Source organism: Aplidium turbinatum, chromosome 3, assembly GCF_918807975.1.
Source record: "Aplidium turbinatum chromosome 3, kaAplTurb1.1, whole genome shotgun sequence".
Taxonomy (NCBI): Eukaryota; Metazoa; Chordata; class Ascidiacea; order Aplousobranchia; family Polyclinidae; genus Aplidium; species Aplidium turbinatum.
The window spans coordinates 20,014,421-20,068,842 of record NC_137474.1 but is presented as its reverse complement, the minus strand read 5'-3'; the positions used below and the strand labels follow the sequence as shown (position 1 = coordinate 20,068,842).

At 37.9% G+C, this 54,422-nt stretch overlaps 1 protein-coding gene across 1 annotated transcript; it reads right to left on the bottom strand.

Annotated features, from left to right (window-relative positions):
* Nucleotides 1–2,786: 2,786 nt before the first annotated feature.
* On the bottom strand, nt 2,787–38,429 carry LOC145766621 (monoglyceride lipase-like). The gene is made up of 8 exons (XM_082578335.1): nt 38,396–38,429; nt 37,463–37,568; nt 29,640–29,746; nt 22,211–22,347; nt 7,569–7,676; nt 5,018–5,107; nt 4,729–4,944; nt 2,787–3,104 (listed from the first exon to the last, which is right to left on the bottom strand). The coding sequence occupies exons 1-8, from the start codon at nt 38,427–38,429 to the stop codon at nt 3,006–3,008; spliced, it is 897 nt and encodes a 298-aa protein (XP_082434461.1). The 3' UTR covers nt 2,787–3,005.
* Between the last annotated feature and the right edge of the window lie 15,993 nt (nt 38,430–54,422).

The following is a 54,422-nucleotide window of genomic DNA, read 5'->3' as shown; positions in this document are numbered from 1 at the left end:
CAACCCTTTCACCGACTCGTCTGGAAAACTTTTGACAATGTGCTCAAGGCAAGCCTCCAATGATGAAGGTGTGCAACAGCTTCTAAACCTTCATAACTTTGGGAAAACAAAATTTGAATCGTTTGTATCTTCCAGTTTTCTTGAAGATCAAAAGTTAGGAGAACCAATAACCAAAGTATCAGTAGACTTGTTCGGCAAAACGCGAACAACAAAGAGGAACACACAACCCATAGTCAAATATAAATCATCCCTCCTTCATAGAGTGTTCGTTTCAAGCTATGCTTGTGGCAGAGATGATTTAAAACTTTTCTTTAAGCACGAAGTGTCATTGTACTCTGTAGCATTATCTGCAAACGGTTCTTTGAGATCTACAACAAAATCGGCTCTCCACACAATTTTAGAACGCTTTGGATGTCCACAATGTACTGCACCAAGTTGCAACGTCTATGTTATAGAGTCTATAACGTCTACAATATAGACGGTTCAGCACTCAAACAAATAATAAAAACCAGAGGTAATGTGAAAACATTTGAAGAATACATTTTTTAAATCGTTATCCCTTACGTTACTAGCAAGGCAGCAAAGTAAAATCGTGTTGACATTGTCTTCGATGTATATCTGAAAAGTAACATCAAGTCTTCAGTAAGAAACAGGCGAGGATCTGGATGTTACGAGGCTGTTACACGTAATACTCGTCTTCCTCTCAACTGGTCTGAGTTTTTGAGAAATGACAGCAACAAAACTGCGTTATATCAACTGGTTCAACAAGCTGTGATAAGATTGTTGTAACATCGTTAGATACAGCTCTTAGTAATCAAACATTGGACATGTCTGAGATTTCTCCGTGTGATCACGAAGAGGCAGACACCCGTATGCTTCTCCATGTGAAACATGGAAAATCCGATGCCATAGTCAAAACATTAAATACCGATGTGGTAATTAACTAATTATTCCAATTTCGTGTTTTGACAAATTAGAAATCTGTAAACTATGGGTTGAATTTGGAGTTGGAGAAAAAACTCGCTTCATTCCAATCCATGATATTGTTTCATCTTTACCTCAATCTCTGATGATTTGCGTTTCTTTGCCTTTGTTTTATGCTATCACAGGCTGTGATAGGCTACTGTTTCGTCTTTTTTCGGCTTTGGAAAAAAAAAGGCTTGGGATGGTTGGATGCTTAATCTTACCGAAATGTGTGGTTTATTTAACTCTCTGAATTTCTCAAGCTCTCCCAGTTCTATAAATGACATACAAAAGTATGTCATGGCTCTTTATGGCAGTGGTCCTACTATCACTGATGTAGACGATTGCCGTTATATGATGTTTACCAATGGTTGCATTATTCAAAGGCTGCCACAAACGTCAGCTGCTCTGATGCAGCATTCACACAGAGCGATATATCAAGCTGAAATATGGAAATCAAGCCTCGTAAATGTTCAGCAACTATCTTCTCTTTTAGCTTGGGGTTGGAAACATAATGATGCAAATCAGCTTGTTCCGTTTTGGACCTCAAGCCAATCCGCATCATCGATTCACGAAATAATACATCATTGTAGTTGTCAATCTACTTATGGCTCTCAGTATTCCTGTAAGAAAAAATCCATAACATGCACAAGCCTTTGTTCATGCGAGTACGAAACATGCAATTCGACCACACAATCTCCAATCCTCTCTGATGTTTCATCTTCAATCCACATTGACGTTTCATCTCCAATCCACACTGACCATTCAAGAAATGCTTTTGATTTTCTAAATTCTATGTTGTAACTTGAAAAAACTTATCGTACGAATTTTCTTAACATCAAATTACGTAGGCCTATGGTATGAATTTAACACTAAAATCCGCTACTGGTAGTTTTTTCATCTTGAATCGACAGTGTTAAGACTCAGACATTGCATAATCTGGTGTCGTGTATTCATTTGATTTGTAGATCATAATTCCATAGTATTTTAACTTTTAAAGTGGCATGGCTAAAAGGGAAATTCACTCCTGGTAGTTGCTTTTCTGGTTATATCCTTGATGACGTCATTATTGCGTCATACTGTACTGGTATTGTTGTTATTGCTTGCAATTGCAAAATTTTAAGCATTTGCAAAACTTATAATGATAGTATTTGATCGCTTTTTTCAGAATAAACTTACCTTTGGTTCTTAAATTTCATGTTGTTGCGTCTTAATAATGTAATGATGACGTCATAAAGATGCAATCATGACGAAACTACTTTTGGGAATTGTTAAATGATATTAGTAACCGGTACTCCAACTAAAACCAACAGCAAACGACCAAAATAGGTTATAAAAGCAAAAAAAAATTTGATGACATCATCAATCAAACTATTTTATGTTTGTTTTGTCTCACTTATTTGTGTGTGCTTTTTAAGTAAAAATATGCAAAAATCAAATATGCAATTGCACAAAATGCCGTGAAAAGAGCTGAAACGTGATTTCTGGGGAAATCCCCGATTTGGGGGTGATCACGTGACCCAAAAAGTTGTGGCACCCAATAAAATCAAAGTTGGGTTGACCAACTGCAAAAATATGCAAAAAAACAACGTGTAACACTTTTAGCCTAAAGATTCCTCTAAGGGCCTGAACTAGATTGCGAGAGTTCATTTAGACCGATCACGATGGCGGCTACGGCTGCATATTAAACCAAGTGGCATATGAAAGCACAAGCAATGCCTGACTTAGAAAAACATGACATGTCTTCAAAATTAATAGCTAAGTATGCATTAGTGCTAAACCGTAGGCCTACTGGGAATACGAAGAATCGGGCAAGTTGGCGTACAAGAAGGTTATAGAGATGAAAGTGCAAGGCAAGGGGCGGACCTATGTGTAGATAGCCACTCTCCAAGCGGGAAAGAGAAATCGGTTAATAACACTATATTGCAAGAGAAGATTTGAGGTAAATGGATTTCTGTTAAAACCGAAAAGTAGTATCCTTTAAAATATAACAAACCGCAAAAAACACAATAAACGAGCAGTTGATGACCAGGCCTGAATGATTAAATTCGTTGCTTCAACCAATTTCTGATGTCAGCAAGGAATTGATCAGGAATCCCTTCAGTTTCATGGATGAGCTCGTGGAAACAGCCTTCGTATATCTGCACAAAGCGCAACAAACAGTTCACACATTGCGTCACAGGAAAGGTTCAATGGTGTGGGCTCAAACAAGATAAATTGTACGTCACAACCATGACGACTATAGCTCGCTATGGCCACAACTATCAACGCAGATGACTGCAGTCTCGTATAGTTTGGTAAATTGCAAAGCAATTCAAACCCCTTTCGTAAAACCATGTATATACAAAATAAAAATGTTCTGCAAAATTTCACGAGTAGAAATAAATTTGTGTGGTTTATCTTCTGGGCTAGGAATGGGCAATTCAGAATAATTCACTATTCCAGAATTATTCCGGAATACTAAACCGAATCCAGAATACCAAATCCTATTAACTTCCAGGCTCCAGCAACACAAAAAGTAAAAAATTTCAGACACAAAAACTACACAATCAAAGTAAATGTTTGTTGCAATGCAACACATTAAGGCATTCTAAATGACTTCCAGCCAAACGGGAGCAGTGTTGCCAGATGATGGAAGCCACTTGGCAACAAAAAATAACTAAAATTTCACCAGATATTTAAAACACCCTAAATAGGCCCGCAGCCAAACGGGGGCCAGGGGGCCTCATCCCCCCCTGAAAAAATTTCTTCCCCCTGGCAAAATCCCAACATTCTCGAGCAACAGCTACAATTATAATGATTTTGCCCAAAACAATTTTTCAGCCCCCACTAAAAAAAAGTTGGCCCCCCTTGCTCTGCGGTCTGGCTACGACCCTGACCCTAAATAAAGCAATTTTGCTTAAATACAAATAGTTTTTAAGACACCGCCATCATCCATATGCAAACCTCTTGCAAAACGTTTTCTATACGAGCAGGGATTATTTGCTAAAAAGTTTAAAAAAATTGAAAAAGCTTTCTTGAAAAAAATTGAGTAGGGAAAATTTCACCAGATTTCACCAAAAAGTTATCTGGTTCCAAGGTCAAAAAGCTTGGCAATAAAGACCTCTAAATTTCACCAGAATTTTTTAATTTGATATTCTATTTCCCCATCTGGCAACGCTGAACGGGAGCGCAGCTTAGTTGCCGTCAAGCCCGCAGTGGAAAAGCATCGCTCGGAAGACGCTGAATCGCTGATGTGACAGGTATGCTGAGATATTTCAGAGTCAACTCCTTTAGCAGGGGCATCTGCTCAATGTTGTTACGCCCACCAGTCAAACTATCGCAGACTCGTATACGCACGTGGATTGAAAAAAAGCATTGCACGATTGTGCATGTGTACAAAGCGTGAAGAAAATTGCGCGCTTAGTTTCTTTGATTGCTCATGCGGCGAGTGACGTAGAGTTGCATGCGCCGTGCGCGCACCACGCGTGCACAATGTTTTTGAAAGTGCGGAACTGCGGATGGTGTCAGTGCAAAGAAAAAAGTGAGTAAACCACACTTTTTTTCAGTTCACTGTCTCCAGCTGACAGCTTGCACAAGACTTATGCATATCTTTAAAACCGAATCTTATTACCCGGTTTTATTGCCGTTTTGGATTCGGATAGTTTAGGATCCGAATCCTTCTGGATTCGGTATTCTGAATTGCCCATCCCTACAGTGCTCACCCACAACTCTTCCAACCCATGCTTTTTTTAAATGTAACGTTTTGAAGCAGATAGTCCTCACCTTGATTGTTTTATCCGAACTGTTAGCGCGCCGATACAGATTTCTAGATCCCACAACATTCGTCAGTCCGTCGCGGTCACCATGAAGGATCAGGAATGGATAAGATATGTCGTCCAGCACCTTCTCACACTCCTCGGTTATCAGGTACAACTGGTAGGCCATCCGCAGTCCGATCACCCCGTGGTAATTGAGCGGATCGTTTTTGTACTTTTGCACCTAGACACACAAACTAGCGTAAAAGTATAACAATCAACAACATATGTGCTACATCAACGCCACAATCCCTCACCTGTTGAGAGCTTCTTGATACCAAGTTCGCGTCAAGTTTGGCAATTCCAAAACGTGGAAACATCCAATGAATCCTTGCGAGGAAAAACAGCTGCAAGACACGACAAAAATCATCATTCAATCACATACAAGGGCAATGTTCAAATAAAAATTTTAATATGTTGTTATAACGTTGTTATTTCACTGAGGTTGCATTACTGAAACTGTGCTTCATTGCAGATATGGTTTTGAGATTATGTCAGTCAAACATATGCAAATAGCTTAAAATTTGTGGAACGGCTGGCATGCAGCGATTGATAGTAAGAGACATCATTTATGCCTCTCGTACTAAAGCAATAAACCATCAGATTCAGAGCATTAGACGTCGGAGTTCAATCCAAGTACATTGCAATCAATATCTTGCAACTCAAATTACTTTTTATACTCGTTTTTTTATACCATTGCGTTGAAAAACTCAAGTCATACTATTATTGAACTGGAAAAACTTAAGTCTGTCATTTTCAATCAAAACTCGATAACAAAAACTTTGCAACTACTTCGACCGTTTGTCAGGCTTTTGATTGAAAAGTGCAAAACGATTCAACAAGCCGATGAAGCATATTTTGGTATTTCCAATGCGCTAAACACTCCTTTTTTCCTATTCTCCTCCATTTTCTTTTAATTTTGGTTTTCGACTAAAACAATATAGGCAAAAATGCTTATGTGGCAGGCTTTACATTTCACGATTGAAGCATTGTTTAAATCCTGTTTAGCATTTTATTTTCTGTTCTGCTCGTAAGTGGCCGCAGCAGTTGAGGTCCAAAGTTGATTACAATAACACAAGAAAAATTTGTGATACAGTAGTATTAAGTAGTTATTGTAGTTGTATGGCTTTATCTGGGACGCACAAAGTACTGTCGTTTTTTGCATGTGGTACTTGGGAACTCAGAGCAAATAATCCAGAAGTAACACTGGTACTTGCGAAAAGATATCGAGCGCTCAGGCCTGGTAAGTAACCCTACTGTATCATCATTGGTTCCATAGGAAATGATAAATATTTCTCGTGGCATATCAAAGTTTTCAAGCAACTTGTGAAAGCCAACGCCTGCAGTTTAATATTTTCAAATTCAAATTTGCTCATTTTTCAACGATGTTGTATTTAACATGCAGAAAGAAGATGAATGGGCTGCATGGATCTTTATAAAGCAGTGGTTCTCAACAGGGGGTCCGTGAAGCAATTTCAGGGGGTCCGCGAAAGTTTCCGGGTTTTCTGCACGATTGATAAATTACGAAATTTAAAAATTGTTTGTGCTTTGTTTATGTATTAGCCTACAGTGATTCTCAAACAGTAAGTCGCAACACTGGTGCGTCGTTTGAAATGGTAGCCACTTTAACAAGGAAAAATTCTGCCACTGCAATTGACTAGAATGCACCGCCAACCAATCATAATCAACTTAATTCTTTTGAGACAGCAGGTTGTTGATCAATGATGAACTTTAGAAATGCAAGCGTTAGTCAGCAGTCTCACCACTCACAGCTTTCCAATGACTGCGATTATAACGAATTAATATTGATTACAAGTTTAAAAAAGGGAGATATTGTTTGTAACGGTCGCACGTATTCTATTAACTTTTGATTAAATTTATAGAAAAACATCAAATGAGCATATACATTATTGATGTTTCATCTTGTGTGCCAACATAATTAACATAATTTCGTCAATCGCCAAGTGCATCGCGAATTCAGCAAATTATTCTAAATGTGTTCTTAGAAACTTATGTAACATTTGATTCCATAAGGAGACGCGATATTGGAAAATTATTTCAAATATAAATTTTCAGGGGTCCGCGACCGCTTCGAAGGCATCAAAAAGGGTCCACCAAGACAAGAAGGTTGAGAACCACTGGTATAAAGAAAAAGAATATAGTCTGCATTCGGCCCATCATCGCAAGGACTCGGAGTTTGTACCAGGGCAATTATTTGAAGCACAACTGAACAGTTTCTCAGTAAAAGCATGAACGATTTTCATCTTTACTTTTCAATATTGCCCTTCTATTTTGGTATTGCAGGAAGGCTTACGTGCATAACCAACCACTTGATATTGTTACGTACTTTTGTTTTAAACTGTGATGATTTATTATGCATGGCATGTCTATTTTACGGCTTTTTCAAGCACAATACTGAAAAAGTTTAAAATCCTTTGTTGAAAAAAGTCTTGCCGTAATTAAAAAAGCTTAACCCAGATTCTCAAATTGACAAAATAAGCTACACACCCACTAGTTTTGGAATTTTCAAAGTTAAAAATTCTTTGCACAATGTTGTGAAATAGTCACGTGGGTCGTCAACTCGTCATTGAGAAACCTAAGGATTAAAGATGAATTTTCAGAATATCTAAAGATAAAAAACTCCAAACGACTGCCAATTAATAATAGAGAATCCTGCAAATTTGATTTAATAACTACAGCATTATAGCGTCACATCCACACTCTACAGCGCATAAACATTTGGCAATTTTTTTCACCCGACTAACAAGATTCAATAGAGTGAAGTCAAAGAACATCAGTAGATGGTACCTTAAATGGAGTGAATTCTGCGTTTTTCTCAATCATGGGCGAAGAGAGAACACAGCACTTGAACAGCTTCTGGTGTTCGTGAGCAAGCAACAAGGCAAGTGCACCTCCCTTAATTAAAAGTGAGTTATCAAAATTATACAGCTCAAAGAATTTCATTATCAACCAACAAGTTTTCCAAGTTCCAACTATCACAAGTAATACTAATATCACTATGAAATAAATCATAGCGCCCTATATAGGCTAGTACATAGTAGATACACATGGAAATTTCACAACGTGAGAGATTTTCTTATAAAAACACATAAATTACAACAGGGTTGAGCATTATAACATTATATTTTACATATTTACAAATAGTTTAACAATCAAACGTTTTCGGCTTAACTTAACCCATCATCAGGAATCTGAAAATATTTATAAAAATGCAATAAATTTCAACTTCTTGAAGGTAACTAACTGACTGTAATGAAATTGCGCTCTTCTGATGTGCGTGTGTGACGTCATTATTATTTTGTTTCGAACGCAGGCATTCTTTCTTTATTGGTACACGCGGTGTTTTGTGTTTTCAACTCGTTGCAGTCTTGAGTTTGTTAGCTGGTGTTAGGTTCCTATGTTTACAGAGTAATGGTGTTCTTTTCTGTTTCCGTATGTATTTATGTTCTGTATTTAGAGATCATACTTTTAAGTTAATTAAAACTTCAGTAAGTGAAATATCTGGTTATTGTAACAGAACAATTTAATTAACTTAATTTGAAAATGGAAAGCAAGTTTCATAAACCTAACGTCTTCAAGGCTGATCCAAGTTCTGCGCAATCCAAGAAAACCTGGCTACATTGGTACAAACAATTCACGGTTTCTTAGAAGGTACATCGATGCGACTGATGCGGACAAGCTGAGACGCCTGATTGCGCATGTAGATGCCGACGCTTATGACTATATTAGTGAGTGCGACACGTTCGACAATGCAGTCGCTACACTACGTGCTCTTTATGAGAAACCTATCAACAGTAGTTTTTCACGTCACCAATGGGTCAAATCATTACATTTTAACAAGAAAATTGCAATTTGTAACCCAATGTCTCAAAAACTCATGAATTTTTGATATAAGGTGCACTTGAATGAGCTAAATCCGATAAAATAAATTTCAGTGAAATCCATCGAGAAATGGCCGAGCTACACTGATTTGACTGTACCACTAGAGGCACTGTGTGCAATAAGGTAAAAATACAAATATTGATAAAATTCGCAGTTCTAATGCTAGGAATGTGGCGAAAACTGGTAATATACCATTTTTGGGGGTGTAGAATTCAAAAATGAGGTCAAATTAAGCAAAAAAGACTTTCAAATGGGTCAAAACTGGGATTTTATTTTCTAAAGTGACCCATTTCAAACGCGTGCCCTCCGAAAAGGGGACGATGTTTCGAAAAAATAAAAATAGGAAAATGACCTTCGTCAATCAAGGAATCATTTCCAATGTTCAAAAAAGGTGCCCCAATGCATTTTATAGACAAATTTTAAAATTGCAATGAAAAAAACTCTCAAATAGCACAAAATACTGTAATTTAGTGATCAAATTCAAACATGAAAAGTTTTTACAATTTTTCATACAGTTTTTACAAGTTTTTTACAACGCATTGGGGCACCTATTTTGAATATTGGACATGATTCCTTGATTCCCGAAGGTCATTTTCCTATTTTTATTTTTTTGAAACATCGTCCCCTTTTCGGAGGGCACGCATTTGAAATGGGTCACTTTTGAAAATAAAATCCCAGTTTTGACCCATTTGCAAGTCTTTTTTGCTTAATTTGACCTCATTTTTGAATTCTACACCCCCAAAAATGGTATATTACCAGTTTTCGCCACATTCCTAGCATTAGAACTGCGAATTTTATCAATATTTGTATTTTTACCTTATTGCACACAGCGCCTCTAGTGGTACAGTCAAATCAGTGTAGCTCGGCCATTTCTCGGTGGATTTCACTGAAATTTATTTTATCGGATTTAGCTCATTCAAGTGCACCTTATATCAAAAATTAATGAGTTTTTGAGACATTGGGGAACACCCCTTGTTGAATTATAATGATTTGACCCCAATTGAAAACTTGCAAACAAGAAATAAGTCAATCGCTAGATGACTATCTAAAAGGGTAAAGGGGGGTCCCATACTTGATTCAAGGTATGAGAAGATAAGGTTCGGGTTGTCGGGTATGAGAAGTAGGGTGGGCTGAAAAACACTTATTTTTGAATTTCAAAAAAAAGGTGTTCTAAAAAGCTGCCAAATCGACCTAGAAATCATTTTCCAAAATTTTGGGGGGTGGCCCCCTCAATCGGCCGTGCCACCCGGCCCAAAAGGTCAATTAAAGGTCAAATTACCATATCTCAAAAACTACTTGGGCTGGAAGGGTGAAACCAAGCTCAAAAGAAGCAGAAACATAAAGTTTCTATCTGTTCCAAGAGAACTTTTTAGTATAGTTGCACTACAAATTGAGATATTTAGAAAAAACACATATTTTACTAAAACGAGTGGTTTAAGTCTTGGAAAAAATGTAGAAATTTTCACTTTGGTGACGCATTCGGTCTGAGATGTAGCAAAAACATATATATCATATAACATTTTTAAAAATAAAATCACTAGTAATAGTAGCCTATATATATATCCAAAAAACCTTTACAGCCTGTTTCATCCTATGATGGGATTCATAAGGTTCTTATCCAAGAACTATCTGAAGATCCCATCACAAGGTGAAACTGGCTGTTACGGTTTTTGGTACTAGCAATTTTATTTGATTCTATTTCTCTGCTTGGCCATGTGTTTGGTATTGAGCACTTTTTTGTAGAGCTAATAGTTCAGTTTATGTATATATATATAACATTCAATGGTTTTTCTTGACATGTAATGTATATATATAATATTTTGCAAAGCATGCAAAAACAACATAGAATTTAAAGCAGTTAGTTTCTCCTGTAATGTGTTACAAGTACAGTCAAAGTAAGTACCGGTACTACAACCAGTCAAGCAGCACATCCCCACTTCGCCAAGTATTTAGATCCCGCTCGAGAACCAGCTGGGCCATGGCCTCTCTAGACTTGCCTCATCAAGGCGTAACCGCTTGCTCACTGGTGTTGGACGCTATAGTGCAGACATATTGCGTTGGGGCTTGGCAGAGAGTGCTGCTTGTGAGTGTGGTGAAATGCAGACGGCAGCCCACATTATCAAGGATTGCCGGGCATGCCGGCTATACAGACCTCCTCATGGTATGGAAAGCCTAGTTTCTATCGATGACGACACCAGGCAGTGGTTAACCAACGGATGCCCTGACATATAGCGACAACACGAGAGAAGAAGAAGTACAAAGTCATCAATTATACAATTAATCCAGCATTGCCTTTTCAGTTACGTACTTGCAAAGTCGAGTGATTTGGCATGATTATTGCTATCATCAAATTATGAGTAATGGGGAACAACTATATCAACTATAATATATCATACTTTCTACAACCAGTGAGCAAATTGGACACAAATTAGCAAGAAAACATAGCATAATATACATTTCCGTTTTTCTCTGAAATTGGTAGGTTCATTTATGATAGCCGTCAATAATTTATGGCGCACATTGACTACTTAATTGCATGCATCCCAACTCATAATAGATCTATGTATGTTATATGAACCGCATTTATCTGCACCTTGCATCAGCACATTTCAATCCTGCATCACATATCTATTATATAGAATAGAGAAATATTATTCAATCTGTTGTTAATTTACATGGTGAATTGTTTTTTTGTCGAAACATTTTCATCAGTTTTTGTAAAAGGATTCTTTGTCGTATCATCCCATCCCTTCTTTCAAATGTTGCAACTGAACTGGATGCTTCAGATACAAGTTTGACATGTTTTTCTACAGTTTGGTTATGGCAAGGATGTTCAAGTTGCAATGGACTTTGTCTGATTTGTTCAATTTAACTATCACTGAGATGTCTTTGTTAGAGAAGGTTCTTGCAGGCCAGGAAAATCCAGGTTCACCATTTTGTGAAATGCCTTTGCTTTTACATTGATTTTCGGAATTAAAAACTAACGAACTGAACTTGCTGCCCTCTGGCTCTGCCTGTCTTGATCTTCTAGTTCCAGAAACCCTCCTTCAAAGTTGTTCCTAATTTGAATTCAGGGATCCTTCCACGCAGGGACAACACTTTGTTTACAGCTTTCCTGTGGATACTTTCATCCTTGTGTCCAAGCATCCCCAAAATAACTTGTTCAGGATGTGCAAAAAAGCCATTTCTTTCCACAACTTCAAAGGCAATATCAGCAATTTGTTTGTTTGGAAATTTTATGATCCTTTGTAGCATATTATAGAAGTTTTCTGATCCATGTGTAATTTTGTGATTTTGCTTTATTTCAAACCATGATAGAAAATATATCAGCATGCAAAATTTTGCTAGCAACACCAAATTGGTTGAGGGATTTTCTGTTGCAGTATAAAAACGTAGGATGCGACAAGCCAGAGTTAGCCACCTTGAGTGCACAATTGGACCAACCGCGATCAGCTTCAAGTCTATGTTAAAGGATCCAACCATCACTGCTAAACAAATTTTGTAAGCATAATTTTGATCTGCACTGAGATCGTAAATAACATCGTTAAGCAAAAACAAAAAGTTTTGGCAAGTGTCAATGGCTTTTCCAATAGGCCCAGTAAAACTATCTGGACTATGGTAATGCCATCGAGAGTTGCAAAGACATGGCGCAGAGGGAGTTCATTTGCATGTAAAAGGCACACCGACCACTGCAAAGGTCTCTTAAGAAGTACTTCCAGGCGTCTTATGTATCCACAATGACGTCCAGTCATTGCAGGAGTGATGAGTGCCATCTGTTCCTACCATTGCAAGTTTTGTTTTCAATGCAGTGCTTTCCGTAGCTTCATATACACAATTTGCAATAGCTTTTCCTTTTCCATTTTCAGGTGAGAAATGTGTTAAGTAAAACCAGCCTGGTTCAACAACAACTACATAATGTTCTTCCAAGACAGTGGCTTGATAGTGCCTGCCATTATCTGCTTCAAGAAGTGAGAGTGTGGCATCCTTTAAAGAACTTTTCCTCATTATTTTGTATTTCTGCTCTGCTATAAATCGGCACAGGAATCAATTCCGCAGTACTGATATACTTAATAATTTACAGTTTCTGTGATTTTGCCCCTCAAGTTTACCACAAAAAGCGTTTTTTTGAAATAACATAATTTGTAGTGCAACTATGATAAAAACATCTTTTAGGTCAGATAGAAACTTAGTGTTTCTGCTTCATTTAAGCTTTGTTTGACCCTTCCAGCCCAAGTAGTTTTCGAGATATGGCGATTTGACCTTTATTTGACCTTTTGGGCTTGGTGGCACGGCCGATTGAGGGGGCCACGCCCCAAAATTTTGGGAAATGATTTCTAGGTCGATTTGGCAGCTTTTTAGAACACCTTTTTTTTGAAATTCAAAAATAAGTGTTTTTCAGCCCACCCTAATGAGAAGATAAGGTTCTCATTGTACTAAGCCTTCGGCACTAAGGAGAGTAGGGTGGCCAGTTCCTTTCTCTTGGCCGCCTTAACTTCAGCAACTACGCCCACTCAATTTATTACACCCTGGGTAGAGGTGAGCGGTGTTTTCAACAACCAGCTGAAGCCGGGAGTTGAACCAGGTTTGCATAATTGGAAAGCCAACGCCTTATCCGTTGCGCCATCCCACCGATGACTATCTACAAAAGCTAAAAACGTTAGCCAAAGATTGTGATTATAGACAGGTGATGGCAACAGAATGTCAAAACGAGCTATATGCAAAACGTTCATTTCTGGTATTGTCTCTCACAAGATTTGACAGCGTCTTGTGGAAAACAGCACACCAGAAACCACAACGCTAGAAGCTATTTTCAAGCAAGCTCGTTCTTTAGAAATTGCTCATCGAAACTCCAAACAACATGACAGGCCATTTGTGTCAAAGCCAATTTCTGAGTATCATGATGAACCCAGTACTGCTGCTATTCCAAACCAACTTGCGGGCAGTTCCAATCAATCAAGCTTCAAATCAAAATGTGGATATTGTGGAAGTTTTCCAAAACATGCTCGGTCGCTGTGCCCTGGTAGAAAAGTCAAGTGCTACAAATGCAACGCTTACGGACACTACGCGGTGGTTTGTCGCACGAGATGGAAGAAGTCTTCTTCAATGGAATCGCTCGCGGTGGTATCATCGTCGGAACCAACAGGAGATCTCCCGACAAAGGTAAATGTTAGAATTAGCATCAATGGCATTTGGGCTAATGCATTAATTGACACCGGATCCAGTTTAAGCCATGTGGATAAAGAGTTTGTTCGAAGGCATAACCTTGTAGTTCACCCTCAATCATGTAAAATTGGAATGGCGATAAAAGGAAAAGCATCAAATAGTCAAGATTATTGTCAAATAAACATTGAACTCGGGCAACGCAAATATGTTGATGTCAATCTGGTGATTTTGAAACACTTACTGACTGACGTAATTTTGGGCCAAGATTTCTTAAAACTATAATTTATCGTAAAAGTGTGAGAACCTTAAAATGTAAACATGTCAAACTTTTTTGCAAGTTTTTGCGTTTTTTAAGTTTTTATTTCTTTGTAATTTACTCCTTTTTTTTTGATTTTTTCAATTTTTCTTTAGTTTGTTCCAATTTTTCTTTTTCATAAATTTGTTTATCAGATCTCCTCAAATGAAGCAATTCCCTCACAAGTGGATTTGCAGTTCGCTCGCACTCATCACTGACCGCCATTTGGCTACCTACGAAAATCGCAAAGCAATGTGGTTTGTTTCAATGAACGTCTAATAGACGAGTCAATATAAGGTTGAACCCCAAAAAAATTGATACAAAAGGTTTTTCAACGGATTCTTTTACCTATGGGCCTACTAAATAACATACTAAAAGTCTACCAAAATCGGACTTCCAGAAAAGGGTCAATTTCAAGATGGCGTCCAAGATGGCCGCCGGGATGTTATATTGTCTATATCTCAATTGCTATTCAAGCTAGAAAGGCGGTTTAGGTGTCTATCCCTAGGTTTTCGGGTTCAATGAATCGAATTAAATAGGTTAAATTACGATAGGCTGATTATCTACTGAGATACGTATGATTGTATATAATATATGACCTGGGCTAGCCCGGGGACATTTCGGACGCAGCGATAGGCGAACATCAGACAGAGCAGAGCACGATATTAGCAAATTCACTTGAGGCTTGAGATAAACCACAAACAAAATCATCTTGACTTCCATTATGTAACACGAGCTTGAGAAAAGTGGTTTTCCAACATTTCAGTTTCTATACTTTTGGCAGCTTGATAAGCCGAATAGTGGTAAAATTTTCAGAGACAACTCCTCACTTTTTATTTGAATAAATTCCATATGTATTGGCTAAAAACGGTTTCCAGTACAATTTAAAATAAGACATTTTTTCGACGACAAAATACTCGAAAATCCGTCCGTAGTATCCCCAATCTCCCTTAATAAGATGGAATTATCATAACAGCATATTACATGCGGCATAACAAGTACTATCAATACAGGCATCTAAGAAAAACTGCAACCAACAGGAGGCTCATACTTGGCCTCCTACAGTAGATGAATACAGGGGATTAATCTGTTCTAAAGAATGGCGTACCATTAAAGTCTGGACACAGACACATTCAGAAAATCATCAGTAGTAGGCTACACAGTAGGCTACAAAGGTACAGTAAATCGTAAACCAGGGTGATCAGCCTGTTTGTTGTCTTATTGCCTACGGCTGTCTCTATTCATCATCTTCCTACTCGTCTAGAAGAAACTTGTTATGTGGTTTGTCACATTCTTGCAGTTGGCATGGTCCACATGCAGCGTACATGGTAGTCCGCATCCTCTACAGGAGCAGCGGAGTGTCTTACAGGCAGTGGAGCAGTTGCAATGAATGACCTTCAAGAGACTGTCTGGAGCCGCCTTCATTTTTGACATAAGTGGGATGAGCCGATTCTTTTGAAGGTTCCACCTCCAATTCATGACATCCATACTCTCTGCTTTTCCCATCCAGACCATTATCTGGTAGGCTAGTAAACTCGACAACAGTGAAATTGGGTAGCAGATTCAGTTGGTGGCAGACGCTCGGGCGTAACAAATGATGAAGCAGAGACAACTTTCTTGCTGAAGGTGTTGTATCGCATTGTCGCAAGGAAATCTGTGCTCTGGCCATCAAAGAAGACAACCATTAATTGGCACACAAGGTCATCGATTATCTCTGTGGTCTGGTTTGGGGCAGTGAATGCTTTAGCACAAGACCGAAGAACAGGATCTCCATGCACAAGTTTCCGAAAAGCAGTCTTCTTGGCAACACCGAATATCCGAGACGTAGTGTCGTCGTCGACGTGTGAGCGTCTGGGGCCGAGGGTCTATCTTCTTACCACCCCAGATTCACGATGTTCCCGGACTACACTGGAAGGCTACTAGAGAGCAGCCAGTCTTTGGTTTCATCATTGGTCACAACCAGTCATGGCATGGATAAATATCAACTCAGAACACATGTCATGTCCAAAGATTTTTTTCAAACGGTTGATGTTGTATACTTTGGTACTGCCATCAGCTTTGGACTTGTCTGACCTGAAATAAAGGCCCTTACTATCTTCTTGTGCATAGTAAACAATTAACACAAGGAGATCGGTATCTTCTCCAATCAGCGTTGTTGTCTGGAGAAGAGATGTCTTCAGTGTGGCCTTCACAATTTCTACATCAGCATCCCCAGATGCATTTACCACGGTGCAATTTTGTTTCCGAAGTTTATGCTGATTTCATCATCCATATTGTATTGCCGGATGGTGAAATCAGCATATGACCGTGCTATTTCACCATAGCTTTGTCCACCCTGCCATGGTATGCGGTGAAGGAGTGAACCGCCATCAAGTACGTGGCACTCCGTTTTTGGCACAGAATGTAGGATTGCATTACTTGCGTGATCACAGATCGCGTGTGCTAACTGTGGCTTATCAGCTTTTCGGAATACATGTCTCGATTCAAAGAGAGCAGGAAGGAAAGGACTAAGCTCGTAACACATTACTTCCTCCAGTGATAAATGTTCAGCTTGGGAGACCACCATGAAGCGTTGAAAAGGAAGTGCAGTATCAATGGTTCGATCAGGAGCGACCTTGATAGCAGATTTTTTCCCAAGGGTCCTGGCTTTATCCTTTCTACTGAATGAGTGTGTGAATGCAGGTTGTCCTGTCATTTTTTGTAAGACTTTTTGTCCCACAGTCTCATATTCGTGCACGTTCACACTATCATCGGTTACAACACTAGTGACAACGTTCCTTAACGAAGCATCTTGCAAGAAAGGTGAACATACGACAAGTTTTGAACTGATCTTCTCCAGGTCAGCAACGTCCCTTTTCATCCTTGCCTTTGTTGAATCCTTGTGCTATTCAGATGTCGTGAATGACAAGTTTGTAAACTCTTGCATATTAGCGATGTTGTATTCTGATGTTATAGACCAGGACAATGGACATGGTCCAAAGTGCTCTCTGCTTTTCATCCATTCCACTTCCGTGCGTCATACCCCCAGTGGTTTTCAACGACCTCATCAATGTCGTCTCGATGACGAGATCTGAGCTGAGGCCTGCCCAGAACTGGCTGCTGCGACGGATAACATGAAACAGTGGGAAAATAACACGCCTGGCAAAACTCTTGCAACTAACATGTTGCTCCAGGATGGTCAAAATAAAACTATGCAGCAAATATCGCGTCGATGGCACGAAAAAATGTTGCTTTTTTTCATTACTAACTTTCTTAACACTATTAGCGTTTTAGCACTTAAAATATCCTAAAAATAGCAAAATGAAAGCCTATAAATTATATGGTTCAAAAACCCCAGACTCAAAAATAAAACCACAGAAGTACATTAAAAAAAACAAGCTCTGGCAGTCCTGAGTGACTTTGCCTGAATAAATCTTTTTGACTTGAACAACGATAACTTTGCTTGCATTGTGATGCGACTATGCACGCATTCATGTGATTATGATGTCACAAACACAAGAACAATAACAACTTGAATACCACCATCTACCCAATAGGCAAAATTATTTAGAAATATGCTGTACATTTTTCTTGAAAATGACCCCTTTCTGGGGGTCCGATTTTGGTAGACTTTTAGTATGTTATTTAGAATGCCCATTGGTAACAGAATCCGTTGAAAAACCTTTTGTATCAATTTTTTTGAGGTAAGGTGTCTTTTTTCTGTATATTGACTCGTCTATAAGATTGTTTAGACTTTAGAACAACAGATCAAATAACTTTCAGTTGATCCTAACTCCGCTGACGCTCCTACTATTTTGCTGGAGCTCCTAACTGCCTACATCGCACAGTGGTGGACGCTTTGGTAAATGGACATCCAGTTAAAGCCTTGCTGGATTCAGGTGCCTCGGATAACTTTATTGATAGAAAATCGGTAAACAAGCTGAAGATAAACCTTACGAAACAACCTCACACTGTGACCATGGCGTCGACCCATCACTTGGTCAAGACCGATGGTTGCGCTTGTTTGCATCTTGAACTCCTCGATAGAAGTTATCCAAAGATTAGTTTCGATGTCATTCCAAACTCTTGTGCTGATGTGATTTTAGGCCAAAATTTCTTTCAATAACATGAGAAAGTCACTTTTCAGTTTTGTGGCCCCGAAAAACAGCTTGTAATTTCCGCAGCAACACCAAAGCTCGTAGCACTTACCTCAGCTTGCGTGGATCCACCAAGTCTTTTTCAATACATGCAACTTAATTATAAACCTGTTGCAGCCCCTTCCCGTTCTTATTCAAAAGATGACGTCGCATATATTGAAAAGGAGGTGGAAAGACTATTAGCCGAAGACATTATTGAACCTTCAAGATCTCCGTGGAGATCGCAGGTGCTTGTTGTCCGGAATCAACATAAATGCCGCCGTGTGATCGATTATTCACAGACCGTCAACCGTTTTACACATTTGGATGTGTATCCCCTTCCGCGAATTGAAGACATTATCAACAAGGTTGCAAAAGATAAAATCTACAGCTCTCTTGATCTGCGGTCCGCTTACCACCAAGTTTCCCTCTTGCAAGAAGAAAGACCATTTACAGCATTCGAAGCTCTCGGCCATTTGTATCAATACAAAAGACTGCCTTTTGGTGTAACAAATGGAGTTGCTGCCTTTCAGAGAGTTATGGATGACTTCATCAAAAGATACAATCTGAAGAAAGTTTACGCCTATTTAGATGATCTGACCGTTACAGGGGAAACTGTACAAGAACATGATGAAAACTTGAATGCCTTGCTTGATGCTGCAGAGAAGAGTGGATTTACTTTTAATAAAGACAAATCGAACATTAGACAATCTACAATCAATTTACTTGGCTACCAAATCTCGCACAACCAAAAGAAACCAGACGCTGAACGACTTCGACCACTGTTGTAAATGCCCCCACCAAAAACTCTGAAAGAATTGAAAAGAATTTGTGGTATGTTTGCATACTATGCCAAATGGATTGAAAGATTTTCATTGAAGGCTGGTCCACTCATAAAGGCTGTTATACCTTTGGATGAAAATGCTTTGAATTCATTTAAAACACTAAAGGAAGAATTGGCGGCTGCTAGTCTGGGAACTATTCGTGATGACCTAAGTTTATTAAATTGATATGACCTACATTGAAACCAACAAACTCATTTCAGTAAAGTAGGCTTTAATAAACTTAAAACGTGAATATCCTGCAATTGAAAACTAGCTTTAAAGAATGTTAACAGAAAGTATTAAATGACAAACTAAAACAAGACTCTACTTAAACTGTCGATTGCACTGCTACACTGTTAACTGAAAACTAGAGAATGAACCAACACGAAAGAAACCAAGAGAAGCCAAGTCAGGCAATCGGCAAACTCACACTGTGCTGTCGGCAAGAGAGATGTGGTGCGTGACGACACGCGCTACACCACAGTACAGTACCCAATGTTTTTTCAAAAATCTATAAATCAACATGTTGCATTGATACAAAAATGGGTGGAAATTGCAAAAAAGTCACATAACAATGAAATCCTGTTGAAAATATGAGCAAGAAAACTCAAAATGTAAAAAAGAGGACATTTGAGCATTTTTGGGTGTCCTCAGAGGACAATTTATTTTTCTTCAAAAAAAGAGGACAAATCCTCTTAAGAGGACATATGGTAGCCCTAGACACTTACCCATTACCCAATATGCAAGATCAAGTAAACAAAATTGCACAATACACGTTCTTCAGCACACTCGATCTCAAAAGTTCTTATCATCAAATTGAAATTCACGAAGCTGATCGCTTGTACACCGCTTTTGAAGCAAATGGTCAACTGTACGAGTATAATGTCATTCCATTCGGATTAACTAACGCGGTGCCATGCTTTCAAAGAATTATAGATGACATTATTGATCGACATTCTTGTTCAAGAGCATATTGTGCCAGCACAGCAGACACTACACTGTACGCAATTCACGACAAATTATGTCACCCAGGGGTGACAAGAATGTTTTATTTTATTCGTATGAAAAATTTACCATATTTAGTTGAAGACGTTCGACGTTTGACTGCTAATTGTGAAGTATGCTGTGAAGTAAAGCCACGATTTTATAAGCTACCGAATGCTACTTTAATCAAATCTACCCAACCGTTTGAGAGACTAAACATAGATTTTAAAGGCCCGAAACCATCAGTTTCTAAAAATCCTTATTTTCTTACTATTGTGGATAAGTATTCTCGCTTTCCGTTTGTATTTCCTTTTGCTTATACCAGTGGCGATACTGTGATTTCATGTTTGCATAATATGTTTTCAGTATACGGTACGCCTAGCATTATCCATTCTGATAACGCCAAAGCGTTTAATTTTTCTAAGAGGTTAAAAGAGTAGGTGAGAAATTTGTCTGTTGCGACTAGTTTCACTTCTGTATATAACCCCCAAGGCAATGCTCAATGTGAACGTTACAATGGTATTGTGTGGACTGCCATAAAACTGTGTTTAAGATCGAAAAATTTACGTACTGCCCACTGGGAAGCTGTGTTACCCAAGACTTTGCATTCGGTCCGATCATTGCTTAATACTGCCACAAACGAAACCCCTAACGATCGCTTGTTTAAGTTTTCACGACGATCATCGTTTGGCACTTCTGTCCCGACTTGGCTCGAAGATGGTCCTGCGTATGTTAGACGACATGTGCAAAACAGCAAATATGAATCTCTTGTTGACATTGCCGAGATTCTCGAAAGTAATCCGAATTATGCCCGTGTAGGCGTGTACGTTTCGAAAATGGTCATGAAGCCACTGTATCTGCCAGAGATGTTGCCCCCACAGGACATTCGTCTTCACCCCCCTCACAAGAGGGTGTGCTTGAACCTGATAGCATGGGAGTCAGCCCAGCAGATGATAGGCCTACCGATTTACCGCTTGCCGCAGTTGACAACTCGCCCAAAAAGGTTGTAAAATCACAAACTGAAGTGGGTTGGCGATCATCAAGAGAACGTAAACCTCCTGATAGACTATCTTACTAAATGTGTTCTCTTTAAACTACCGTGTTATTATATTTGCTATGTATTTGTTATTAATATTCTCACTAATTTGGTGGAGGAGATTGTAATGAAATTGCGCTCTTCTGATTCGCGTGTGTGACGTCATTATTATTTTGTTTCGGACGCAGGCATTCTTTCTTTATTGGTACACGCGGTGTTTTGTGTTTTCAACTCGTTGCAGTCTTGAGTTTGTTAGCTGGTGTTAGGTTCCTATGTTTACAGAGTAATGGTGTTCTTTTCTGTTTACGTATGTATTTATGTTCCGTATTTAGAGATCATACTTTTAAGTTAATTAAAACTTCACTAAGTGAAATATCTGGTTATTGTAACAGAACACTGACTATAAGCATCAAGAAACACGCAGCGATTAAAAGCAATAGTGTGGAAAACATACAGACAGACGAAAAGCAAATTACAATACAATACAGAAAATAGCTGTTTGTTTGCGGGAGGCGAGTCCATTCTCCCCAGCATTTACTAGATGTATGTACCGTGGTGCAAATTCTTTTGTAGTCATGCAGTTGCCTTTTACTAATGTAATTTGTTTTTCGTCTGTATGTTTTTCACACTATTGCTTTTAATCGCTGCGTATTTCTTGATGCTTATAGTCAGTTAGTTAGTTACCTTCAAGAAGTTGAAATTAATTGCATTTTTATAAATATTTTCAGATTCCTGATGAGGGCTTAAGTTAAGCCGAAAACGTTTGACTGTTAAACTACTTGTAAATATGTAAAATATATTGTTATAATACTCAATCCTGTTGTATTGTTGCGTCTTGCCTGTCTTTGGTACAAGAAAGCAAACTCTCTCCTGAAACTATAAACACATAAAATGTTACTGAATTCAGTTATCAGTCATATCACTCATTAAAAATCTTAACAGGATCTTCACCTTGTCAGGATCACAAGAAGGTACTTCGCTCTGACTACATTTTTTGCTTGGAATCGATCATTTTTTAGCATTAATAGCATCTATTGTTTAAAATGAAATTGATATATAACTAAGTATGACCACAACATGAGAGAGTTTTCCCGCCCAAATCTAATTTTGTATGAACATCGTCCACATACCATGGAGTGGCCAAAAAGATAAAGCGGCAAGGAGGGGTGCTTTTCTTTCATTATGTCGATATGCTGAAGCAGATCGCGAAGGTAGACCTTGAAATCCTCCACATCACATCTGTAACCTTCGCTCTCACCGTGACCAACTAAAACAAACACTGCATTGCTATTATGCTTCTTTAAGTCACTAGTTTGAAAGGATAGTTTTGAGAAGCCAAATTTCCAAAGTGTGATCACTGAAAAACTCCTAATTTTGCATTAGTGCAACAGCACAATCGAATTAACATTGGCTAGAATCCATTGCCAAGACATCCGGTACTGGTTGATAAACTCACTTCCCTACAATTGGGGCCCACAGCCAAGAAACCAATCTTTTTCCCATGCTTTTTTTGCGCTTCTCTCTTATGCTACCAGGAAGTGGAAAACTCGGCAACGCCATCTGGTGATATGGCATCAGTTTAAGGCGAACTTAGTGGAAACTAAACTAGCCAAGATGGTTGCTAGTGAATGCGCAAAAAGCGATTGTTGCTTTGTGTCTCGAGCTGACGTCATAATCCGGTATGTTGTGTAATACAATCCGTCATTGCAGGAACATGGCCAAAAATACAAGCGGGTGGAAAATAGGGTGTTCCATTTCAAAAAAGTTTTTTCGTAATAGTGATTATGAGATGGGCTTTTTGGTCAAACGAAACATCCTTTTTAAATTTTTGACCAACTCAAATTTTTTGAGGTCCCACACCCCCCTTGAAATTTAGAGAAATACCCCCTTGTAAGACATAAAAGTCAAATGTTTGAATAGTCATAACTTCTGGTTAGAATGTAATGAAACCACCATCTTTTCATTAATTCTGCATGAATTTTCTTGCTAAACAAGATTACATGGTTTTTAAAGTCCTAAAATAAAAGAAAAAAAATGTCATTTTTTAAAAATTGCACAAAAGTAAATTTTGATATTTTTTTGGAAACAAAACTTGATAATGTCATTTACTACTTAGAAAGTAATACAAAGAATTTTAATACACTCCACAGGCACCTTAGAAAATACAAGATAAGAAAACACAAAAGACTAACCAAAGTTAATGTAAAACATTCACGATAACGTACTAAATTTTCCTATTAAACTTGTAACATGCTAAACCATAACTAAACATGTGACATCTTATTGCATCATTGCAACCACATATTGGCGAATATCATTGTCAGTCTTTTCTAATTTATCATCATCATTGGCATCTGTGCTATCCTTGACTCGTTTTTCGATGACACATCGTTTCAGCAGTCCAATGACTCTTTCATTGTTCATCTGATTGTTTTTGAACGATCTCCATGCAGCCGGTGTGCCCAATGAAAGACATGGAGAACACTGACTGGTGACATCATAAAATGAAACGAGTGTCTTTTTACTTGATAGCACAACCATTGCCTCAGTCTTTTAGGTCTCTATTGGCTTTGTTGCAATCTTGCTGACGTTTTCTGACAAAATTGGTGGTTCATCAGAATGAGATGCCAGGGTGACATTTTTTGGGGAAACCCACAAGCTTCCATTCCTTGTAAAGCTTGGCATCGCATACTTTACAATAGCAAGATCAGACGCTGCCATCAAATCTCTATTGAGAAGTGTGATGGCTGGTCCGTTTACAGCACTGGAGTGGAAAAAAAATTGAAATAAACATTGGAGCATACACATCAACTATAAATTGGCTGATTGACAATCCAGCAAGTTGGGTGGCATTGAGTGCAAATGGCCTAAAAAGTAGAATACGAAGATAGTCATTGGTCAAACAGCGAGCATGATGGACACTGGACAGCCTCCTGTGCAACGAACAAGTATCATTTCAACTCATCAGGAATGTTGCACAACTTAGGACTAAGAGTGAAGCTTGGTCAGCTCTTATGAATTTGTTGCCTGGAGTTGATGTTGCTATCTTTCCCAAAGAAGAATGTTTTTGCTTTCTCTGATAGCTTAATTAAAGTATCTCTGTAATTTTGTACTTTATTAACCACTAAGTGGTTTTTTGTTAGTTGACTAATGAAATTAAACACAGCTCCATTACTTAAAAGATCAGGTGATTTTGTATTGCCATCAATAGCTGTTATGACATCTCCTAACAGCAGCTCAATGCAATGATACAAACATTCAAGCGATAGTACATTGTGGCCATATTTCAGATTGCAATATTTCATGATTATCATCTCTATTCCTTTTTTTGAGCCTGTGTTACCGTAACTGCAGTACTGTCAGAAATTACACACAAGATATTTTGCATGTCATCGATTGCAACAAGCTTTTTTTCTAGATGTAAAACTTGCCTACCCGCTAGCACTTTCCTTTTCTCTGAACATTTTGAGGGCAATGAAAAAGTAACCATATATAAAATTGGAAATAACAGCCAGTCTTTCATGATTGAATAGCTTTTTTGCATCGAAACAAAGCTGATGGAAAACAGCATTCCTCAATTTCAACAAACCATCATGAGTGATCTTCTTTCTATATGCAATGACATTGCGATACCATGTTGAATGACTTGTCATTGCTGACGGTGCTAATTGGAACAATGAGACTACCAGTATGTGTTGTGCAATTGTAACTGAAAATTTAAAGTTGGACTAAGGTAGAGCTACGTCTTGAGAAAGTAAATTAACGTGTAACTCAGCTGGGCAGATAATAGAAATAGTAAGTGGTTGTTCACAGCGGGAAGAACCTATTTAACGAAGGGAATAACCGAGTTTTCATTGGATAAATAGAAGGTGCGCGTCCAACAGTGCAATGCCAGGATTTCGGTGTTATGCAATTGTAACAATAATTTCGTGAAATACAGCAAACAAGCGATAAACTTAGAGCAGTATATATCACTAGTGACTTGCAGTGTCACCTACGGTATAGCAACAGAGGAAGTGGGGGGGTTGTCTTATATGCCGCGAAATACGGTATTGTAATTTTTTTTGAAAATTTGCAAAAAAAATTTTTTTTTAAATTACTCTAACACCTTAAAAACCATGTAATCTTGTTCAGCATGAAAAATCATGCAGAATTAATGAAAAGATGATGGTTCTATTGCATTCTAACCAGAAGTTATGATCATTCAAACATTTGAATTTTATGTCTACAGAGGGGGTATTTCTCTAAATTTCAAGGGGGTCGTGGGACCTCAAAAAGTTGGAGTTGGTCAAAAATTTAAAAAGGATACTTCGTTTGACCAAAAATCCCATCTCATAATCACTATTACAAGTTCAATAATTTTTGTCAAAAAGAAACACCCTAGTGGAGAACTATGTGGTCACAGCGGTAAACCATAATCTCTTTGTAGGAAAATTGTAACATAAAGTTCCCGGATCCGTTCGTCTGTATGTAATGACCGAAAGAAACACTTTTCTGAAAACGTCTATTCAAGAATTGTATTTCTGTAAAAATAGCCTTAAAGCTGTCGAAATTGGGACGCAACACAATACGCCACTAAAAGTTGTCACTACAATACAAATTACTGAGATAAAGTGGAAAACATTGTAGAAAGTGGGCAAAGTGGAAAACATTGAATCGACTCCAAACCGGTGTTGGACGCACTAAGTCTGCAATGGTGGAGTGGGGCTACAACATGGGCCCTGTTGCATGTATCTGTGGCACCGAGCCCCAAACAGCGTACCACCTTCTTGTTTGCCCTAGGCTTACCACCCGGTGCAGTAGGTGGGACCTGTCAGAGTATAACTCCGTTGCGGAAGAATGTGTCAATCTGTGGTGTATCAACGAACTTTAGAAGACTCGATAGAAGAAGACTGAGATAAAAACGGAAATTTCGTCCAGCTGGCAAGCACCAAGCAAAACAGTTAAATATGCGACCAACTTTTTTCAAGCAACAATTTTAAAATGACGAGAATAGATTGCAATATTTCAAACGCACGTAAGCAGCTTATGTGACGTAATAATGATAAGTATTATAAAGCTATTCCAGCACCTGTTTTATGTGACATTTGATTTAAAAATTTTTCGTAACACCATGGTATTGATATTTATAGATTGAAACATGTTCTTTCAGATAAAGTGCGGTAAAAGTCATCCTGCAGTTGCACTTTAAAAAATGACAAATCTTTTCCAATCACCAATGTTGCCAGACGCTTTTTAGATTTACAACACAAGTACCAAAATATTGTCTATTATTTGGACAGTAACATTAACAATACCGGTATCACAATAGTAGCTAGCTCAAAATTATATAAATTATACACAAAGACTATTATACAATTATGAACAAATAATCAAAATATCAAGTTATGCTAGCGATTTTGGCTACTAACAGATTGGCCTTCAGCAGAGGTGGGCAGTAGCGCGCTACTTTTTAGTTGGAGTAGCGGCTGCAGTAGCGGCGCTATTTTTATTCCAAAGTAGCGGTAGCGGGAGAGGCGCTACTTTTTTTCAGTTGCACTCCCGCTACCCGCTACTTTTTAATTTAAATTGAAAAAATGCTTGTTTTTTTTTGCAACACTGGCGTGGTCAAGCAGCTATATAATCGACTTGGTTGCAAAGTTTCAGTCTTTTCTAGCTGACGTCAACTTCTTCGGCGAATATCTCCGTGTGATGAAGCCTATCTGCCAGGCTTTAGACATTCTGCAGGGCGAGTCCAAGGCATATTACGGAGTCTTTCTTCCAACCATCACAATTTGCGGGAAGTAGTTGACCGAGATCAGTGATCTTGTGACCTGTGAGGAGTTGAAATTGAAAGTCCTTGAAGAGGTGAAGAAACGATTCAACAAGTGCTTCAACAACATGAAATGCGTTATGGCTTCATGTCTTCATCCCTCCTTCAAGACGTCGTGGCTGCAATTTCTGCACTACGTTTCCACGGATGATGCTGACGCACTGTGAGAAAAACTCAAGACAGATGTAATTCGACTGTTGCGGGAGACATCAAGCCAGGTGGATACCGAGAAGAGTGACACCAACACCAGTCATGACTCCGAAGATGTATTTTTGGAGTGTTTGCGCCTTCCCGTGAAACGTTGGTGCAGCAGGACGCACCAATTTTAGACGCCTTTTTTCGGATAAGAGCAAGTCCTTGAGCTTTTTGAATACTGAGTTAAAACATCTGTTCATTAAATACAACACCCCCATTCCTTCCAGTGCTGCGGTGGAGAGACCTTTCTCTGTTGGAAAACATGTGCTTAAGCGAAAGCACGGGCAGGACTTAGTGACTCTCATTTTGAAATGCTCGTGTTTTTGAAAGATGCGTAACAATAAATTTCCCTTAGAATGTGTTTTCTGTAACGACGTCAAAATGACAGCGTAAACTAATAATAACATTCGTTTTCAAGGTCATTTTTGCGTCACTAAGGACTTGAGTGTTTCCTAGTGTCATTTTAGATAAAAGTAGCGGAAAAAGTAGCGGTAGCGCGTGCTACTTTTGCCCAAGTAGCGGTAGCTGGTAGCGCGCTACTTTTGTACATTGGTAGCGGGTAGCGGTAGCGCGCTACTTTTGTACATTGGTAGCGGGTAGCGGTAGCGAGCGCTACTTTGGCCCAAGTAGCGGTAGCAGGCAGCGCGCTATATTAAAAGTTGGAATGGCCCGTTTCGGTGAGTCCGATCCCTTAACGGGGGATTTTTTCATTTTTTTTTTAATTATTGGATACCGTAGCCTAATCATCAATTGCCATTTTTGAGTTAGGGGTTAGAGGTTAGGAACTCACCGAATCGGACTCACCGAATAGTAGCAGACCCTTAAAAGTAGCGGGTGCCCACCTCTGGCCTTCAGTCAACTTTAAAGCTGCACGTTGTCATGACCTGTGTAAGTGTGTATAAAGGTCGCCGTGCTCCGAATAAAGCAATCTTTACAATAGACACAAGCAACAATTAAATCTTGCGTCATTTGGATTAAAGTCTAGTGGCAATCGTTTATAGTGGCATTCGGATTGCATCATTCATCATGATGACTTGTTGTAGACCAGTGGTCTCAGACTTAAATTGCTCGGAGGGCCAAATGAATACTCATAAATTATACCGAGGGCCGCAATACGCAGTCAATAAACAAGATAAGATGGTGTGAATGCAATAAAAGAGATAGGCTAGTAAAAATGCATCCAGAACGTCATTGATCGAAATATAAGAGATAGAAAAATACTGTGAAAACACAAACAAGAAAACAGAACGCAACGACTTGGATCTGAAAGGCAAAAACCTTGTATGATATATGTACATAACCGATTTTCCAAAAGTGCTGGGAAAAAATTCAACGTATGCAGACGTATAATGTAATCAATGTAAAAACGACTCAATGTAAATAAATTAATGTAAAAAAAGGCTGATTTACTGTCTGAGACAACGCGACAGACTGTCGTTGACTTGTAAAATAAGGCATCCAGGCCGGATAGCGACTGTCAAAACAGCGACTGTCATAATGGCGACTTCATAATAGCGACTTCATAATAGCGACTTCATAATTTTTGGATTTATATCATGCCAGTCAGCAGGTTTTGACTTGGAGGCCAAATTTCGAGGTCGCTGTTTTTAATTAATCGAGTTCTTGATGATTCGCTGTCGTGTAGTCGCTCTATTGACAGTCGCTGTTTTTAATTAATCGCTGTCGTGTAGTCGCTCTATTGACAGTCGCTGTTCTGACAGTCGCTATTTGGAACCCGAGCCGTAAAATAAGCATCAAAAATGAATTCCCACCCACGAAAATGAGGAGTTAAGCACCAGTTTCATTTGATTTGAATAACAAGTAGGCTAGTTATTTGATAATGTATTAACACCACTAGAGGTACTCTTAAGTATAAGAATATATAAAATTCCCTATATTTCTGCATACTCTTACACTATTTTGACCAATTCTTGTTTTAATGAATTAAGCAAGAAGAGAGGCACCTGCTGAAACTAAAAAATTAGTGGATTATTATGCACAGAGCGCTCTAGTGGTAAAAATCATCAAAAAGGGTTGTCGGTGCCTTAAATAATGGCCGGCTGGGGGGTCAAACTTTATCCAAACGACACAAAATTTTGAACTAGTCTTTTACTAAGCTAACCTCGTAAAGTAAAAAAAGTTAGGACGAAATGACAGAAGTTTTTTTAATTTTTGGGGCAAATGGTCCACCCGAGCGACAGTAGCGTTAAAATGTCACTTGCAGTTTGATGGGCATTTTCAGATTTTATTGAACAATTTTGAGTGAATTTTACCCTTTTAATCCTCTAATAAAAATAGGCACCTCTAAAACAATTATTGTGATTGCTAATTACATGAAAGTTAGAAAATGCATCGCGAATCGCAGGCGGTCTGCAATCTGCATGTGAGACCCTTGTTCTACAGTAGACTCCTTAGCCCAGGAAAAATACAATCTTTTATTTGCCTCAAAATTGTTTCACCAGTAAAAAGTCATTAAAAAGCAGCATGCAAGGGGTTTCAATAAGACAAACAAAAGTTGTGTGTACACTGTACATCATAGCAAAGTCACTTACCATGATCTTGTGAAAACACTAGAAATCCAAGCCCATTAAACATCTGTGCAAGCAAGTCATACCTTGCACAATGCTCCCCAAATCCATGCACAATAAGAATGAGAGCTCTGGGTAAAAATACTTTGATGAAAGGAAAGTATAATAGAATATTTCCTGCATGGTTTCAAAGTTTGCACAAACATGTAACATGAACTAAATACGGCAAAGACCTTGCAAAAACATATAATATTATTGAACCATAGAGAAATAAAACGTAGTAATTTTAGCGGGTTTAGCATACTTTATTTCACACAAAATATAACATTTTTTTTTCATTTTTTTTTAATTATGTTATATTTTGTGTGAAATAAAGTATGCTAAACCCGCTAAAGTTACTATGTTTTATTTCTCTATGGTTCAACAAAGCAAACTCTCTACCAAAGCTTTATATAATATTATATATACAGCATTTTTAAAACATAAATTTAGTAGCACATTTCTACAATAAATACTTAGACCAGGGGTCGGCAACCCACGCCCTAATCCCGCAAGCGAAAAAAAATTACCCGGCCCACAGCTCCTTACAAATTATACTTATTATATGGCCTGCGTAGTGGTGTGTTACTTTACAATCGAATGGGAGAACAAGTACTTTGTCATTAATCAGTTTAGTAGGCCTACGTCTTGGATTAGCAGCGTTTGTGTTTCTGCAAACAAGAAATTCAACATAAAGCGCTATTATGACACAAAAATGTACTAGTTTTTCCATGTTTGTGGGACTAACAAGAAAAGGCAAACTTAATCCACTCCAAAATAGTTCAAAACAGTAAAGTTTTATGATCCAAAGGAAAACCAATGAATCGGAAAATAATACTTTTGCTAGCTACACAATTAATAGCAAAAGACAAGAGACTGTTTAGTGTTTATTGAAGGCAAATTTACCCTAACAATAACATGTATGATGGATTTTACAGAGGTCATACTTCCTATGACAGCGGAAAAATTCCGGGGTACCTCTTAAAATCTTTTGATTAAAATCTAAAATTCGGCAAAAATCGGACATGGGGAAAGGTCTTTTTGAGGGAGGCAATTCGTCTCTAATAAGCTGAACTATCGTAACTCCAAAAATGCAGTTTTGAGAAAATTGAATTTTAAAGTTCACGCTGTGTTTGCTGTACATTCATTTACGATAGTTCATCGTTCTGTATCATCAAAACTAAAGTAGATAGAGTTACGATGCTTTACCAAAATAAACTCTAGTCTATAAAGATACCAAATCAATCAAAAACGCAATTTTGAAAAATTTGGACTTACGATAGTTCAGCTTATTAGAGACGAATTATTGATTGGTGCGCCACCTAGCGGAAGAAAAACATATGTATTTTCAGTCGTGCTATTTCTCGAGTTTCAACTGAAACAAGGCAAGCCTTAAAGCAGCCGCAGAATGGCACGTTTCAGCTTGTCCGATTGGGCTAGTCTGATTTGGCTAGTCCGATTGGGCTAGTTCCCTATTTGGCTAGAGTCTTTATCGGTCAGTTTGTATTCAGAAACTTTTTGAAAATCCAACGATAATCCTTCTGTAATCTAACAAAATCCTTCTGTAAATCCAACGTCTTCTGTTTATTTAGAGAATTTTGTATTTACAAGAAAAACAAATTGAAATGAAATTTAGCGAAAAACGTTCAAACTATTAAATTGAACTGTTTGCTCACATAAAATCGACAACGACGCCTTCTGTTTATGTAGAGAATGTTGTATTTTATTTCACAATATCGTTTCTTTTATAGTAGTGTTGGGTGATATATCGAATTTTCGATACGATACGATATCTTTTCAATACCGATATTTATTTCAATATCGTTCGATATTTTAACTATTACAGCCCTAACTCGTAACTGCAAACCCTTACAAAAACGTTGCTGAGGCCAAACGGCAAAAGTTGAAATTGCCTAGGCAATTGCTGTGAACGTTCCGAAACATGTAAAACGAGAAGCGAAAAATATACTAGAGTAGTCTATCACGACCGCACTGTTTGATTTGTTTTGTGATGTAATAATACCAAAAGTAGCGATAAAGCGAACAACACGATACGCACGCTGTTGCGGTAATTCACATTGAATAATTCACGGGAGGAAAAGTATGTTAATTTTGGGTTAATTCAACGTTAGAGTCAGCACAAATTGATTTAATTTTCCTGGCGGGTTATATTGCGTAACAACAATGACAAGACATTTACATTTGTTTTACATTAATTCGACATCTAGCGACGTTGAATTATCATCCAATAACGTTAATTGCTCAATCAAGTACCGGTAACAACTTAATAGCTCCCTGCGAGAAGATTGCCTCGATTTATGTATGCACTAACATAATTTCGGCACCATTGGGATACTGCGAGCAACACAAAGTCTGTTTGATGAAGAACTAGCTGTCAGAATCGAAATCAACAGATGCTGTATCGGAGGATGAGGTTGTCGCGTCATCACTGGAATCAGACACATCAAGAGGCTCATCGCTTGGCTGTAAATCTACACTGTCTTTGCCGTTCACAATGAAGTGTCCACGTTTTGCCGTTTTCTTGCTTTGATACCCATCCACACGCCTCTTTCGCAGAGCTCCATCAGGGTGTTGACTGAGGAGCAAATCTATGGCTGTGGCATAACGACTGGGAGGAATGTCTAACCCTAACCTTACAAGCGCTCGTGTGGCCTCGGCATTTTTATTGCCGACGCTAATACGCCATTCATGCATCTGCGTCGGCAATTGCCGACATTAATTTCGAAGACTGAGAAACTCTTTTCTTAATTAGAACAAAATATCGAAAAGTATCGAAATATCGAGTATTATTTCAAATATCGTATCGTTTTGTTTTTTTCAATATCGCCCAACACTATTTTATAGTTGAAATTATCGAAGCTTTGGATGAGTGGGGTTTAAACCTTACCATTGAGATCTTAAAACTAAAAGGCGAATTAAATTTATTTTTGAACTGTTAATGTTTGCTCAGATAAAATTGACATGTAACTTGCGTCGCCGTCTGCATGCAAACTAAGAATATATTAGAATCCTCAACTATTACAAAATTCTAAATCCAACGGCGCCTTTTGTTTATTTAGAGATTTTGTATTTTGTTCTATAATTTGTCGTTTCTTTTGCATTCTTGCATTTTATCCAGTGTTTAGAGTTGAGTGTCTTCCCAGACGGCAAAATCCGTCATTTTTACAATGATTGAACGTCTGCAGACGTTTAATCAATGTAAAAATAGCGGATCTTACTGTCTGGGTGAGCCATGTGATAAATTAAAGCCTTTGGTTGCGTCATAATGAATTGCGTAATTAATTCTCTCGACCAAGGAGCAAGATTACGCGCGCCGGTATTTAAAAGAGAATAGCGGAGAAAAAAATGGGAAGCGAGGTAAAGTTGTTTACCATAGAAATGTGTGTCACCGCAAAATAATAACGAAATTCTTGAAAAACTTTTCAAATGCGCTGATTAATGATTTTAATTGGGAAAGAAAGCCAGAAAGTAGACATTTTTTTATTCAGGTTAAAGTGAAACCACTCTATGTTGGACTAAAGCGCAAAGTAACTATCAAGTTGCCTTGCAAAGCGAAAGATCAAAGTTCGCAAAACCGGTTGTAAAGTTGATTTTGTCCAAAAATTAGGTTGTTGAAATCAATGCTTAATTACTCGTAACTTTCACGTGATATAAGCCTAATTTTTTTTGTAGTCAGAGTGTAAAGATGGAGGTTTGATATTATCGAATTGAATCGCCGGTTAATACTTACTGCCGGTTAATACTTTTAAGTCTAAATTGATAGACCGCGCATTATCGTAAAAAACTGTCCATCCACTAGGGATGGGCAAAATAGAATAATTAGCTATTCTAGAATACTGAAACCGAATATAGAATACAGATATCTATTCTAGAATAATTGACCGTTTTTACCATCAACACATTTTAATGATTCTACAAAAAGAATGAACATCACAAAATTGCTTATTGCAGTGTAACAAATTTAGGCTTTTTAAATGTTCACCAGTCAAACGGGATCTCATCTTGGTGGCAGTTAGTGTTGGGCGATATATCGAATTAAAATTTACGATACGATATCTTTTCAATATCGATATTTATTTCAATTTTGTCCGATGTTTTAACTATTACAGCCCTAACTCGTAACTGCAAACCCTTACAAAAATGTTGCCGAGGCCAAACGGCAAAAGTTAAAATTGTCTTGGCAATTGCTTTGAACGTTATTACGAAAAAAATTGTACCAAAACATGTAAAACGAAAAGCGTAAAATATACTAGAGTAGTCCATCACGACCGCATTGTTTGATTTGTTGTGATGTATGATGTAATAATACCAAAAATAGCGACAAAGCGAGCAACGCCATACGCACGCTGTTACGGTAATTTACGTTAAATAACTCACGGGGAGGAAAAGTAAGTTAATTTTGGGTTGATTCAACGTTCGAGTCAGCACAAATCGATTTAATTTTCCTGGCGGGTTATATTGCGTAACAACAATGCCCAAAAAGAAATTTACGTTTGTTTTACATTAATTTTGACATCTAGCGACGTTGAATTACCATAAAATAACATTAATTGCTCAACCAGGTACCGGTAACAAATTAAAGCTCCTTGCGACTAGCAACACAAAGCCTATTTGATAAAGAACTAGCTGTCAGAATCGGAATCATCAGATGCTGTATCGGAGGATGAGGTTGTCGCGTCATCACTGGAATCAGACACATCAAGAGGCTCATCGCTTGGCTGTAAATCTGCACTGTCTTTGCAGTTCGCAATGAAGCATCCACGTTTTGCGGCTTTTGTGCTTTGATACCCATCCACGGGCCTCTTTCGCAGAGCTCCATCAGGGTATTGACTAAGGAACAAATCTATGGCTGTGTCATAACGACTGGGAGGAATGTCTAACCCTAACCTTACAAGCGCTCGTGTGGCCTCGGCATTTTTATTGCCGACGCTAATTTCAAAGACTGAGAAACTCTTTTCTTAATTAGAACAAAAGTATCGAAATATCGAGTATTTTTTCAAATGTCGTATCGTTTTTTTCAATATTGCCCAACATTAGTGGCAGTTCAACCTGCACTTGAAAAACATCTCTCTGAAGAAGCAGATGTGGCAGTTACACAAAACTATTGCGCTTGACAAGAAAGATCTCTTTAATGCGAACAAAACTCGTACGTTTTTCCTATGCCGGATTGCACTAAATCAATAAACAATTCTACTTTCGCTGCAGCGAATTCGTTGCGACCAGACGGAGCGGTACGGAGTCGATCGTTAAAGCGGTTTCAATAATCCGATTTCAAATGCATTTTGAAACCGGTTAGGCTTCACAACCGGTTATTCTATATTCGGTATTCTATTTTGCCCATCCCTACCGTCCGCGCATTTTCCAGTTTTATACTATATATGATAATATATGACTTTGTTTTAGAGCAGTGGTCTTCAACCTTTTTTACAAAATCGCCCCTTTGTTGAAAGTGCGGGTCCAAATCGCCCCCTCAAACAAGGCCTCGAAATTAACGCGGCCGTGGCCGCCGAAGGGTTCAAAAACGGCCACCGAAAGTAAGCTCTGCTCGACCGCAGGTAACTCGAGAAGAGGCTACCAAGTAGCCTACTTAATACCGTAATCAACCATGTTTGAACTTTGATGGGTGTGCGGCGCACACATCCTGAAAATGTGTGTGCGGCGCACACACCCTGCACAAATCAGTCAGTTTTTGAAGTGCAGTACCCTACGACAAATAAACGTCCGACTTGCAAGCTACCGATTGTCGAACGAAATTACCACGTGCTTGATCAGAGCACACTCAAAATCGCGCAGGCACACAAGCATTTGCATTGCAAAAACGACTCAAACCTGAGTCGAACAAACCAAAAAGTAGTATTAAGGATCCAGAACGATCTTGATCGATAATTGCGCTCGGCCTTACCAATCGCCCCCCTAAACAGTAAAATCGCCCCCCAATTTCAAAAATTGTACAAATCGCCCCCACAATGGCCAAAATCGCCCCCTGGGGGGCGATATCGCCCCCGTTGAAGAACACTGTTTTAGAGCATCAAATTTATGAGTTTTTACATGTATTTTAAACAATAACACACTCCAACAACTAACAAAACACTTCTATTTATCTCATTACCCTCTATTGTTAATAATGAAAAATGTTATTTTGATGTAAAACACATATTTTGAACTAACCCAGACAGCAAAATGACGGATTTTGCCGTCTGGGAAGGCACTCAAACGTAAACACTGGATAAAATGCAAGAATGCAAAAGAAACGACATTGTAGTAGAATAAAATACAAAATTCTCTAAATACACAGAAGAATCGGACATACATCTCTCTGTTATCATTTTTAATGTAAAAATTCCTTTTTGTGGTCCCTTTGTTTGGAACAATTCCAAACTGTGCTGTTGAAATTTCCGATTTTAGTTTTGGTCTCAATCTCATCATCATGATTCGGAGTAAGATCTTTGTTAAATGATTCACAAGCAGGGCCGGATTTAGCTGATGGGCGGCCCGGGGCATTTTTAGATCGGGGGGCCCCCGTACAAAAAAAATTTCGCACCTATGCGCATAGGCATGAAAAGCCACCTATACGTCTACAGTAGCATTAATCCAGTTCTAAACAGCATTTTGCAGAAACTTTAAAGGCTAAAAGAGAAAAAAACAACACAAAATCACATTTTTTTCCACGTAGGGGCTAGGGGGGCCTTTAAAAGTCGGAGGGCCCGGGGCACCTGCACCCTCTGCCCCCCTAAATCTGGGTCTGTTCACAAGGCTAATTGTTCTGTGGAGTGAGCATTCTGTTGCTCCGGTTTTCTTTGGTAAAGTTATGAATATGGAACGTACCATATCACTAGGGATGTTTCCGGTGTCATAAATATGATTTAAGATCTTGAGCAGTGGTTAGGTCTAAACCCCACTCATCTAAAGTTTCGATAATTTCAACTATAAAAGAAACGATATTGTGGAATAAAATACAACATTCTCTACATAAACAGAAGGCGTCATTGTCGATTTTATGTGAGCAAACAGTTCAATTTAATAGTTCAAACATTTTTCGCTAAATTTCATTTCAATTTGTTTTTCTTTGTCAGAATGCAAAAGAAACCATATTGTGGAATAAAATACAAAATTCTCTAAATAAACAGAAGGCATCGTTGGATTTACAGAAGGATTTTGTTGGATTACAGAAGGATTATCGTTGGATTTTGGATTTTTTCATTTTCGAAATCAGCGACCCTAAATTAGCTAAAAACAGTTGAAATATCTTCGGCACAAAAAAAAAAATTTGTTGGCTAGTGTTATTCAAGTTTTTGAACATGACTGAGTTCACTTTTAGTTAAGTCAAATAATTACTTCACTAAATATCAGTAAAAAATATACAACATATAAATATAAAATATATGTTGTCTCACACGTACTCGCAAGAATAGCACTAATTGCCCTACTTGCCAAGCTGATACAATCTGCAGACTTTACTAGGAATAGTACCTAAATGATCGGGCGCCACGCCACCACAGTGCTCCGCACCTAAATATCCTGACGCCACAGTGTGCGCGCCTATTTGACTGGCGCCTAACTGTCTGCGCCTTAAAGACTTGCTCCCGTTGTGACCGTGCCTAATTTACAGTGATTATCCCATTTCAGTCTCAAGCACGTTATAAGGTTCAAATTTTGTTGCTCACCTTTTTGTAAACCTCCACTATATTTGGCATGTATTACTTCTATCGTGATGGTCAGAGACAAAAATAAACTGAACTAAAAAGAGGACTAAAAATGTTTTTGACATATTTTGCTACAGAGCTTACTTTGGATCATTATCTGGCAGCCAGTACTTGCAAAATATGTGTTGATTGTCTTTGTTGACCAGATGATCTACCTTTTTGAAAGGCAATCCAGAGAATGTTGAAGCACCTGGAAATAATAGATGCTAGCATCTCTGGTGTTTGTATTCATAGCTTAGCTATTTTCTTTTTATCTAATCTAAAATTAAAATATTCTAGCACTACTAATTTGTGTTTATCATGTTTGTATTTTTAAAAAAGACACATTTTTTACATCAACAATTAAAGAACCTTTATGAGGAAGGAAGTGACAATATCTATAGTGCTTTGCATATACTGTTTCTTGCAAAAAAGTTATATATATACTCAGGGAGTCAGGGTGCGATTTAATTTGACATGACTTATGGAAACTTTTCATGCTTATAGGTAATTTGTGAAAATGCTTTCTAGCAACTAGGTTTTTTATTTCTTCTTGATATTCAGTTTTCTGTTAACCTATGTGCTATGTCACATAATTGGAAAAAAACGATATAACTGAACACATACCAACATAGTTGGGTGACAGACACCCACATAGAGACCACAGCTTAAGAGAATGTGATTACCATATATATGACAGGCTTAAAGATGTAATGTGATTTCAAAACATGCTTTTTTAAACAAAGATAAACAAACACTTGTTTTTTTGCACTAACATTCAACAATCTGCTTAAAATTTAAAAGTTGTAACAAAAAGTGGACTTGCTACTCTGAAATAATCAAGATACGAATAAGTGAACAAAAAAAAAACTTTTTCACTACCGTACAGTTTTCATTATTTTTTTACTGCACAAATGATCCAAAAGGATACATAGTGTGATTAAATAAATAAAAAAAGTAGAGATTACCACACTAATTTGGTAAATTTAAGTTTATTAAATAATCTCTACTTTTTTTATGACTAGACTACAGATTTACCAATTAGACTTTGAAGAACATCATAATACTCCATTATAATGCATATTATAATAGGCTATATTCATTGCAATGAAATAAAAATACAGGAATAAAATAAACAAACTGATAAAATAAAATAAAAAACAACACAGGAGGTTGACTGTTAACATGGTCACCACTGGGACCAAATAGTTCTCTTCCTCATCGTTGGTAGCACTTCAAGTTGAGTGGTTCATTGGTAGGCTACCACTTGCTGAGCAAGCGACCACACTTTTAACTTACAGCTCATGTAGTCAAAACAGCACTAAAGTAATTTATAATAAGTTATTCACCAACTATACTTCAACAGTCAACACATTCTTTTACAGTTGTTTGTTACAATAAATTAAAACTGTTGTTACATAAAAAAAAAATTAATGAAAAGATTGGAAATAGTGTAAAAACAAAAAACAAACAAATTTAACATAAAAAACATTAAAAGAAATTGTTTTTAACTATCCCAAGCCAGACTTCAAAGCTACCGCGGACAACCGGACATAAGTGTCAAAAAGTCATTGAATTAGTTTGATTTAACAACCTTCATTTTGAACATGTGACAGCGGACGATAATAGCAAAAATGTTATACGTTAATTAAGTTTGTTTTTCCATCCAGTGGAGGAGTTAATAACTAGGAAGTGGCTACATGTTTACGTTGTCGTAGATACAGCCATTCCATGCTCTTTTTTTATCTCTACAGCTCTGTTACTGCGAGTGTGTGCCACTACTGCACTGACTTAAAACCATGGTGAAACTGTCACTTCACACACAGCAGTGAAGGCTGGCGCAACTGTTTGACAGTCTAGTCCAATGGTAGGCACACTGCAGCTCGTCAACATAAATTTTGTAGCTCTTGTATTGAATCGTAATATTACAAAAAATTAATATTACGGTATACTTTGTAAATATGTTATCTCCCACTGTCAAGCAAGCAGTGGCGTACCTGGGCGCCACATTGATAGGCGCATGAAAACGGTTGGTAAAAATTAAAATTTGTTACTTACACTTTCTTCAAAATCTAATTTACACCCAATACAATTCAAAGATCAAAACGGAGTCTCTCTTTTACTGTACGGTAGTAGCCATTGTTAAACAATGGAATTGTGACATTGCAAATGCAAAAGCAACATTGTGCCTCTCCTGGCACATTTTGCGTTCAGTCAGCAACAATTGGAAGTTTCATAAAGTCGCTAAGCAGCGATTAGTTGAAGCTTAGAAGTAGCACCAGAATTTACTTATTCATTTTTATAAGAATTTATAACTTTGTAAAATCAAAACATCATGCAACCTTGACAAACGAACTCTTGGAAGAATTAATTTGCACAACATTAAACTTATTGTCCAAATTTTCAGAGATTAGCGAGTCAAGTACAAAACTGATATGGATAAACAATCATTGTGTTTTTATTGCTGTTTTGTTATTTTGTGTCAACTGATTTTGCGGCTCGCCGGTGTTCATGGTTTATCCGCAAGCGGCTCTTTCTTTGAACAACTTTGCCCACCTCTGGTTTAGTCAAAGCAGGCACACTATAGGTTAATAGCTTAGTGAAGCCAAAGGTTTTTTAACTGAGGTAGTTTAACAGCTCAGCGGAGGCAGATGTTATTTTTGATTGATTGTGTAATTTTGCTTAGCAAAAGCCGGAATGGCCCGTTTCGGCTAGTCCGATTCGGCTATTACCCTATTCGGCTACAGCCCGATTCGGCTAGTCCGATTTGGCTAGTCCGATTAGGCTAGTTTCCTATTTGGCTAGAGTCTTTTTCAGTTAGTTCCCTATTCGGCAATTTTTTGAAAATCCAACGATAATCCTTCTGTAATCCAACAAAATCCTTCTGTAAATCCAACGACGCCTTCTGTTTATTTAGAGAATTTTGTATTTTATTCCACAATAGGCTATCGTTTCTTTTGCATTCTTGCATTTTATCCAGTGTTTACCTTTGAGTGCCTTCCCAGACGGCAAAATCCGTCATTTTTGTTGTCTGGGTTCGTTCAAAATATGTGTTTTACATCAAAATAACATTTTTCATGATTAACAATACAGGTTAATGACTGAGATAAACAGAAGTGTTTTGTTAGTTGTTCGAGTGTGTTATTGTTCAAAATCATAACCGCCTAACTACTTTTTTGACCGTGGGGGCGAAAGCGTGTTTCATCAGCAGCAACGTAAATTCAGCAAATGTCACGCAGATGGATGACGTAATTATGCCGTCACATGTTCGACTTACCGTTAATTATTATAAACAAAACTCGACCACTTCGGTTAAGCAAACACATGACATGCGTCTGCGTTAGCTAGCGGTTGATGGACTGCGACTCTTTAAGCTAAGCACAACATAAAGTTTAGCAACGAACTAGATTTATTAGCATGAAACAAGAGACGAAAAGGTTTACTAAAAGGTAGCCTACACTGTAAATGGAATGACAATGTTTTGAAAATGGAATGCAAATACTAACTTGATCATACGTTTGAAAATATACCTGTGAAAAGTAAAATCATTCATGTTTACATCAATTCAGCAGCACGTCACCTTGAATAAATTTAATAGTTGCTGACATCCGTAAGCAGCCCTTGAAAAATAGTTATGGAGAGACATTTTATTAAGTTTTTGACTTGACATTGCTCCCTTTTCACTACAATATCGCAACTTATGACTGACCGCTGTAAAACGCCTGTTTTCGCGTTGCAGATGAAACAAAAGATGCACATATTCCGCCTTTGATCGGGATTCTATGGCAACGGCCGTGTGTGCGCCATTCAGTTTGCGTGACTCCGTTACTGCGTTGATTATGCGGCGTGTGCGCAATGCGGTTTGTACCAGCTCTTGTTGCGTTGGTTAGGGGTTACCTCGGGCCGAGACTTCAAGTTCATCTTCACAGCGAGCGATTCACTGGGCACCGCGCAAATCACTGCAGTGCAGAGGTTTCGACTTTCGAAAGCGACATCAAGTCTGTTTGCAAGCTCATAAAGCTAAACGCACGCTCCGTCTACGTAGCAAATTATGTTTGTTTATTTGGGTGCATTCAACATCTGATTTTGCCAAGGCGTTAAAGGTTGATGATCGGGTTGAAAAAGTATCAAGCAACCCAGCGTTTATTACGCTAAAAGATCATAAACCGAACTTTACATCGAACCCTAAATGCAGGTTGATTAACCCTTCCAAGTCCCAGATTGGCCGTATAAGTAAACAATACTTGGACTCTATTAACGTAACCATCCGTAATGCATCACGACTGAATCAATGGAAAAACACAGACTCTGTGTTATCCTGGTTTAAGGCTATTCCATCTAAACGTCAATGCACCTTCTTGAAGTTTGACATTGTTGATTTTTACCCATCCATTACAGAGGAACTTTTGTGTAAAGCAATTGAGTTTGCCAAATCATTTATGGTTTTGGATGATTGTGTCATACAAACAATTTTCCATGCTAGGAAATCGTTGCTTTTTGATGGTGGTGAAACTTGGGCTAAGAAAGATGGTTTGTTCGATGTTACAATGGGCTCATTTGATGGTGCTGAGATTTGTGAGTTGGTCGGCTTGTTTCTTTTGAATGAACTTTCTGCTATTGTTGACAGAGACATGCTTGGGTTATATCGTGATGATGGTCTGGCTATTTTGCGTAATTTATCTGGTCCTAAAGTTGATCGTTTGAGAAAAAATGTCATTCAATTATTTAAACAACATGGCTTAAATATTACTGTGGATACTGGTCTAATTGAAACTGATTTTCTTGACGTCACTTTGAATTTGCTATCTGGTAAATTCTCGCCTTATCGAAAACCCAATAATGATCCAATTTACATTCATGCCCAGTCCAATCACCCACCCAGCATTAAGAGACAAATCCCAACTATGATTGCAAAGCGATTGTCCGCCACATCATTTGGCCAAAATGAATTTGATAAGACCGCATCTGTTTATAATGATGCCCTATTGAAAAGTGGTTTTGCGGAGAGAGTTTGCTACAACCCTGCCAATAACTTACGAACATCTAGGAAAAGGAGTCGGAAAATTTTATGGTTTAACCCTCCTTTCAGCTTGCAGGTTGATAGCAATATTGGTAAGGAATTTTTCAAACTTGTTTCCATACACTTTCCGCCCCATCATAGATTGCATAAAATATTCAAACGTAACACTATTAAGCTGAGCTACAGTTGTACTCCGAATGTTGCAAGCATCATATCCTCCCACAATAAAGCAATATTGCAGACTGATAATGAACCATCGCAGCCTGGTTGCAATTGCAGGGTGAAGCCAGATTGTCCTTTGAATGGGCAATGCTTGCAGAAGGCCGTTGTTTACAAAGCTACCATTGATAACGGCCCAAAGGTTCTTAATTACATTGGTTGTTGTGAAACTACTTTTAAAAAACGTTTTTCCAACCATAAATGTACCTTCAATGATAGTTCTAAACGAAACAGCACCGAACTATCTAAGGCAGTTTGGGACCTTAAAGGGCGGGGAAACCCAAATTAACTTTGCGAGTTTTTTGTTTCAGCGTGATGTCATTGTGTACAACATGCGTTTTAGCAAAAAAAAAATCCAAATTTTGTTGCCCTCATCTCGCTAAGGCCGCTTTTGTTTGATAACCGTTTGCGAGGTCTCGTTGCGCATCAAGCTGTGATTTTGTTCGCTGTGACGTCACAAGGTACATACAGTTGTGGCCAAAAGTTTAAGACCAGACTTGATTTATGACGATTTTTGCATTACTTCAAAATACTGCATCAGATATAAGATGATGCATAAAGATGATGCAACTGAACAATTTTGTTCAGTTTACTACAGGTTGCATTGATCCATCAAAACTGCATTTTGCTTTTTGTGATGTCATAGAGGTTGCCATCAAGTTTGCTTGGTTTCCATTTGGACAAACTGATTGAAACTTTATAGTATTGGATGAAGGTAGCCCTTAGTAATTCTGAGGTTTTTTTGTTTTTTTTTGCAGGTTGGATTACGGTTATTTAATATCTTTTCAGGAAGTACAGGTTTAAAGATTTTTTTGCAGATTAAATTACAGGTGTAATATTTAATATCTTTTCAGGAATTATCGATTCATTACTTTTTTGCATGTTTTTGCAGACCTTCTGATGATCCGTTAGGTGAAACAATTTGTAAAGGCTTCATATAGTAATAACTACATTCAGTTGACTTTAAGTGCCCAAGTTAAAATTATGACTTATGCCTCTTGAGAAGTCCCACATAGTCTGTGGTAGATTCAGTCCATTACAGTTTTATTGGTACTTTCACATACAACATTGTAAATGTAAGTTAATAGCAAGTCTCTATGAGACGTTGGATTTTCCGCGCACATACGATTTATAGCGTCAAGAACACTAATTGTGCGCTGTTTTTTTTTTTCAAACTGTCCGAAAAAAATATAGTCAATTCGGTCAAAATGTCCAAAAAAATATATAAATCAACCATTGTATTTTAAAGTAAAAATTAAAAGTCATATTTTTTTTCCGAACGGATAAACTTTCTCTTCCGTCGCCCACTTTGGCCGTCGCCCACATGACTCGTCGCCCACCAGGTCTCGCCCAAGTGGGTATCGCCCACTTTGTCTCGCCCAATTGTCGTGTACCGATACAGCATAGTGTTATATAACACAGAACTAGTATTATAAACTCTTTAGGGCGAAATTCAGATTTGTGTCTCAAAATAAGTCAGGCTTACGCTTAAGACGGACTTATATAGGCCAGGCTTATACGAGAAGCTTATTTGCGATGCAGAATCTCGACATACGCGCGACTTATATAAGACCGTGCTAAGCCTCTCTTTTTTTGCGCGAAAGAGAAATTGCTATAGCAACTCTTCGGTTGAGGTAATGAAGCGTAAAACTGAAGGCTGTTTCGTTGAGCTACATTCATGCTGAATCAACAAATAATGCAATGTTGTGCTTTAAACTCACAACTAGAAAAAAGTCCTTTTTTGTGTTGTTGAAATACGTTATAGTTGCATCAGCAAGTCGTTCGTTAACTAAGGTAGATGCCAAGTAATCCATGACGCAACAGATCTGGCACAAAAAGTTCATTCACAAGCAAGGAATACTCATTTAACAATGAAACAACGTAAATGTCAATAGCTGAAGTATGGGCAGTATTGCATGCGATCGGGCTGTCAACGTTTCGTCATCTTTAAACAATTCAAAGAGTTCCATAGTTGCAGTTTTGCTAAGACGGAAACGTTGAGAAAACTTCTTGTCGTTAAGTTGATTAAACGGATCTGCATGATCTCAAACAGGCCTTTCAATGCAAATATTCGCATACTCTTCATCGAAGAGTTGCCTAAAAGCAATGGCAGCCATCATTGCAAATTTGTGAGAAAACGAAAATACAATTATATAATATGCAATAACAATAACATACTGTGACCTAAGTATCAAACCAAAACCTGTGTCAATAACGCCATGTTTCAGATGGATTAACTAACCCTAGCTTTTTCAGCTGATCTGTGGTCCTTTCAGTGGAGCTGTTCGCGTTAAAAAGTTTAGTTAAGGGTCATTCCATGCCAAACGTCCTGAAATTTTGAAACTTCCCAGTTTGACCCTCTCCAAATTTGCTGAAAATCAGACAAAAGGTTGGATAACGTGATTGAGCTAAAAATTGAAAATTTTAGCTCAAAATCTATTGTACTTTTCAAATTATGACATTTTTAAATTGGATACACCCCTGCGCTGATGAGCGCTCGGTCATTTTCGGCCATTTTTAAACAAGCATATATCTCTCATTGCAAATTTCATCTACTTCATTTCTGGTAAAATGAGAGAGACACTTGTAGGTATATTACATGAATCCAGTTTCAAAATTATATTGTTTTAAAGCATTTTCAAAATATGGAGGCCCAAAGTGTCCCCATTTTGATGTGAAGACAAATTTTGGACCATATTAAAAAAGCTGTAGCTTCCATACAAAACAAAGCATTGCTCTCAAATTTATCCTGGAGGCTACCCTCCTACTGGATAACAACTACATTGAATTTGGAAGGAAACACTGCTTTCATTAAAAAGTTATTTCACTTCAAAGTATGGACCAGCAGCAAATTTTGCTAAAATACGCCATCTTGTGGTGAAAAAATGACCCCGTCAGACACTGTTTTCAAATAAAAATTTATTTTCATCTCAAAGAGATATTCATGAGGAACTCATCTTCTGAGTTTCAACTTTGTTCCGCAATTATTAAGGGGTGAGATGCAGTGATGTTTAACCCCTCTTAATATCCATTTCGAGCAATGAGAAAAACATCAACATTAACTTTTAAGTTAGCCAATTGCACTTGTATTGTAAATGACATAAACAACTACCTTACACTGTACAAAGGCAGCAAAGAACATTCAACCTTACCTAAAATGACTGGTTGCCTTGTAGGCTACTGGAATTTGACTTTCTCGTAACTATAAAACTTGTAAATGAGTTTGCATGTTAATTTTCCTCCATGTTTGGGTCTTCACAACTTTTAATCTAAAGCATTTACAAAGCTGAAATTTGGTATTCTGAGTAAGAAGCAGCCCTAGTTTTCATATCTACTATCAAAATTGCCGATTTCAAATTAGTTTTAGAGATAGAACGTTTCAAAAATTGAAATTTTTTACATTTGAAATTTTTTGAGCAATTTTTGATGTCCGCTATCTCCCAAACCAATAATCACAGAACTACCATTGTGCATATCATCAATCTATATTAGTTGGTAATTAACCCCCATGAGACTGGCACCAAACAAAAGTGAAATTATTGAAGTTTGGAGGGTGCAAAGATGAAGCCCGAGCAAAAAAACTCAAAATGCGCCATCTTGTGGTTAATATTTGACACTGTGGACAGTCATTCAGAAAGTCGAAACTTTCAGGAAAGCATCTTCTTTGCCTAAGCTATAGACAGTCCAAGTTTCAAATATGTAACCTAACTCCTTCAATAGTAGATGCAGCTGTGAAATCATGAGCTTGACCATCACATGCCAAAGTCTCGGGGGTGGGAGGTAGGGTGGTTCTTATTTGGCAACAAATGAAAAATTTGCTGAGGACACCCTTTTAAATGGTGAGGTTGTCAGAAAAAATGACTCCTGCAAAAGTTTTGAATTTGAAATTGATTTAGGAATGGTCCTATTAGCCCCCCCCCATAAAGTTCTGCGCCCTCTCCCAAAATACCATCTGCATATCTCAAAAACTGCATGAGCTAGAGATATGGTTTTTGTGTCAAAAGATGCAGAAAACATGATTTCCTATCTGCTTTATGAATAGTGATTGTGCCTATCTTGAGTAGAAAAGCAGTTATTTAATAAATAGTTATTTAAGTAACTAAATTAGTAAAGCAATTATTTAGTAAATATGATAGTTATTTAAGTAAGTAAATTAGTAAACTATATCTACTTTTCTACTCAAGATAGGCACAATCACTGTTCAGAAAGCAGATAGGAAATCATGTTTTCTGAATCTTTTGATACAAAAACCATATCTCTAACTCATGCAGTTTTTGAGATATGCAGATGGTATTTGGGGGAGGGTGCAGAACTTTAAGGGGGGAGAGCTAATAGGACCATCCCTAAATCAATTTCAAATTCAAAACTTTTGCATGAGTCATTTTTTCTGACAACCTTACCATTTAAAAGGGTGTCCTCAGCAAATTTTTCATTTGTTGCCAAATAAGAACCACCCTACCTCCCACCCCCGAGACTTTGGCATGTGATGGTCAAGCTCATGATTTCACAGCTGCATCTACTATTGAAGGAGTTAGGTTACATATTTGAAACTTGAACTGTCTATAGCTTAGGCAAAGAAGATGCTTTCCTGAAAGTTTCGACTTTCTGAATGACTGTCCACAGTGTCAAATATCATATTAACCACAAGATGGCGCATTTTGAGTTTTTTTGCTCGGGCTTCATCTTTGCACCCTCCAAACTTCAATAATTTCACTTTTGTTTGGTGTCAGTCTCATGGGGGTTAATTACCAACTAGTATAGATTGATGATATGCACAATGGTAGTTCTGTGACTATTGGTTTGGGAGATAGCGGACATCAAAAATTGCTCAAAAAATTTCAAATGTAAAAAATTTCAATTTTTGAAACGTTCTATCTCTAAAACTAATTTGAAATCGGCAATTTTGATAGTAGATATGAAAACTAGGGCTGCTTCTTACTCAGAATACCAAATTTCAGCTTTGTAAATGCTTTAGATTAAAAGTTGTGAAGACCCAAACATGGAGGAAAATTAACATGCAAACTCATTTACAAGTTTTATAGTTACGAGAAAGTCAAATTCCAGTAGCCTACAAGGCAACCAGTCATTTTAGGTAAGGTTGAATGTTCTTTGCTGCCTTTGTACAGTGTAATGTAGTTGTTTATGTCATTTACGATACAACAAGTGCAATTGGCTAACTTAAAAGTTAATGTTGATGTTTTTCTCATTGCTCGAAATGGATATTAAGAGGGGTTAAACATCACTGCATCTCACCCCTTAATAATTGCGGAACAAAGTTGAAACTCAGAAGATGAGTTCCTCGTGAACATCTTTTTGAGATGAAAATAAATTTTTATTTGAAAACAGTGTCTGACGGGGTCATTTTTTCACCACAAGATGGCGTATTTTAGCAAAATTTGCTGCTGGTCCATACTTTGACGTGAAATAACTTTTTAATGAAAGCAGTGTTTCCTTCCAAATTCAATGTAGTTCTTATCCAGTAGGAGGGTAGCCTCCAGGATAAATTTGAGAGCAATGCTTTGTTTTGTATGGAAGCTACAGCTTTTTTAATATGGTCCAAAATAATGGCCGAAAATGACCGAGCGCTCATCAGCGCAGGGGTGTAGGCTACCCAATTTAAAAATGTCATAATTTGAAAACTACAATAGATTTTGAGTTAAAGTTTTCAATTTTTAGCTCAATCATGTTATCCAACCTTTTGTCCGATTTTCAGCAAATTTGGAGAGGGTCAAACTGGAGGGTCCAGGACGTTTGGCATGGAATGACCCTTAAATCATTCCATGCTTGATAATTTTTTGAAAGGCTTTTTTATTAGTTTTTTTTTTTTTTCCACCACTGGAAAGTCTTTGATGAGGTCAATAATCAGTTGGCGTTCAGAATCGTTGTAATTAAATCCTCTTGGCATTTTTATTGAAATAAATGATAATGCAATTTATTTCAAAAGGTTACGGGAATTTTTATAAACTATGTTTATCTAAATACGCAGTAAACTCGTTAATCAAGTTGCCCACTGAATTTAAAGCAACAGTTTATATCTTAGCAATAGTTAGATATGGAGTCTGAAATTACAGTACGATCAAAGTTCTTTTCAATAGCTCATTTAATAGGTGCGATATTTTGAAACTGCTAAGTAATTCTATCTATTAACGTATAAAACTGACGCAAAGAAATGTTTGCGTATAGCTGAGCTATATTATTGCTGAATCAACAAATAATGTAATGCTGTGCTATTTAAACCGGTTATAGGCAAATTGTTCATAAGCAATTGTTCGTAAACCAATTGTTCGTAAAACGATTGTTCGTAAACTGTTTTTCGTAAAATGAAATCCGTAAAACAATTCTTTGTAAAGCATTTCTTCATATATATACATCAAATTTTAACTGCATGCACAAAAAAATGCTTTAGGAAGAATTGTTTTACGAAGAATTAATTTAACGAACAATTGTTTAACGAACAATTGCTTACGAACAATTGCTTTACGAACAATTGCTTACAAACAATTTGTTGGACACCATTTAAACCTACAACTAGAAAAAGGTCCTTTTTTGTGACATTGAAATAGAAACGTTACAGTTGCATCAGTAAGTCGTTTGTTAACGTAGATGCCAACCTAATCCATGACGCAACAGATCTGGCACAAAAAGTTCATTCACACGCAAGTAATACTCATTAAGCACTGAAACAACGTTATGCCAATATGCACATGGCTTTCGTTTGCAACAATTCATCAATTTGAAAGAATCAGATAACTCAAGTTATTTTTGATGCCTTCATCATCATCATCATAATCCATCGTCGGTTTGTTCCTCACTAGTGGGGGTGGCCGATTGTTTCCGCGCAGCAATTGTTCTAATCCCTTCTCTCCATTTCACCCTGTCCCTTGCATCTTCCTCCTTCAGTCCGACTTTTTTAAATTTATCCTTCACTTGTTGTTTCCACGTTCTTCTTGGACGACCGCGTTTCCTCTTCCCATCCACCTTTAGATCTAGTGCCTTTCTAAGAAAACTTCCTTCCTCCCTCCTTATCACATGTCCATACCATCTTACTCCATTTGCCCTTGCCAGTTGGTCTATGGTCTCTCTCATCTCTAGCATATCCAACAATTCTTCAGTCCTTTTTTCCCTTCTCGTTTTCACCCCACACATTGCTCTCACCATTGACCTTTCCGTTCTTCTCAGTATTGCCAGTTCACTCTCTCTCAATACCCATGTCTCGCTACCATATAGCATTGCAGGCCGCACACAGCTCCGATATATTTTTCCTTTCATCCTTAGTGAAAATTTTCTGCCATACAACATTTCCCCACATTCCCTGAACTTTGCCCATCCCAATCTTGCCCTTGTTGTCACCGCTGCTTCACATCCACCACTTCCATTTATCCGATCACCCAGATAACAGAAGTCTGTCACTGTTTCGATGCCATGGCAGAACTCATCATCATGGCCTTCCACTTCATTCTCTTCTTTTCTGCATTTCCCACAAACAAAACACTTCGCCAATCTTGTTGCGGCTCTCTTGACATTAGCACATCTTGCATGTACCCACTTTCCACATTCCTTGCATTGCATTGAATTTCTCATCACTCTCTTGCCACATATTCCACAGGGATCTACTTTGTCCTCAACAACTGTTCCTTCTGCTCCACTCACCATCACTTTTGTTTTTTCAAGATTCACCTTCATACCCTTGGTTTCAAATGCTTCTTTCCATTTCTCAAACTTTCTCTCCAGTCCCTCCATACTATTACTTGTCAAGACCAGGTCGTCTGCATACAAAATTTCACTCAATAAGCCCTCCCTCACTCCTTCAGTTACAACGTCAACCACAATAGCAAATATCAGAGCCTTGAAAGTTAAAAATAGTACAATTCTAGAAATACTGTCGCCAGTTTATGACTAAAAGGGCGCATAGACTCCCTTTAGTCTGAAAACTGTCAAATGTAAGATTGCGTGTCAGCGTCTGGTTATTCAACAACACAAAATAGGCATTTCAAAATTTACACCACCAGCAATAACACTAGTAAGCTACCATTGTCAGCATCTGAAAGAAGTATAGTCATTCAACAATAAAGCCAACTGTCAGACCGAAACTCTGCCTGCAACCTGGTTAAAGGCATATGTACTAAACGAAAATTTCAAACCGGAATTAAGCATTAAAATGAATAAACTGAACATTTAAGAATACATTTCAAAAACAATTACCGAAAAAAATTGTTTTCATTGGCGCTGGCAAAGCCCAAAGTCCAGTGTTTCACTTATATTCATTTTTTTCAAAATGACCAAAACGTGGAAACACTGCTCAAGAATACGTAATAAAAGACAGCAATAACAATTTAAGCCACGTTACCACATCTGATGTTTTGAGCAAACTGTCTGCTGTTTTGATGTTGAAATGTGCTGTTTTGATGTATATACATACATACAATTAGCCTACAGTCAAATCGCCCGCAGTAACAATTATTGCGTGATCGGTTGATTGCTAGTCTTTTGTTACGTAGACTGTACAGTCACACGCTTCGTTGCTCAGGCCCAATCTCGCTTTGAAAGCTCTGACAAAAGCACGCGCACAATGGTGGCCAGACCGCAATGGGGCAAAATTTTATTGAAAATCGTTTTATGGTAGCATGTTAAACACAAAGAACGTGGAAAATCGCCAAGTCAGGTTTTTCCTTTACTATCCCTTTAAGATAACAGGCACACCTGTTTCACATTAAAAACTATCAAAAAATTCTCGTGCCTTTGCACCAGACGGTCTACAGGGTGCGGCATAAGTCCTTGGACATATTTTGTAAATTAATTTATAGTAGGTTTTAATCTGTTTACCTCGTCGCTATTGTTCGATATGGAATGTAATAAACCCTATCTTTCAGATTTCATTACTTGGGTGATAAAATTTAATTAAACTTAATAGTATGAAGGCTAAACGTGAAGCCATTACTGAACTCCAACGCGCTGGAAAGACAAACTCTGAGATTGTAAAGCTGATTAAAGCTCCCAGATCAACAGTTTATCACACTGTGAAGAGATTTGAGGAATTGGAAATGCTGCAGATCGACCTTGAAATGGAAGATCACGAACTGCTAGCACTCCAAAGCTCGTCAAAGCTGTCAAAGCTCGTGTTAGGCGCAACCCAAAGAGATCCATGAGGGGAATGGCTCATGACATGGATGTGAGTGAAAAAAACATGAGAAGAATTGTTAAAACTGAGTTGAAGTTGTCGTCTCTCAAAATGCAAACCTGCCAGCACCTCACGGATCTCCAAAAGGAAAAACGATTGACTCGAGCGAAGATTCTCCTCAACAAACTGAAAGATGGTACGCACACAGATGAAACAGTGAACACAAATTCTTAAATCGAGTTGATTTTGACTCTGGCACTTCAAGAGGCCAAGAAACACTTCAAGGAGAGGCCTTTCACATTCCAGCAAGATGGAGCACCATCCCACACGTCAAACAAAACCCAGAAATGGTGTCAGGACAATTTCCCAAGTTTCTGGAGCAAGCAACTTTGGCCCCCCTCATCACCAGATCTGAACCCCATGGATTTTTCTGTTTGGTCCATTTTGGAGGCAAATGCGTGTGCTTCGTCTCATGGGTGTGTGGATGCCCTGAAACGCTCCTTGGAAAAAGCATGGCTCAAAATACCCCAGGAAACCATGTGTAACGCTGCTAAGAGTTTCTGTAAGAGACTTGAACTTGTTATTCAGGCGACAGGAGGTCATATTGAATGAAACTTTGTAAATATGTTGCAAACTGTCTTCTCTAATACATGTTAAAATTTTATCTTGTTTCATTAACTTTTAAAATAATTATTTAATTTTTAAGTTGTCCAAGGACTTTTGCCGCACCCTGTATTTAAAAAAAATGCTGTAACAATCCTCCTACTTTCAATATTACCTCCAGTATTAGCCAAACACTTTTTCCTTCAACAGAGGCTTAAACCACCTCCGCAGGTGGCTTATATCTTTTGGCTTTTAAGCCAAGTATAAGCCTTGCTAAAGCGTAAGTCTGCGTTTTGAATCACAAAATCGAGGCTTAACGCCGACTTTTGTCCAGACAGACTTAAGCCGCCTTAAGTCTGGTTTCTGAATTAAGCCCTTAAAGTTTAACCACAATTGTAAACAGTTGTAGGAAGTATATATCAGTTGTAATGTGCGTTGCAGCCTAGACAGCACAGACATCTTCTCAACAATTACGCCCATTCACAATATATATATACATCTTTTTTAAAACAATGAAAACTATTAATACTACAAAAAGTGCTCAATGCCAAGCAAAAAGGCAAAGCAGAGCGAATTAAATCAAATGTAGTTATTACTATCTGAAGCCTTTACAAATTGTTTCACCTAACGGATCATCAGAAGGTCTTATTCAAATAGATTCCAGACCCCATCCTATGGATCCGTAATTGGGCCTCTCTCTTGCATCAGCTTGCTGGGCGTGCAGTTGTTCTCTTGCGTTATATTGCCTTTTTCATTATTTTTGCATTTAATTGATAGTGACTGTATCAATTTGATCCGTTATAGGGTAATTTTGTGTCACTTTTGTGCGAGGATGGCTTGCCTCCCCAGAATCCCTCCCTGGCGTTGTCACTCCGTTTTACTAATGTATGACTTAATTCCCTTCATAATTTACATAATATTGTCACTACTGCTCGCAGACTAAATTTATTTGTTTCTTAGCAACCGAAAAACAATATTGTTGATTTCTATCTAAACTTAACTGCTGCATTCTTAAACTGACCTACTGAAGATTTTACTATGCCTGTTATAAAGTTGTGCTGAAGAGAATTTATTATTCGAAATCGCGATACACAACAAGATAACTTGACATCAATTGGACTAGTCGTACATTTGTCTTGAATTTATAATTATTTGGCAGTGCATCCTATGGATCCGTAATTGGGCCTCTCTCTTGCATCAGCTTGCTGGGCGTGCAGTTGTTCTCTTGCGTTATATTGCCTTTTTCATTATTTTTGCATTTAATTGATAGTGACTGTATCAATTTGATCCGTTATAGGGCAATTTTGTGTCACTTTTGTGCGAGGATGGCTTGCCTCCCCAGAATCCCTCCCTGGTGTTGTCACTCCGTTTTACTAATGTATGACTTAATTCCCTTCATAATTTACATAATATTGTCACTACTGCTCGCAGACTAAATTTATTTGTTTCTTAGCAACCGAAAAACAATATTGTTGATTTCTTTCTAAACTTAACTGCTGCATTCTTAAACTGACCTACTGAAGATTTTACTATGCCTGTTATAAAGTTGTGCTGAAGAGAATTTATTATTCGAAATCGCGATACACAACAAGATAACTTGACATCAATTGGACTAGTCGTACATTTGTCTTGAATTTATAATTATTTGGCAGTGCATCCTATGGATCCGTAATTGGGCCTCTCTCTTGCATCAGCTTGCTGGGCGTGCAGTTGTTCTCTTGCGTTATATTGCCTTTTTCATTATTTTTGCATTTAATTGATAGTGACTGTATCAATTTGATCCGTTATAGGGCAATTTTGTGTCACTTTTGTGCGAGGATGGCTTGCCTCCCCAGAATCCCTCCCTGGCGTTGTCACTCCGTTTTACTAATGTATGACTTAATTTCCTTCATAATTTACATAATATTGTCACTACTGCTCGCAGACTAAATTTATTTGTTTCTTAGCAACCGAAAAACAATATTGTTGATTTCTTTCTAAACTTAACTGCTGCATTCTTAAACTGACCTACTGAAGATTTTACTATGCCTGTTATAAAGTTGTGCTGAAGAGAATTTATTATTCGAAATCGCGATACACAACAAGATAACTTGACATCAATTGGA

What these genes read in the sequence shown, in the direction of transcription:
- LOC145766621 (XM_082578335.1), bottom strand. Translation starts at nt 38,429, where the DNA reads ATGGAGTATTATGATGTTCTTCAAAGTCTAATTG. An exon ending in CTGCCAGATAATGATCCAAA is followed by an intron (nt 29,747 to 37,462) that starts GTAAGCTCTGTA and finishes ATTTTTACCCAG; the next exon opens with AGCTCTCATTCTTATTGTGC. An exon ending in AGTGTTTTCACAAGATCATG is followed by an intron (nt 22,348 to 29,639) that starts GTAAGTGACTTT and finishes TGTTTGTTTTAG; the next exon opens with TTGGTCACGGTGAGAGCGAA.